This window comes from Pavona decussata, unplaced genomic scaffold (genome assembly GCF_977016875.1).
Source record: "Pavona decussata unplaced genomic scaffold, jaPavDecu1.1 SCAFFOLD_50, whole genome shotgun sequence".
NCBI lineage: Eukaryota > Metazoa > Cnidaria > Anthozoa > Scleractinia > Agariciidae > Pavona > Pavona decussata.
Genome location: NW_028145472.1, coordinates 3,613 through 74,059, shown reverse-complemented (window position 1 = coordinate 74,059; position 70,447 = coordinate 3,613). Strand labels below are relative to the sequence as shown.

At 38.3% G+C, this 70,447-nt stretch overlaps 7 protein-coding genes, 1 long non-coding RNA gene and 2 pseudogenes across 12 annotated transcripts in view; 6 read left to right on the top strand and 4 right to left on the bottom strand.

The window, feature by feature from the left end:
- Positions 1–517, top strand: part of LOC146481339 (adhesion G protein-coupled receptor L4-like) — a 21,246-nt gene extending 20,729 nt beyond the window's left edge. Inside the window, exon 17 of the mRNA XM_085108436.1 lies at positions 1–517. This exon is cut by the window's left edge and continues 932 nt beyond it. The gene's annotated coding sequence lies outside the window, so the exon portion shown is untranslated.
- A 159-nt stretch (positions 518–676) lies between these two features.
- On the bottom strand, positions 677–4,864 carry LOC146481338 (uncharacterized). The gene is made up of 5 exons (XM_085108418.1): positions 4,727–4,864; positions 4,547–4,614; positions 3,948–4,140; positions 2,577–2,702; positions 677–1,968 (listed from the first exon to the last, which is right to left on the bottom strand). The coding sequence occupies exons 1-5, from the start codon at positions 4,862–4,864 to the stop codon at positions 1,633–1,635; spliced, it is 861 nt and encodes a 286-aa protein (XP_084964544.1). The 3' UTR covers positions 677–1,632.
- A 7,391-nt stretch (positions 4,865–12,255) lies between these two features.
- Positions 12,256–20,184, top strand: LOC146481337 (uncharacterized). Its single transcript, XM_085108417.1, has 3 exons — positions 12,256–12,371; positions 19,010–19,393; positions 19,820–20,184. Exons 1-3 carry the CDS (start codon positions 12,314–12,316, stop codon positions 20,182–20,184), a joined length of 807 nt encoding a protein of 268 aa, XP_084964543.1. The 5' UTR covers positions 12,256–12,313.
- A 7,495-nt stretch (positions 20,185–27,679) lies between these two features.
- Positions 27,680–40,697, top strand: LOC146481334 (spondin-1-like). Its single transcript, XM_085108415.1, has 3 exons — positions 27,680–28,208; positions 39,506–39,799; positions 40,585–40,697. The coding sequence occupies exons 1-3, from the start codon at positions 27,680–27,682 to the stop codon at positions 40,695–40,697; spliced, it is 936 nt and encodes a 311-aa protein (XP_084964541.1).
- On the top strand, positions 32,724–34,300 carry LOC146481336 (uncharacterized; annotated as a pseudogene).
- LOC146481335 (uncharacterized) lies at positions 35,319–36,868 on the bottom strand. Its single transcript, XM_085108396.1, has 2 exons — positions 36,638–36,868; positions 35,319–36,554 (listed from the first exon to the last, which is right to left on the bottom strand). Exons 1-2 carry the CDS (start codon positions 36,866–36,868, stop codon positions 35,319–35,321), a joined length of 1,467 nt encoding a protein of 488 aa, XP_084964522.1.
- A 1,847-nt stretch (positions 40,698–42,544) lies between the features above and the next one.
- Positions 42,545–63,489, bottom strand: LOC146481332 (uncharacterized). Of its 4 annotated transcripts, XR_014864459.1 has the most exons (6): positions 63,303–63,489; positions 61,695–61,761; positions 59,634–59,689; positions 59,355–59,430; positions 57,921–57,996; positions 57,080–57,388 (listed from the first exon to the last, which is right to left on the bottom strand). It is a non-coding gene; the product is annotated as an uncharacterized LOC146481332 (long non-coding RNA). The 4 variants fall into 4 exon arrangements; XR_014864461.1 differs by lacking the exons at positions 57,921–57,996; positions 59,634–59,689 and adding an exon at positions 42,545–42,879 and having other exon boundaries at positions 57,313–57,388; XR_014864460.1 differs by lacking the exons at positions 57,080–57,388; positions 57,921–57,996 and adding an exon at positions 58,089–58,712.
- LOC146481333 (spondin-1-like) lies at positions 49,118–54,281 on the top strand. Its single transcript, XM_085108398.1, has 3 exons — positions 49,118–49,719; positions 52,349–52,621; positions 53,125–54,281. Exons 1-3 carry the CDS (start codon positions 49,236–49,238, stop codon positions 53,256–53,258), a joined length of 891 nt encoding a protein of 296 aa, XP_084964524.1. The 5' UTR covers positions 49,118–49,235; the 3' UTR covers positions 53,259–54,281.
- Positions 63,490–66,172: 2,683 nt separating the features above from the next.
- LOC146481331 (uncharacterized) lies at positions 66,173–67,840 on the bottom strand. The gene has a single exon (XM_085108397.1). The coding sequence runs from the start codon at positions 67,289–67,291 to the stop codon at positions 66,350–66,352; it is 942 nt and encodes a 313-aa protein (XP_084964523.1). The 5' UTR covers positions 67,292–67,840; the 3' UTR covers positions 66,173–66,349.
- A 960-nt stretch (positions 67,841–68,800) lies between these two features.
- LOC146481330 (N-lysine methyltransferase KMT5A-A-like) overlaps positions 68,801–70,447 on the top strand; it is a 3,294-nt pseudogene continuing 1,647 nt past the window's right edge. Inside the window, exon 1 of the transcript XR_014864457.1 lies at positions 68,801–69,653. The product of XR_014864457.1 is annotated as an N-lysine methyltransferase KMT5A-A-like (transcript). The remainder of the gene's footprint in view (positions 69,654–70,447) is intronic.

The following is a 70,447-nucleotide window of genomic DNA, read 5'->3' as shown; positions in this document are numbered from 1 at the left end:
TAAATACTATAACTTTGGTGCAGAATGATTTTTTAATAGCTTAACAAGTGGACTAAATGTTCCACAAGTAAACACATGATATACCATGCTGAAAATAAGATATATGTAACGATGCCTGAAAACCCTGTAACAAACAAAATAAACAATTTAAAACTGTTTGTTGTTCCTCGCGACTCAATCGCTTTATTTATTGGACCAATACGTTTCACATACCATCCCTTGAAACAGCTATCCTACGATTCATCCGTGCTACGATCCTACAATGCTATGATGCCAGTTGTTGTATCCAAGCAAACAAATGTAATATCCTCAAAATTACAAGATAATTTACATCATAAAACTTACACACACAAGTCACATAATCCGTGCACGCTTCGCCTTAAATACCGTATTGAGATTAGCATGCGTAATTACATTCTCCAAACTATTCGACAAGTTCATGAAATTCTCAGAAGTATGCCAAGTACGCTTGACCGCTATGCTACACCAGTCGTACCATCCTAACGAAATATTACGATGCTAGTCTCAACCACCCATGGCCTCAGTTCTTGTCCAAGGTGTCAATCTAAGGGTCACGTCAGCGTAGTATTTCTTATTTACGATTTTATAAAATTTATGGAAAAAAGCTTCGCTTTTGTATTGCTTAGGTAAACATTTTGCGAACTTATATGCTACACTGAATAAACAGCGGCCCTTGACTCCACAAGTCTCCTGATTAACGATTTGCACTCAGTTCAGACCCGAATGCTGTGAAAATAAAGGTTCCATCCCCTTTGTACTAGAACGATTTACGCAGTGCTGCATCAAAAGGGTTGTTAGCTTAACTTGGCAGAGGCAGTCTAACCAAAAAACAATTAATTAGGATAAAAAAGTAAATGAATGTAAGTAATAACGATGACCTGCTGTGTAATTTCTGAAATTAGTTCAGATACCACCCTTTTAGGACGTGTTCAAACATCTTCGAGGTTAATGAACTCGTACGACCGGAGCTTAACTCGGTTTCCACCAGGAATATTGCTATTCTCTTTGAATTGTTCCATAGTTTGTCGCCGGTAACCATATATACGCCTGTTTGAAGAGAGACAACGCGGAGGAAAGTTTCTTGTCTAAGGAAACAACACGACGATGTAGAGAGCAATCTAACGTCAAACTATCCGTCGACCCTCCGATTTTCCTATACATACCGACAGATTCCAATTAAAATTCCGACGTGCTAACCACTACACCATCGTGCCTCCAATTATTCAAAGATAAACCGCTTAAATTAACAAAAAAAAACCTCTATGAACAGCAGCCCTCGCATGGACCGATACCCTTTTTGTCACACTTTAATTAGCTTAGAAGTCTTTTGTTATTATTCCCACTGTCATTGGTGATCAATTAGTCACGGGGCCTTAATTAATTTCAAATGAATCAGTTTTGACCATTATGGTACCTATAGGCTGTTTTGTTGTAACTAGTCTATTAATGTAGGTTTTGCAGTACAATTTATGTGTTCTTAGTGTAGTTTCTATGGTTGGCTTATTCGGTCGTGTACAAGTAGTCGATTTAGTTGGTGTAGTCCTAAGTTGGTGTATTCGGTGTCGTTGGTTCAGTGGATGTCGTGTTTGAAGTGAGAGCCGTCTTTATTGATCACATGCCAGCACATTTATTTGTTAACCGCCTGTTCCATGTGATGCCAAAGGATCTTCCAGACCCAAACAGGGTCCGCCGCTTACTCCAGCGAAGCCCTCTCCAAGTCCATCTATTACGCAACTGGTAGAAAATACTGGCTCTCAGTTGCAGTGCAGTTAGGCGAGCAGACAGGTCCAGGCACCATCTCTTTCCCGGTGAGCGAGTTACTTGGTAGGACAAGGTCACAGGAAGATTAACACGCATTAATGTACCGTCTCCATAAGCACCAGTTCGGAGAAAGTAGGCCGAAACATATCCTGTGATACTTGCTGTTACTTCGGAAGAAGGGTCAAACTGGCAAATTAAATAAACGATCATTTTAATTTACTGTTACAAACATGATATTATCAGTGGTTCAGTACAACATGCGACAAATGTAAATATTAAGCGCTCGGAGGGAAGCTTATCTTAAAAAAAAAAAAAAAAAAAAAAAAAAAAAAACTAGGAAGTCATCTGATCTTTCAAGTTAAGAATGACAAAGGAAAGTAGTATTTTTAAATTTATATCTCAAAAAACATAATTATATATTGCATCAACTGGAACTAGCTTGCACACGAGGCTTACACGGGAAAATCTTTTCACATGCAAATAGTTTAATAATATATTCTCCCGCAAGAGCCTCCATTGCAAGCTCGATCCAGTTCAATACCGAGAATACGGGTATGGTCTTTTCTTCCCCTTTTGCGTGGTCAAAACAAATTCGGTCATTTTCCAATAGGAAAACTCCGCACGGAAACTCCACAACTTCGTTGATAATCGAGACCTACGACGAAAGTTTTGTAGTCACAAGGTTTCATTTCCTTTCCTTTTCGGAGTTCTAGTGTTCCAAAAAAATTAATTTATGCGCCTAAAAGTAATTTTAGCAAATATGTAACGCAGCAGTGAAATATTTTCTTTCTTACCTGCACAGTTAACTTTGGGGGATATAGTGAATTCCCTGAAGAGGGGAACCTCAGATGGTACTGGAATTTGACTTTTAAGCTGAAATCCACTCCTAGTTGTAAGAAGTATACTGGGATATAGATGCTCTGAAAAGTAAAACGAAACAATGTTAATAATGCCACTGCTTCTTAATTAAGTACTGAACCGACCCATGGCTATCTAAGGAAATTATTTGAATTAAAGAATGTCAGTAGTTGTGACAACTTAGAGGATGCGTAAAAACGGTGGTATCAGCTGTATATATTTTCCACTTATTAAGAGCATCACAATAATGACGCCACATGACGCAAGTTTACGTCATAATTTGAGCCCTTAATCTTGGATTTCTTACTTTTTTATTACATCAAAAAAAACACCAGACCTGGCCCAAATACTGAGAAAGTCAAAATAATAAAACGTTTTAGACAATCTAAAACTGTGAAGGTTTTGAAAACAATGGTTGGCCATTCCTGCCAAAAAGTGGCTGCTTCAAATATCATGTCACGTTAACAGACAGATGAGAATAGTGCGAAATAATTCTGAAACTCGGTCTAGACAGGATTTTCTGCTCCCCCACGGATACACCATTCGAGTTTCTATCCCTCTTCGTAACTCATTACCTCTGTACTTCTTATCAAGCACAGTCAGGCTTCTACCTCCAACAGAAATCTTGACTTTAACTTCTATTTCCAAACCGTTCTCGTTTTTTAGCGAAACATAGGCAGTTCCCTTGACTCTAATCCCAACAACTTTTTTTTCAAACAGTTTTATTGCGGGCAGGTTGACTCTTGGGTAAGTAGAGCTGGCCTTGCTCCAAACTTGACCAAATACTCTGTTTTGACTTGCTTTCCGAAATCTCTTGGGAGTCGTGAGGGACGAATTAGTCGAGTTATGCTGTCGATTAGACAAAGAAGAATTTGATGGCTTTGGAATTAGATTATTGGAGACACCTGAAACTTCCTCTGCAGGTTTTTCTTCGACAGATAAAGTAGCCGGAGCCTTTGGAACGATTAGGCTTACAAAGAGGTGGAGACTAACCGCTTTCAGTTCAGCGTATCCGAAAGGGTGAGTTTCAATGAGCAAAACTTGGCTTTTCACAGTTACTCTCATCAGTTATCGTCACATCAATACCCCCCCTGAGTTTGAATCGGTTCTCCGAGATTCAACTGCTCAGATAAAAAGGCAAGGCTCTCAGAGACCATTCCATTCCTCTTGTTAATGGACGCAAAATCATAATACTTCAAGTTAAGATCGATTTCGAATGACAAGCTAGCGAAATCTGAACGGTCAAAATGATTCTTGATCAAAATTTCTTTCTTGTCCGATGTGTTTGCTTATCGATGCATTTTCACTGGGCCAGGGAGCAAGGGCGATTCTTCAGGTTTTGAGACAGTTGCTTTTTTCCCGTCCACATCTTCGTATAGGTCGCATTTCACATTCGGAAGTAGCTGTTGGAGGATGCTAAATACCAGTCGGAACTGTTCCTCTTTAGTGGAGTTGTTTCCGTAGATTTCAAACGACTCTCCAGCTCTGGAGTTTGTAGTTCTGAGAAGATAAAATTCAAAAAAATTAATCAAAAGATCAGTTCATGGACTTTGTCAAGATTAGACAACCATAAAATTAAGAGCATCATTTAAACTGACAACATCTTAGAAATTAAATGGAATCGAAAACCCTGTATAATTGTAAATCGAGTAGCATGCAATAGTATGAAATTGTAATTGTATCCGTCGTCTTGTTCTGATCTTCTTTCTTGATTTCATCTTGTAAAATAATAACTGAGGAGACCTAATTAATATAAGCTTCTTAGCTTCCTTTAGGTCTCCTCGCCATTGTTAAATCTTTTTTTCTATCTTTTTTTTTGTTTATGTTATATTTGTGGTGTGGCAAAATAAATAAACTAAACTAAACTAAACTAAACAGAAAATCTTGATTCTATCTATTGACAAACATTTCCACTGACCATAAAGGCAACCAAACACAAACTTCAATCTTCACTACTCTATCCAGAAGTATATTCTGTAGCAACAAAGCACATTTTAGAATAATAGTATTAACCTTGAATCAAGTTGGAGTCGAACCAAGAAGTAATCTACCATGATCTGGCAAAAAACAGAACGAGGGATAATACCACTCCAAGTAGCAGACCTGCTATTAAGGCACCGATAACCTTGATCTTAACCACATGGGAAGACTTGTTTAATTTTTCTTCTGATTTTCCTGTATCAGTGATCTCCTTCGTCGGCTCCGATGCCTTTTCCTCCGTCATGGCGCTGCTGCTAAACTGTTAAGTTCACGTTGCAGATGCAGAAGATGAAGTGATAAAGGTTAATAAATGAAAGCCACTTTTATAGATGCCTCTTGATACAGATTTCCGTGACATTTCCCAGAGGAATGTAGCGTTACAAGTAGTCTGTTTTTCAAATCATTCAAAGCATTTAATAAATCTATATTAGCTTTGCGAACTCCTCTCTAGAGGGATCCGTCTTAATTTTTGTGTTCTTATCATGATGTAAAAGGTTGCAAAAAAGATTCTCAGCACTGCATCAGAAAAGGCTAAAGAAAAGATTCGGAAACTGATTTCTTGTAAATGTCTACCGCATTGACTGATTCGAAGTCATGTTTTAACCAACGAGCCCTTTTCCACAAAACACGTCTAAAAGTACTTCAAAGTGGACTTCAATTTGCGTCTACACATTTCCTTTTAACCTCAAAGTGCACACCGTAGACGTGAGGCAAATATATTAAGATTTTTAAGAACCAGGGTAAGCTTAGCCAACTGCTATATTGTGTCATTTGGTTTTTAAAGGCATTTGTAACACGTCAGTTTGCGGTTCTAAAAATAATTTTACCTCCTTATGGAACCACTTCACTTAAGTGCCCTTGAGAATCTGGTTAAAACGGCTTCTTTTAAACTATAATTTATCCTTGATAGGAACTGTCTAAACAAAAAATCTCGGTCACCTTTTCAGTGATACACTCATGACTATTCATGCATTTTACTAAATTGTACAGTACTTCATCGAATTTGGTCCCTAATGTAGCTAGTAATTTAGTTTAATATCCACTTGGTTGAAACAGTTAAACGTGCTTGTGTTTTATATGTATTATTAATAATTATATTGTCAAATCAGCTGAGCAGAAATAGATATGTTGTTGTCTTGGCGGAAGGAAAGTTTTTAGGGTTTCAGTGTTTTGTTTGTCTTTCCTGTGACACGGAGAGCTTTAGCCTTGCAATAAATATTTTCTGAACATTTCTTCATCACTGAAAGTTGCGACTTAGATTAACAGAATCTGCAAGAACGTGGCGTTTTGTTTTTTTGTTTTTTGTTTTGTTTTGTTTTGTTTTGTTTGTTTTTTTTTGGATGCTTTGCGTACACGATAATGGGACATTATTTAGAAATCAGTCTCTTGCCCAAACTTTAGAATTTGCTGGTCTTGACGCTAGATTCAGTTTTTGTTTTTGTGGGGAGGAACTCCTTTTTCTTTCCATACTGCATGTCCGAGAGTTAATTTAATTAAGCGGTAATTATTATATAGATAACTTTTTAGGCATTGTTTTAATTCATTCTGGACAGTGTCATTCAACTTTATATACCTATTTACCCGACCTACAGCATGCCTTCAAACTGTGTTTGTACAACTCTGTTCTCGTCGATCGGTATGCAAGTGATTTCAGAACTATTTTAGCAACGCTGAGACACTGCTTACATTTTCCCGTTTAGTATTGGTACTGTGAGCTGTCAAATGTCTGTATCATACGCCGTATTTTTGCATTAACTAATTCCCGGAACAACAAAGACTAGTATAGCCGATAGACAACTTTCCTTTCTGATCTGTTGGAAGGGAAAAAGTGGAATACCCCCGAAGGTCATCCGCTTGTTCAGGAAAATTTCTGTTTGATCCGTGCATTCCATTTATATTTCAACCGGTTGAACCGAAAATTTGATATAACCTACGTTCAAACAAACCCTAAAAAGGTGCCACGCTGGCATAAGTCAAGCACAAGAAAACAAAATCTTTCTTGAATTCTTTTTCTTTCGCTTATACCCGCGTCGTCTCGTCCACAGTCCAAACCGAAATAACGCATGCGCCAGGTTATCGCTAGCAACATAACAGTAACAAGCGTGAACATTGAGACGTGCAGATGTGCAAAGTATGATCTGCCTCATTTAAATGGGCCTTAACCTGGTGAAAATGACGAAAATGCAAGCGTAAGTATAAAGGTACGAACAAAAGAGGAACAAAAACCGTCGTTATTGGGGCCCTATCAGGGGTCAACGGAATTCTGAGGCAGAATATTACAGGAGCACGAAATATTGATAAAACGGAGAGAATCCTGCCTCCCTGCTATGTCTATAGGATTGTTTCTTTATCGATCGCCGACAGTGTAGAAGCGAAGTGATATCTCAATTGATCATAAGAATGTTGACGTATCGACCGACAGTGTAGAAGTGAAGTGATATTTCAATTGATCATAAGAAGTTTGACGCTGCTGCAACATTGCTAAGACGGATGTTACATTTTTGGGCAATTCCCTTTTTGATTGGTGCGACACGCTGTCAAGTGAAGTCTAGATTAAACTTGGCGACGTACTTCCGCGGGGAACAAAGAAAAGGTAGGAACATCGATCGAAAACCAATGTTTTTAAACAATTTAAGGGTTATCCCTAGGTTGGTTACCGCTTAGTGGATAATATGATTAAGTCATTATCAATTATTAGATATTAGGTAGTGATTGATCCTGTCCACTGACCTCAATATACGCGAGCCAAATATTTTCGTTTCAGGTCAAATGCACGATAGGTTTTTTCATAGCATTCATAAAGCCAATCTATTGCCCTTTTCGAACCAAGGCTTAAACGTTTAAGAACTGTTCAGTTAAACACAGTTTAAATGGTTTCCTTCATAAAAGCTGCTTTCGGATTTTTGTCGACAACAGATTTAGCATAAATGAAACCACAAGTTAAAGTTTCCTCGAATCCTATGTCAAAGCCAATGATTCAGCTCGGAGGTCTGTTACCAATTTTCATTTTCTTAAACCTGGTTTAATTATAAAACATGTTTTATTGGTGTGAATGGAGCTATAGATTATAAAACAGCATCTGTAAATCAGTGACAGTATGGAAGGGTAACAGAAAAGAGTGCATAGCAAAATAGTGCACCATTTAAAATGATTACGTTGTCAGTCGCGTTTGAAGCACTGAGAGAACTTGATATTTGCGTGTCCCCTTGGCGTCCGTATTGACTGGGTTCCACTGCAGAAGTAACTGAGTTGTGATTGAAGCCGCATAAACGTCTACAGGGTAAATATGACCAATTATGGCTATCTGACGTTCAAGAAATAGTTTTGCATCCGTTGGTCAAATATGTCTGGAGTAAGTAATTTGCTTAAGTGCACTTAAGAAACTGATTAAAGCTGTTTTTTTTGTTAATATTTACAAAACGGTGACTTGTTTTTATTTTTATGTGTGTATTTATTATATTAAAAATTCAATTGAAAAAATACTTTGGCTTTGCAGTGAATATCTCTCTATTTTTTTTTTTTTTTTTTTTTTTTTTGCTCATAATGCTTTGTGTACACCACCGTTGAAACTCAGAATCAGTGGGACAAAAAAAAAAAATGTTTCAGAGCTTGGGAGAGGCCTAGAATTTAGAATCGCCGCCATCATAATCTGGTCTCCCACGCAATCGTTTTGACGGTATAGGTAAAGGTAAAATCGCATTACGAGCCTGAGTGTCCTGCATGTACATGGCCGGAGCTTAACTCGGTTTTCTGTAGCATATGGCAACTAGGCGTATTGCTGCCCTTCCCTGGATGGGATACTATTCCATAGCAAGGGCTACCCCTAGGAGTATGTCGCCGGTATCCATTTATACATCTGGGTGAAGAGAGTTTCTTGTCTAGGAAAAACAACACAGCAATAAAGAGACCAAAACAAATATATTTCAGTTATTCTAGCCTTTGTTGTTTATTCTATCAAGCTCGCCACCTCCGCTGCTGGGATCAGTCTCCCGTCAGTATTTTGTATTTGAAATCATTTGCTGATCCAGGTCTACAAGTGATCCATCACCACTCATCGGTTTGTCGCTGTGGAATTGCGGATTTTATTGTATTTAATAAAGAAACCAACCTAGCCTCGAAACAGTCCTAGCCTCCGCGTTCGGCACTGAAAGCTGTGCGAGTTCTACATACCTGTATGATTTGTCCATACGGCTCTATTTCATCAATCGACAGTCTAGTGTAGAAGTGATTTACGACAGACCTGCACCTTTTAAAAGCTCCATTTTCACTGGACCCTGATAACCTGCAGCTGCATTATTTTTTTAAAGGCTGGGGACATTGTTCTGTTGTTCGTTCTTTTGTCCTCTCGACCAACCATGTAAAGACGTTGCCAGCGGTGCCGCAGGTCGTCACCGTCATTTCAGCCGCATCTCATTAAGACGAGAATTTTGGCGCGGTTCGCCGTAAATTGTAATCTAATTACTTTGCCAACGTACTTGCGCATTGACTTGTGCTTGAAATACGGAATGTCTAGCCCGGAACAACAAAGTTAGTTAACTGGTCATTGCTCAGTGGTTAGTGGATTAAGTTAGTGGATAGTCAGCACAGTTGGGAGAGAGCTACCAAGCCGGGTGTCACTTTGTTCGACAATTCCGATTTTAAGTATTGTCGCGGTACGCTGTCAAGTTTAGTCTATTAAGAACCCCCTTGGTGGTACAGTTTTGCTTTCAAGCTTGCGGAACAGCCACGAACATCGAAGATGACGGTTGGTTACCTGGTTACAGGTGTAAAAGTGGTTAGTGCTTGACAAGTAGTTAGCGCTAAGTTGTGGACCAAAGCATATATTTCGAGAATAAATTTAAACGCGAGCATAGTAAAGCCTGGTTTTCGTGAATCACGCTCGCCAGTTCAAGGGGGTTTTTTTAGCACTGAACTAAACTTTAACTTGAATGATGAATCAGAGAATTAACTCTGCAGTGTATGTTATTAAAGTGCCCAAGTGAACCATGAATTTTCCATTGTAATCATTGTAATCAGTTTTCTTCAAATTAAAAAAGATATCATTCGAAATCAATTAAAAATGGTAATTATTTAAGCAAGAAATCCGGTACATTTTTAAAAGCTTGATCGTAAAAAGCAAAAAAATAAATAAATAAATAAATAAATAAATAAAATAACGTTTCATATAAACGTTAGTTTTTGAACATTTCTTTTCAAAAGCGGGGCAGCCAGCTCATTGCAATTTCACAAATGGTGCCACATGGTGCCACATCGGAATCTCTAGGGTTAAGGAATGTTTGTACCCGGGTGGTGCCAACCCAAGAGATGTGGTTTCTAAGCCGTTCGTCAAAAAATGAGTAAGCACTTTCAAGGCCGATTTACAGAACAGAAAATTTTTGGCACAGCTCAGATAAAAATGACACAATTACCAAAAAATATAGTACTAATGTCCGGTTTAAACGTCTTTTTTTTTTTATTTCTTCCGTGCTTAGTGGTGTGAGATAATGTTTTGGTACGGGTAAAATGCTTAACATCTTGGGGAGCGTACGCGATTATTCCTTAGGGCGAATGCGGCCAATGGCTTATGTCATTCAAACATGGCGGACGAGAAGTATTTGGAATTTCTGCTTCTAAAAAGGCCAGGTATCTTGTCGCAGGGACGTCGAAAATCAGTCTCCTGATTCTTCTTTCCAGAATAATTGAAAAAGGAGAAGATAAAATATATTGATTGTAAATTATACCAGGGTTAAATTAAACGGCCTTTGAGCAACTGCACCCTGGTGATGAGGACCCCCTGGCCTGAGAGGACTAGGGCCTCTCGTTGCTAAGCACCTGGCCTGTGTGATCTTATGTGACTTCTATCAGCACCTCGAGTTCTTCATCCCCTACCCCATTTCTCCCACATAAAACTCTGTTGTCGAGTTTGATTTTATGGGTTGGGAGCATTGCAATTTAAAAAAAAACTATTGTAGAATTTTCTTTTGTGTAGGGTCAGATCAAACTTTCGCAACGCTAAAATCTAAATCCCTTTAGTTTTCCGAGTAGCAAATACGTTAAAGGGTGGTTTTTACTAGGACATAGAGACAAGCAAGTGAGAACAATACAGCTACATAAAGCATAAGGACAGACACGCGCAGGAAAGCATTTCTTGACGAAATTATCAATACTAGCTCTCCTCGATGTTAAGCAATTCAAGATGGCGGACAAAACGGTAGACTGCCTTGTGCTTGTGCTGGTGCTTATGTTGCCTCCGTTCTCAAAGAATAAGCGAAGAACTAGAAGAACGAACGTGTTCGTTTATAATTTCAGCTTAAGAATCCGAATGGATCACACTGTGTCACCAACCCATATTAACTATTTCAACCATTTTGCTTTCAGTCAATAAATCATAGCTTAGGAGCTCAGTTATTAAGCTATAATATGACCTGTTGATGAGTCACCTATCAAAAGGCGGCAATGAGGTGTTGTTTTGTGTGAAGTTTCCTCTCGCGAAGCTTTTCCCTATACAACAAAAGTCTGGTAACTTACTGGTAAACCTGGACAAGTCTGGCTCGACCAGACTTACCAAGCTTTTGGTTATAAGGAGAGCCTAGGGTACAAGTCTGGTAAGCTTGGTTCTACCAGACTTTTCTTATCAGACTTATTTACCAATGGTTATGCATTGATTCGATATCATAATTGTAGTACCAACTGATAAAGAGAGCCAGTAATGATCCATCACATTATACCTGATGGGAATTGCTGGAAACCGTTGTGAACCAACTTAAACGTCTGTTAAATGAGCCACATGTTAAAATCGTAATATAGAATAACAAAAAAGTGCAATAAACGTAAAAGGAAAAAAAAGGTCTTTACGGAAACTGTAAGCTATAATAAATGTATTGCAATATAAGTGAATAAAGAAAATAATATGAGGTCACAAGTATATACAAATATTTTGAAAGGAAGATCAAAACAATATTGAATCCCATTTCCCTATTTCATTTGCTAGGGCGCGCTTCCTCTGCTCAGCGGGGGCCTTGGCCCACATGTTACCGGCAATTATTCCACGAGCGCGCGTTGGATATGAAGATGATTGATAGCCAACCAAATATTGCTAGATCTTGCTGATTTCGTTTTGTAAGAAAAACCAAAGGCAATTTAATGTTCGCTATTTCTTGGGCATGCTATAAAAAAGCTCATATACCATTGCCGCTAAGCCAATCATATCCATAGAATTGCAATATATAATGACCCTGTTTTGAATAAGTAAATTAAGCAAGTGAGCAAAGTGTACAGATGGCATAATGACACCAAATCCCTAAAGGCCTTATAGAATCCTATCAGTGAGATATCCTTTATCCGTTTCACTGTTATCTTTTTCGTTTCTATTTACCAGTTAGACTTCATATGAAGTTTTTTTTCCTGCAACTGCACTGTTAAGTTACTAGACATACGCAATCTAAACACCTGGAATAAAAATATATTGAGTGAGAAATTTGAACACTTATTTTAATATCTTCGATGTAAATTTATAATAATTCGAGTGACTTGCTTGATTAAAACATGACAGAAGGTCTTCTCTTGAAAGGACCGCATCTGAGCATTATTTTAATAATTGCTGACACAAGGCCAAAACGAATGCGCGCATCATATAAAGTTTGGAACGCATAAGGCAGTTCAATTATTAGTTGAACCTTGTTTTCGACGGGCATGTAAACGCTTAACCGGAGACATGAGACTTGTCTTTGCATTTCACGGAATTGTCTTCTTTGGCACGATTTGGATCATGAGTGAGTATTGAATTCATAACTGTTTTCATCGTATCTTGTCGCTCTTAACAAATGCCGTGAATACTGCTAACTTTAGGCAGGAATTTATTTCTTCATACATAACTAAAGAAAATTGGAACCGAGAAAATAATCTATTGAAAGTTTCTAGTTTCGTCATTCTCTAAGGGAGTCGTTATACGTTTTGTTTTGCAAGTTCAAACGTGTTTCTGACCAGCTGAACATAACTATCTAGTTATTAAAAATGGTTATCAGTTCATGCTTGATCTAATTTGAATAAATTTGGAACCTTCCTTTCAAAACGGCATGACATATTGTTAGTGTATTGAACGGCGAATTCATCGAAATATTTGGGAACTTTTCGGAAAACAAATAGATATAACTGGTTTTGTTCTTCGGGCCGAAGATAATTGTAGGTTAGATTTTCACACCTCAAAATATGCATTGAACGTTCTTGGACAAGGCTTTTCTAGAATTGACACACTCAACGACTGTCCATTTAGGTTCTACGAAGAAAAAGTGATTTAGAAAAGCATTTAACTATAAAAAAAATTGCGACGAAATATTTCTTAAAATCATTTTAAGATAAAAAAAAAAATGCTACATACATACATCGCACAGATCACATGAAAAATGGTAAACAACACACTGCTTATTCACAATTGACGGCTTCATTTCTTTGGGTTTCAAAACACGATAACTGGCTGCAATGTAGGGCTAATCTTATGGCTAACATCGCGTAACTGCTTCCGAACCGCATTAGCTATAACTCGATCTTTAAATGATAGACTAATTCTTACTGTGCTACTATCATCAGTGTTTCATTCTGCTGTGTTTGCTGAAGCATTTCGAAAAAGAAAATTGTTGATAGCGGAATCCAATTGTTTACCATTTTTCATGTGATCTGTGCGATGCAGATTATGTCGGGTACACAGTCGTAAGGATCGACCATCGCTCTTTGTTATTTGTATTGTTTATGAACAATCTTCCGATGTCTTTTCAAATTTTAACGTACGCCGACAATACACTTATATATTATATTCCTAAGGATGCTAAGGAAATCGGTGAAACTCTAACCACTGAGCTGACTTTAGTAAATCAGTGGCTGTTCGGTTATAGTCTTTTGATTGCGGGGGTAAGAGAGAATGTGTTTTCCTTTTCGCGGGTCAAACATCTGCCAGAGATTTTTCTAGATCTATCGATCTTGAACTCGTCTGTGAGTGTAAGTTTCTTGGAGTAACTGAGCATGCAGGATGAGACAATTGACGTAAAATGCGCATGTAAAATACCTGTTTGGTATAAAGTTAGGAAGAGAACAGGTATGCTCAGTCAGACAAGGAAGAACATCACTTTGCACACAACCAGTACCATCTATACAAGTCTTTTATTCTCTCTACTCTTGACCTACTGTGATATTACATCGAACTGTTGCGGAAGTGTTAACGCGGGTAAGTCAGAGAAGCGGCAAAGGCGCAAGCAAGCATGATGCGGACGGTTAACAGCGAGAAAGCATTGGGGTACCTAGCTTACCAGTCTTTTGCCAGCAGGCGCGAAGAGCATGTGCTAAGCCTAGTAAAGAAAATTTGGACGTTAGCGTTGTGGTTATTGTTTAGATTAAGTATGGATATAGTTTGTAGGAAGACAAGGCAGATTGACCACCTTGATCTGCCATCGATAAGGTTATAGGGTACCAAAAAATCCTTTTTATAGTGGTTACACTGGAAAAGTTGAAAAATTTACAGCACATGTAAATTGCAATTTACATTATGTAAACCTTAGTTTACATGTTTTGAAAATTTTAATTTACAAGGTGAGTACTTGTAAAACATAATATACATGAAATTTACAGTTTTACCATAATATGGGAAACTACTGTAAATATTATTTACATGGTCCTTTTTTGCAGTGATTATTTGAGGAACATGTAAATATACTGTAAAATATATTACACATATTTACAGTATCTTCTTTGTAAATGAGCTGTAAAAATTGCTTACAAGATCGTGTAAATAACATGTAAAAAAAAAGCGTTTACAATCGCTGAAAAGTAGTACTTGCTTGACGCTGTAAAAAGCCTGTAAATCGAAGAAGGGGGACTAATTAATTTGACCCTGTAGATCAAAAAAGGGGAATTGAACTGACTCTGTAAAAAGCCTGTAAATCGAAAAAGGGGGACTGGCTTGATTCTGTAAAAAGCCTGTAAAGCGAAAAAGGGGGACTGGCTTGACTCTGTAAAAAGCCTGTAAATCGAAAAAGGGGGCCTGACTTGATTCTGTAAAAAGCCTGTAAATCGAAAAAGGGGGCCTGACTTGATTCTGTAAAAAGCCTGTAAAGCGAAAAAGGGGGACTGGCTTGACTCTGTAAAAAGCCTGTAAATCGAAAAAGGGGGACTGGCTTGATTCTGTAAAAAGCCTGTAAATCGAAAAAGGGGGCCTGGCTTAATTCTGTAAAAAGCCTGTAAATCGAAAAAGGGGGCCTGACTTGATTCTGTAAAAAGCCTGTAAATCGAAAAAGGGGGACTGGCTTGATTCTGTAAAAAGCCTGTAAATCGAAAAAGGGGGCCTGGCTTGACTCCGTAAAAAGCCTGTAAATCGAAAAAGGGGGCCTTGCCTACTCGCTGTAAAAAACCTGTAAATCCAAAAAGGGTGCACTACTTTGACTTCTGAAAAACCCTCTAAATCGTATATTGGTGCCTGGCTTGTCGCTGTAAAAACCCTGAGCGCATACCATTTAAATAGAATTTTCGGTAGATTTCTTTTGGACAAATGGAACTGCACTAATTGAACCGTGAGCGTGATTCATTTTGTCAAAAATTCTGGAATTTTCGGTTCAGAAGCAAATGGAACGGTAATTTCCTGAAAGTTCATCTCGAAACAAGACCGGTTCATTGAAGTGGAACAGAGTCAAGCCAGGCCCTCTTTTTTGATTTACAGGCTTTTTACAGAGTCAAGCCAGGCACCCTTTTTTTATTTACAGGCTTTTTACAGAGTCAAGCCAGGCCCTCTTTTTTTATTTACAGGCTTTTTACTAAGTCAAGCCAGGCCCCCTTTTTCAATTTACAGGCTTTTTACAGAATCAAGTCAGGCCCCCTTTTTCGAGTTACAGGCTTTTTACAGAATTAAGCCAGGCCCCCTTTTTCGATTTACAGGCTTTTTACAGAATCAAGCCAGGCCCCCTTTTTCAATTTACAGGCTTTTTACAGAGTCAAGTCAGGCCCCCTTTTTCGATTTACAGGCTTTTTACAGAATCAAGTCAGGCCCCCTTTTTCGATTTACAGGCTTTTTACAGAATCAAGTCAGGCCCCCTTTTTCGATTTACAGGCTTTTTACAGAATCAAACCAGGCCCCTTTTTCGATTTACAGTGTTTTTACAGAATCAAGCCAGCCGCCCTATTTTATTTACAGGCTTTTTACAGCGACGAGCCAGGCCCCCTTTTTCGATTTACAGCGTTTTTACAGTAGTCCCCCGCTTATGATTTACAGCGTTTTTACATAGAAAAACCAGGCCCGACTTTTCCATTTACAGGGTATTTACAGCGACGAGCCAGTCCCCTTTTCTATTTACAGGGATTTTACAGAGTAAAATCAGGTCCCCGTTTTCGATTTACAGAGTTTTTGCATGGTCAAATCACAGTCCCTTTAGGAGATTGACAGAGTTTTTACAGGGTCGTGGCAAGATTTACAACCTATTTACAAGGTCAAACGCACTCTCTTCCAAAATTTACATGTTATTTACAGGTTACAGGCACTTTTTACATTCTTTTTACATGATCTTGGCTGTAGTGTCTTACAAATTTACAGGATGTTTCTCACTTTTTACATGCTCTATTCATAATATTTACAGTTTCTTTACAGTATCTTCTGAGATCCTGTAAAAAGGCATTTTAGCCGTAAAATGATAATTACAGTATTTTCCAGGTGATTTACATGTTATTTACATATAAAAAGGAAAATTTACAGTGCATGTAAATTTATCATTTTTTCCAGTGTTATTTAGTTTTTAATATTACAGTGTTTAATCTTTTCTACACCCTCAAAAATTAGACGTCTGGAAGAGCTGGGCTGACGGTTAAGTGACAAGTTAAAAGCTAATCTCTTAGCCGTGAGAAACATTAAGATGATATTTTATCTTCAACTTACAGATGATGTTTTGTTTATATGTAATCGCATGAGACCGAGTAATATTAAGACTTAATGCCCACGCGTATTTTCAACGTTCGGTTATCGTTCGTTGGAAGAAGCCAGCTTAGAGAGGTGAAAGCCCTTGGTCGCCATGAATGATTTCAGTTTTTCAACCAAACAAATCCGATCAAGTTTTTCGTTTGTTTTTTTTTTTTTTTTGACACAAATAATCTTTGAATTTCACCTTTAGTAATTTTCTTTATAGCTGTAGCACTTGATTTCCCAGCATTTTTGGTACTGTCCGGCTTAGAAGGTCAAACTCCCAAGAACCTGAAATAATTCGTTGTTTTTATGCACAAAATAGAGATAAACCAAATTAATGTAGAAATGGCATGCTCATCCAATCAGAAGCAAGTATTTTCGCCGCTTGACCAATCAGGAGTGAGTAATTTTTTCCCTCGAGAAAAGAAAAATTAAGAAGAATGCCCTCTGTTTTGACCGATCGGCATAAAGTAATTTTGTCCTCTATGTTATAACACCGATTAATGTTTATAGTTTCTAGATGGCTATGAAGTGTCTGAAGTGCCTTTTTTAGTATTGCACCTGCAATTGATACAAAGCAGAAACTCCAGTTATTTGCATAAACAAGTTGTAACCTTAACGTTTAATGGCTGAAGTATATAAAAAGCGGTTGAGTTCGGAATGGTTTAGGGCCTTGAGCCACAAGTAAAAAGCCTACCAGAAAATGACAACGATATTACACGACACTGTCTTCTAAGGGGATAATCTTGAGCAAGCAAAAGATGTTTTTGTGCTTTAAATTCATCGTTTCGTTACTCTTAATTGGCAATATGCTGTCGGACGGACGTTTCATCCTTTTGTATAGGAGAAAATGTAAACAAGATAAAACATAAAAGAAAGTAATAGACAGACGTAATGGCTAAGGCTGCGTCGGTGGAGAGTAGAAACAAATGTCTGGCTTATCAACAGAGTCGATAACTGTAAATTGGCCACCGTAGAGAGATTCAATCGAGCGTTAGCGGCTTCGTCAGAGCGAATGACTAGGGATTCGCTCTGACGAAGGGCTAACGCTCGAAACGTCAGCACTCGAATCACTTTACAGTGGCCAATTTGCCTTTAGTTAGCAACTCTGTGGATAAACCAAACACTCGTTAATACTTAATTATATTGGAAAACCTGAGAATATAAACATGGAATGCTGCATTAAGCGCAACTACAACTAATTTTTTTAGCCCCTTACAATTTCTGGCATCCATATGAATTTCGTTTACAATTCTAATAGAATCATCGCAAATCCTTGCGGACAAGGAATTAATTACTCTTAACTTAATCTTGGTCCTTTTGTTTTTGTGTGTGTCTGTTTTGGATGGTAATACAAGCACATTTCGCATTAAACGATAACCGTAAAATAAGGATGTTCACTAATGTTTATATCCGCACAAACGCAACCATACTTTTATTAACACATAAAACAAACAATGACAAACTAACTCCTCCTTAACTAATTTTCTCAATTGCGTGGGACTGAACGCAATTAAATATTGGTGTTTGGGCGCTAAAAGAAGACCGTTTCAACTCCACTAGTGGATAAAGCAAAAATGTGAAGGCACTTGGGTCCGCTCGGTGTCTTGTAAAGGCAAGAAAGGCGAGGATATACAGTTTGCTTTATCCTTGATTGATTACCGGGAGTAGATGGAGATGAATTGTGGGATATTTTTGTCGCGAAACGTATTATTAGTTGACAGCTAGGATTATTGTGTTATATTCTCTTTTTAAAATTAGCATCCTTTTTGTTTTCTTTTTCATTATATCACGTTTTACTATTTAAATGTACCTTCGAAAGCAGCAAGGAAGTGTTATTTTATTGATCGTATAACTTGGATGTAGTTTTTTTTCCCTACCCTTACTTTTATCACTGTATACGTCAAGACTGATCCCCCCCCCTCCCCCGGTTATTTGCAATGCGAACAAATTCGTGTTTGAAAGCTTGACTGTTTTTTCTAGCATTGGCAAGAAACAAACAGCTTCAATAAGCTTTTATGACGTTAGTTTCACTTGAAATTAATTATCACCCCTTATGAATTTGAAATTTCCATGTGGTTTTTCAAACAACAAAGACCAAACACAGGGTGGAGAGAAGTCAGATTTAATGTAAATTCCAGCTAATTTCACTGGGAAATTGCAGCACAAATCGAGTTTGTTGATTTAAACACAAGAAAGCGGGGACATGTGACATGTGTCGCGAGGGAATAAAAAAGGTCTATACACCCCAGACAGTCCGGCTCCAGGCGAGTTTAATCCTCGGATTGTTAGCAGACAGTTTTGGTGTCCGTTATTCCTAATAATTACCTCATACTGTAATAATGTGTAAGTCTGATCTTAGTTTTGTGCGACTGTTTGGTTTTTACAAGATATTACTTCTCTAAGATATAAAATTTGAAATCAATGCAGTAATTAAAAGTCTAATGCAGTTAATTTGCTTTTACTTTGTCCATTTAGGCAAACACTGTAATGCTGGGGAGTCTTTAACATACAAGGATGTAAAGACTGAAAATTGTTCCAAGCTACAGGATGCATTTAACAGTAACGTTCAGCTCCGGATACGTTGCTCAGCTATGATAACTGATTATCGGTATTCACCATGTTCCACGTGGTGTCAACTGTTTGCTTCGTGTTTCAATATACACCCAACACGGCAATGGATTCGTCAGTGTTCTACCAAGTTTCGTAGAGTTTCTCAACGATTCTTGATTATCAAAGGAAGCAACGATTATTCATCTGTCAAAGTAATTCACGTTAAACCCAAAATACCTTTCTGGAAGAGTTTGTTTACTATCAAGTTAGACACGTGCAACTGTAGCATCCGGAGTAAGGCTTCCTATGGTATGTAAACAGGCAGCAGTTTCTAGATTAACTAGAATCCCGCAGCACCACCCCCACCCAACCCACCTCGTCCGTGTTTTCATCCCCCTCATTCCCCTCTCCCATTTACAGCTCCAGCTCCAGCTCTACTTTTCGCCTTCATATACAGCTCCAGCGTAACCAGCTGAAGATGCGCACAAAATATGCTCACAGTTTGTAAATAACGGGCAAAACGGGTATCGAATGTTTTACTTTAAAAGCACCCGAAAAATTGTGAAAGACGACGCAGACATGAAGTACAAACAAATAACTATTACGCTGTCATTGCAAATTATGTTCGGCTGTTCCTAATTTTGGCAACCAGAAAAATCTAGAAATTTGTTTTTGTCATCTCACTGTATTGTTAATAAAAAATAACATTTGATATTTCTTTAAATTCTCTATTAGCACGTCGTAATCCTTGTACAATCAGCACGAAAGGTGAATTACAGGCTTGCCAGCAGCTGAAAAACACAACAAACACGGACCAATGGGATACTATATCAAAGCGACAGAAAAAATGCTTGCGAAGAAAATTCCGTAAAGGTTTGTGTTTCCCGCAGTCGAACCGAAGGAGAAGTCCAAATGAAACGATATGTACCGAAGGCGCAAGTCTTGTTTTTGATACCACTGTTTGGCCCAGATTTGTTCTATTTGCTAGCGGCCTTTATGGTAATCAGAAACTCTTCAAGATAAATGGAAAGTGCAAGAACAATGGCAAAAGTCTGACCATTAAGATTAAAAATTGTCCTTGCAGAAACAGTGGTGAGTAAGAATATTAATCTAGATGTACGATAAAACAAAGGTCTTTACAGGACACATGACTCCTCTATATTAAGCGTCATATCATACAGGTGAACCCCATGCACCCACATGTTATAAAATTTTCCAGGTAAATTACTTTTGATGAATATGAAACATAAGTAAGAAACATTTGTTTGTAACAAGAAGTTAAAATTAAACATGTTATGAAGCTTTTAATCTTATCACAAAAGATGATTAAGACCGCAGGGAGGTCGCAACCCCTGTCCCTGCATGTGCAAATCAGAGCCCGTCTGTTCGAACGCCGATTAACGCTAATCTAAGATTAAAAGTTAAACTAAGGTTTTCATCTCGCTTCTTAAAAACAATCTCTAAAGCTATATAAATTATGAGTTTATAGTAAAGACAATTCTAAGTCAAAACTGGGGAAAATAAATCTTTTGGAAAAATCTTATTGATAAGCAATTAAACTCGAAACCCAGTTCACGTTAACCCAGTTTAGCTTAATTGAGCTTTGAAAAACTGCGACCGATTGTTGAAAAGCCGCTTAACGCATAATGCATCTATTTGGCCAAGACTAAAGGCAGAGCCGCTTCAAAATTACTTTATAATAGCTTTTCTGCTTATGGTTTCCCTATGAATGTAATAACCTTACAGTTTGAACTGTAATACAGCAAGAGCAACGTATCTATAATCCAATTCAACTTCAATAGGTCTGACATTCTAAGCCACATGATTATATGTGGAGCTTGGTGTTTAGAAGTAGCAAAACACGATGTACACTGAAATAATATTTATATTTATATAATATTTGCATAGAGTTTTTTTCCCTTTATTGCAACTGATCGACCACTGCATAATCAACACATTGAGCAGAAACACAAAAAAAGATGTTGCACAGGCAACAAACCTCGGTAAAGAAGGGTAAAAGTGCTTAACTGATGGTGCTGGAATTGTAAACAAGACGTGAATTTGTGGCGTCACGGCAAACTTGACACCGGCAGAGGGCACAGATTTTCCCTATACAGACCAGCCTAGCCTGGTGAATAACATGTTTATTTTTTGTTTGTGTTTTATTTTATTTACTTTTTTCTTTTTCAGTTTTTAGGATAAATGTGATACACAAGCGCGCAAAAAGCACAGGAATAAACAATGTCAAGATATGCGCTCTGTGATGACAGAGTGAAATCTTTTTTTTCTTTTGAAATTACAACAAGAGGAAATTGAGACAAGTCAAAGTCTACAAGCTATTTTTAATGGACTAAAACGATAATCATGTAGTTTTCCTCCCCCGAGATGACTACATAATTATCGTTTCACATTTCACTCGACACGCAAATGAAAGTTGTTCCCGTCGTTCAAAACTTTGAATCTCCAATATGCGGAATTTAAGACAATTTTCAGCCTTGCCTCGGGAATGTAATATCGCCAGATATAATGTGAGTAACCGGACTGTAGACAAGTAGGGTCATTCCAATAAAATGTTTCGTTTCCCAAACCAAACGTTAAGTTTCCGTATGTCTTACTGTGTTTTGCTGAGAAACTGAAATCAGTCATGGCGACCAAGCGCTTTCACCTCGCTACTTCTTCTTACAACGAATGGTAACCGAGCATAACAGTGTCCTTTTGATGGGAGGAAGGAGCAGATCTAATTCAGTGAAAGAAATTACTCCGTAAGTTAAGTTCGTTCTTTAGATCCACCGATTGCAATTTTTATCGATCTATTTTCGCGGATTTTCATGAGATAGGAAGCTCCACTGCGCAGGGGAACAATTTATTGATGCCTGACACTAAGTTTTATCGTTGTTAGTTTACTCCGGGATTAAACTTATATTCTCTCTTCATCACATATGTAAAATTTAAACTCAGTCAATATTGTTCCTACAGAAATCTTAAAATAACGTTAAGAAAAGGAGAACACAGGGAAATCACTCTTGGTCGCTTGGCAAAGATCTTTATATAAGAGACAGTCCGCGTTAGATTCGACCTGTCAATTTGGGCCAGTCGTTCGATTTCCCTCAAATTTTCAGCAACAGACAAAGTTGATATAACATTAATGAAAACACCTTTCTTTTGATTCTAACCTTAACAAGACCCGACATTTTGAGGCGAATGTTCAACCCTCCCGTATCCTCGAAAATCGACCTTTCAGCGAGTCGAAATTAACCCGTTTTCGGATGTTTGCCCCCGAAAGAATATTTATGGTGAGTTCAAGACAGACCATCTCCTTACAATAGTAATCCAAAGTCTATGAGACAAGCAATAAAAAATTTTCAATATCGATTCTCAGTCCCTTGTTGCCCGCATTTCTCAGCACCGCACCCACTCCAAAGAGAACAAAGACTCACTTGACAGTTAATCGGCTTAATGCCATTACATTGCTGTGTCTCGTATAGATTAGGACACTGGTCTCCTTCAAAACCTAGTGATGAGACCACCGTTCTTGATCGACTCTGAGACCCTTGTTGACCACACTGGTTTACACTGCACGGATTCTATGAAGACCAATGGCTGACCTGGCAATTTCGTGGAGTGCATGATCCACGGCGCCTTCGAGACTGGACGTCACAAGATGGTGCGAAGGGGAGCGTGGTAACTAGTATCACCACAATTGTAATTTCCACCGCGATCATGCTTCCGAAATCATACAGAAATTGGATCAAGAGAGCGATTTCATCTAGGAGATACACATAGAACACCTTATTATAAAATCTTGACTGGTTCGACTCCATTTAAGCGAACATGGCAATTTGCAATTGAAATCACATTGATGGGAAAAGGCCAACATGTTTACGTATTGTCGTTTTTCATATCGTTAATGCCTGTGTTAAAGGCCCATTTTTGACCAGTATACATTGCACGCGGCGTTGGCTATCGGTGGCAACTAGTTCAAAGTTGATTATTCCACAAGCTACGGCGAAACAATGCAAGCCTCACTCTCGTGAATACCATGACAAAAACAGAGACGCGCAATGCGTAATAGCCAATACTGGGTCTGAAAAATTAATAAATGGTACCCTTGACCTGATCTGGTTTTCGTTGATTTGTCGTAGAGTCAAAGTTTAGTGGAAGTCGCCATAATTTTGAATTTTTTTATCGAGTTATTGTTGGAAAAGATAATTTGGTCGTCATAGCGATGGGCTAACGCTCGAATAATCGCCTTAAAAAACTCTCTTCGATGGTCAATTTACACAATAAAATCAGTTAATAAAACCAAATTATGTTATAATACCTCAACCGACGCAACACAAAAGTTTCTTTAGAAACTAAACTCCTTTATTCATATTTAGAAAAGCCTCATTTAGATAATCGAATAGCTTTCGGGCGTGTTTCTTGAATGTTCACTTGATTCATAAGCGAAACTTGGCGGTAATTAGATGACTGTGAGACATACATGTAGAATCATAAACTTGGAGATGTATTTGACTAGAAATGTATTTGACTGTAAGTTTTAAACTTTTTAGAATCTTTTCTCTGAAGTCTTTGCTAATTTTCATCCCCCAAACTAACTCAATGTTCAGTATGATTTGACCAGTCAAAAAAAACCAGTCAATAAGTAGGTGAAGTAGTGAAAGAGAGCAACCTGTAAATCCTTCTATCAAATTTTAGAATAATAGTGAAAACTAGAGAACTCGACAGTAAGGTAGTAGTTTCCTGAGCACAGGTACTTGAATATTTATTGAAGGAGACTTAGCGGTGATTTAAACTTCGTTTATTTAAAGGCGAAGGAAAACAGTTTTGATATCCAGACAGACCACCTAAAATTCTGGCACGAACATTTCAAGTTATAATTATAGTTGTATGAAACTTCTGTCAAAAGGAGAAATAGAAATGATTTTTCTGAGATAGCCTACAGAGCAGGCGCGATTTTGGGGAGCGAACGCTCGTTTTTTTTTTTCAGCAAAAATTATGACCGCCAGCTTTGATTTTAATGGCAGCAGAAGGCAGGGGAGAAAAAGAAATCTGTACCAAGCGGGTAAGCGACAGTTAAAAGCAAGGAGAGGGGTGGGGGTGGGAGAGCAAATACTCCCCACTTCCGATTCTAACTTCAAATCAAATACAGCTGGTTGAATAAACGATCGCACGTTTCTTAACGTTAACCTTTAACTCCCGAGATCTGGTTGTCAATTCTCCTCAATAGCTGCTACATATTTCCTCGTGAATAAGTTATAAGACTTTGGTATTAGTTCGAGATGACTTCTACCTGCTAAATTTTAGTAATCTCATTACCTGTTTGCTGGATAATGTATGAACATTATAGGGGAGAAGTTATACGTTAATCACTCCTAGGAGTTAAAGGGGTAACTCGCCGTAACAAGACGCCGGCCTCTGCAGGTTCCTAGAAATAGTAAACAATGCCACGTATATGTATCCATATCAATTTTTATCTTTAACAACTGTGTGTCGGAGACAGTTCATAATAACAGTTAAGAGCTAGAACTGAAAGGCATTTATTGCGTGTGTCCTATCTATAATCTATTGATATGGCTGAAGTAAAGATAAAACTTGTCAACTCTATTGAAATTACTCCGGAAAATTAGGTCTTGAATAAGATGAAAAAATATGTCATAAAATTAATCAAATGGAACGAGCTGTAATGAAAGATAAGCTTCCTTGAATAGGTTTACTAAAGTATGATTTTGACGTGATTCCCTGGCTTCACATACGAGGAAATAAGAAATAACGACAACAAAATACATTTCTTGGAAATCAATCAGGTCACCAAACGGCAAACATTGCAAACGTATGTTCTAGCTATTCATTAGCTCACGAAAACATTTTTTCTGCTCCGCTTAAATATTTCAGATGGACGAGTGACATAACAAAGGAGATCGGTTATCGATTATGGTTACCGTGAGCTCAGTAAAATCTGGAAAAGTTTCGTTCCGCACGAGTATGATACGTCAAGAGAGCTATGTTAGATATGTTTTGGTCCTGATGTTTTAGAAAGTGCACATAAAATTACCTTCATGGAGGGGATAACTGAAAAACTACCAGAGTCAAAGAACAAATGAAACCAGCCAAAAGGATGGCAAAGCCCTATATGAGATTTACAAATTATATTTCTTGCGAACTGGCATGGACTCGCATCTGTCACGACGGTGTTCAAAAGGGCAACATGACTAATTGGCAAGTCATTAAATAGTAGCCAACGGGAAAAACATACTGTTATGATCATTTCGATGATATTTAAGATTTTAATGATTGTAATTACTGACTGAGTTCAACTTCAATTACTTAACACGATTTTTTTTGTCTCGTAAATGAATTAGAGAAAGGCAGGGAAAAATAATGATTCTCTCAGTGTAACTGTTCAACGGCGGCTTCCTCTCCAAGCTTGCATGGGAATGTAATGAGAAAAAGAGACGAACCGCACTACGATTATTGTGATGAAACTGCTAGCAACATCTGAAAATGGCACACCCTCTAGAGCCATTATGAACAATTCTAGAAAAAAACTTATTGCACCGCAAACACAGAAACAAAAACAAAAAAAACTTTTGTAACGAACTTCTAAAGCTACGTTGTATACATGCGTATATTACGTCAAAATTCTTTAGACCATTCTAAGTGGACCCAAAAAATCGCAGTTTTAATGTTTTCCTTTCCGTTATTGGCATTATACCGAATAGTATTTTCTCAGTTAACTTAACCAAACCGCGCGAGTTACTGTGTACTGAATCGCATTATATATGTCTCGCCAATAGATTTTATCGCACAACTCTCTTTCTATGAAAGACAATTAACCTTTTTTTTTTAATTCCAGCAGGGCAAAATATCGTTTCTTAAAAGCTGAAAAATCCCTAAAATATTCGCAAATCGAAGAGCATACATGTAGTGGTGCATCGCATCAAACCGTTACGAGATTCGAAAGTAGAGGAAACAAATGAAACTCTGAAGACTACAGGTAATTCACAACGACTAAACGATACAGCGTTAAAGAAATACTCGAAATACTTTGCTTGTTGTTTTGATGTAGTTTTTTTTTTTTTTTTTTTTTTGAAGTTGTTCATCCCTGAATACGTGATAGATATTTGTGGAGAAATTACTCTTTAAGCGAGCCTTTGCAAATGACTAGTTAAATGAAACACTACACATGGTTCTTATGTATATGATGAAACAATAAATATAATTTCATTCTCCCTGATGTAGATTTGAGCGTCAGAAGTGACCAGAGAAAACAACTTTCAGGAATCTAATTTCTATGATACATTTAAGGGGAGGGATCGGGGGAGGTTGCACGGGTGGATTTTTGTTCTTGTGCTTCGTGATTTACATGCTTCACAGACTGTTGAGACCTGTTACACAAACGCATCCAGGGAATCCTTCCGATATCGTTATTCGCGTCAAACATGAAGGCTGTGAGAATCAAAATGGCGGTGGTGCCGACAAACTCTTTCCTCGATATTCTGCATTTTCCGAGTCCTGCTCTGTGGAGCCGGTTTGTTTTCTGCTGGAAAGAAATGACCTGTGTTCACATTTTCTACTTCAGAGGACATTTTATGCTGAATATGACATTAATCTCGTTCTTGTGGGTTTTTAGAACTTATGCAATCCATCCATTAGAACTAATGAATTTTCATTACGATCTGATTGTACTATAATTAAATGATATACGCGGTCGTTACGAATCTATGCACACCCACAATAACTAAATTATCTTTCACCAATCGCTCTGACGAAAGGCTAACGCTCGAAACTTCAGCTTTTAAACTCTCTACGGTTGCCAATTTGCGCTATCAACTCAGTTGATAACACTAAATTACCTTGTTATACTCTCCCACCGACGAAGCACCACAGTTTCTTTAGAACCTTACTCACTTTCTCCGTAAAAATGGACACAAATTTATTTTACAATTTTGTTGCAACAGAGTGAGCAGTCACCAGTAATGAGACTGGTTCATCGAGTGAGAGGCTAGCACTGTCAACGACTGATGAAAAGGGAAATAAACCCTTTGCGAAAACCAGCCAGCTTGTAAAGAAGAGCAGCTTGAAGTACAACTTCCTTTGAGTCACTTCTTGTTTTGGACTGATGTCAATGATAAATAACTATAGATATCAATCATTCGCCGAGAGATTCAGTCGAGAAGATCATAGCAAAATGTTCGCTTAGCCGAGAGATTATAACATGAATAGTACAACTGAAGTGAAAAGGCTCTTCTTTAAGAAAAAAAAAACACTAAGCGCGAGGTTAAGTATTGAATGCTTAAAAAACAGTCAAGTCATTAGTTGAATATATCATACTCACAACGTAAGTTTTGAAGGGATAAACAATGATACAGACACTTTTCTTTTCACCCCTTCCAGTTGGTGTACATATAATTTTTTTCAAATGTATTGTTTTAAGTAGGAATTCTTCAGACAGTTGTGGTCTGACTTCCTCGTGATCTTTCGCAAGCAAAGTTCGAAGTCCAGTTCACTACACGTTTGGGCACGTCTATTTCCTTACATAGAGCTTAGTTTGTTTTGAACAAAACAAAGGTAGTTCCATGAGGCATACCAAAGATGTTTTCGGCTAAGACTTTCACTGTTTTAATACTGCTAATGTTATTCTGTTTAACTTCTGACTGTGACGGTTGGCGAAGACGCCGTCGTCGTCGTGCTCCCCAGCCATGTCCAGTGAAAAACTGTGATATCACTTTATGGTCATACTGGAGTTATTGCAGTACAGACCAATGTGGACAGCAAGGCTCTCAAAGTCGATCAAGAACAGTTGTATCAGAGCCATCATGTGGTGGAACAGAATGCCCTGCCAACCTTTCCGAAACTCTGCAGTGCTCTGGTAGTAAAGCAGTTGACTGCAAACTTAGCCACTGGTCAGAATGGAGCGGTTGTACAACTGTTTGTGGCGTATTAGGAACACAGTCAAGCGTCCGTCACCGAATAACTATCGAACAATGTGGCGGTACCTGCTCATCTTCCCTGATAAAGACACGATCCTGCCAACAGACCGGCTGTTTTAATGGAGGAAGTCTTAGAGATGGAGTATGTTCCTGTAGAGCAGGGTTTTCCGGGGATTGCTGCGAGCTGCAAGGTAAGTAGCTCACGAAAACTAGAAACTATAAGCCCCTCATAAACACAAACACAATATTAAAGCACCTCTAAATTTTGGACGCTTACTTCAAACAGGAAATTCTAATTGAAATTTTAAAATTTAGCACAGTAGTTATCGGAATTTTTTTTATGTTCACATATGATTTTCATATCCGTACAGTCAAAACAGGACTGTGTTTAAGATAGTAGAAACAGAAACAATCCAACCTCTGCAACTGAGTCTACATTTTGTACCAAAACACCGCACATTAACATGTTTGTTCTTACTTTTGAACGGCAAGTCATTTCTCTAACACACGGTGATATTGTTTATTACCCCTCAAAGGCCAATCCATCAAGATTAAAATTGCAATCAGGGCTCATAGACAGCCTTTTTTCTACTTAGAATGCTTAGGTAACTGGAGGCTTGTCTCTTGTATTACCACAAATTGAAGTACATCGTAACTCACTTATTGTATTCAGTAGTATTTCTCCATCATAGTGCAAGTATCAGTGAAGTCTACAAAGTATTACAAAAAGAAAGAAAAAACAAAACTCTGAAAATCATCCTGGACCAACGTGGATCTAATCATTATGTAAAAATCTAATCATTTTAAGCGCTCTTACAATTGAAACGGTCGAGCGCATTCCCATGATTGTGAACCGCGTATTAATCGATTGTTTGCACTTCGGCAAAATCACTTGCGTACTGAGTAGAGAAGTTTAGAGACTGTAGCGCGTTAGAGTTTTATGAGACTAAAAAGTCTTCCATACTTTCAAATGAGGAACTGAACTGACAAAGAAGACAATGGTATCAAATTGATTAATTCTTGTTCTTGCGTTAGCAAAATTGTGGCATTTATTTTTAGTACTTATCACGCATAAAGCGATAATGAATGCTAGGAATTCAAGACGAAAGATTTATTTCACTGGAACTTTCCAATTTCGAGAAACAATAACTTTCTGTATGTGACATGTCTTTCCTGTGTCATTTGTGGTCTGACCTCATTTCAGATGTGGAAGTAAATTAACAGAGCCTGCGTTTGATGCCAAGAGCACCAAAGCACTCTTGTTGTAATCTTTGACTTCGAATGGTTATTTCACTCGATTTTCAGCCGGTGGCATCGTTGCGCCTGTACAATTTCTCAAGTAAACCCCTGTTATGAGAGATAGATTAAAGAGGGGGATATTGCGTGCAAAGATGCTAGTGACGTCCATCCTGAGTTAAATTTTGCGAGTCACATAAGGAATTTCGAGCTTGAGGAAATACTAAAATGATAAATTAGAGATTTCGCTAGAGTTTCATTGTAGAAATGCTGCTGGTATGATATCAGCACACATACAATAGGCGCAAAGCATGCGGTTTTTTAAAACACACTTCCAGGACGTGTTTATGGCGAAGCTCACTCGTATGAATAACTAGTAAGAATTCTCATTAAACATGCCTCCACCTTTCTTATTTTTAAAATTTTAATGTATTGAAATTATTCTGACAGGTTTGAAGAAGATATTCTCATGAATTTCATCATTTACGATAAAACATCGAAAAGAGATGTGGAACAAAAGGTGGTCTTCGGTGGTCTTGCGATATTCTAGCAGCTAAGAGGTTGCTGCTTTAGCTTCGGAGGTCGACAAAAACCATCATATGTCCCAAGCTATAGTGCTTGTCTTCAGAAAGTTCGCGTCAATAAAAATGTTAATCAGTCCGTCATCCAGCGCAGATAAATGAGATAGAAACATGTAGTACACAGTTTATCCAAAGTCGATATGATGCACACCATTTGTAACAAAATTGGAAATTCATAACATTAGCACTTTCGCATGTCCTGTTACTTTGGTTTGTGTTGCTGCTCTAGTTTTAAGAAAGCATTGACTAAGGAGTAGGTTTTTAGAATCATTACCTTTTTACAACCGTAACAGTGCAATACGTTTGCTTTGAAAGTAGCCGAATCTTTTTTTCTTTGTAATCCCCGCTGTTAAGTGCCGCTCTCGCTAAGAGCAGTCCTCTCGACTTCCTGTCGGAAAAAAGTTTTCTTTTATTTTTTGCCCATGAAAATAGTTTAGGACACATGTTTCAAAAATAGTTTGTTTGTTTTCCAATTCTCTTTTTTTGCGTCGCCACAAGCCAAAAATGATTTTATGTACCTCACGAAATTCTATCTTCCTTCAAGTTACAAGATGCATTCAGTTAGTTCACAGACAAAATATGGAAACTTCAGCTGAAATATTTTTCATACCAGCGTGATCAGAGGCGACCCTTCTTTTCGACCTTAAGTTGAATATCAAAAATTCACTACTTTGTACGAAACAATTCTCAAAATGCAGGCGTTAATCGGGCTGAAAAAGCACATCGGTGCATAGTTTATACACCAATGAGGTCACGAATTGTCTCAAACCCGCGGGTATATCTCTAGCTTCCATCCACCAACATCTTAAAAACAACGCAAATCCATGTGTTTGCTCAATCGCGCTCGTGTCAAAGATTATTTGCATGATTCTGAAAATTGATCAAGATCTCCTTTTAACCGTTCAAACTTCGTTCGTTTATCTTCTACGTTGAGGATTTTAGGTTTTCATAGCAACTGAAGGGAGAATAGATGCCGAGTTGTCCTAAAACGTTGCGTAAACGCGATCGGTCGTAACGCTTGCGCGCTTGCGTGAGTTACAAATTAGACAAAGGTGATAGGAAGGCGCCTTATCGATAATTTACGTCGAAACATCAGGTCATGAACTACGCACAGTATGGAGAAGATCAAAATTAAAGAATAAAATTTAGCACTTTGGTCATAACAGACATATCGCGTTGCTTATGGCAAGCCAATTGTAGCAATATTCAATACTAAAATTCAATTTTAATTCAATGAAATTCAATTTCAATTCAATGAGATTCAAGTTCAATTCAATGAAATTCAAGTTCAATTCAATGAAATTCAATTTCAATTCAATGAAATTCAATTTCAATTCAATGGAAATTCAATGAAAATTCAATGAAAATTCAAGTTCAATTCAGTGAAATTCAAGTTCAATTCAATGAAATTCAAGTTCAATTCAGTGAAATTCAATTTCAATTCAATGAGATTCAAGTTCAATTCAATGAAATTCAAGTTCAATTCAATGAAATTCAATTTCAATTCAATGAAATTCAATTTCAATTCAATGAAATTCAATTTCAATTCAATGAAATTCAAGTTCAATTCAATGAAATTCAATTTCAATTCAATGAAATTCAATTTCAATTCAATGGAAATTCAATGAAAATTCAATGAAAATTCAATGAAAATTCAAGTTCAATTCAGTGAAATTCAAGTTCAATTCAATGAAATTCAAGTTCAATTCAGTGAAAATTCCATTCCAATTCAATTTCAATTCAAGTTCAATTCAATTTCAATTCAATTTCAATTCAATTTCAATTCAATTTCAATTCAATTTCAATTCAATTTCAATTCAATTTCAATTCAATTTCAATTCAATTTCAATTCAATTTCAATTCAATTTTAATTCAATTTCAATTCAATTTCAATTCAATTTCAATTCAGTGTAGACTATGCGCAAAGCATCTTGGATCAAACATACGGGAATCCGATTCCAAGCGCTTTTCCCGCCATTTTTTAATTCAATTTCAATTCAATTTCAATTCAATTTCAATTCAATTTCAATTCAATTTCAATTCAATTTCAATTCAATTTCAATTCAATTTCAATTCAAGTTCAATTCAATTTCAATTCAATTTCAATTCAATTTCAATTCAATTTTAATTCAATTTCAATTCAATTTCAATTCAATTTCAATTCAATTTCAATTCAATTTCAATTCAATTTCAATTCAGTGTAGACTATGCGCAAAGCATCTTGGATCAAACATACGGGAATCCGATTCCAAACGCTTTTCCCGCCATTTTTTAACCAACAAAATGGAGGAACATCTTCGAAACCTTGCCGATTCGTTGGGCGAGTGCTCAAGACTCGTGTCACAAGTGTTAGCAAGCTCTAGTTCAAGCTCAAAAACGAAAGTTCCGGACTCAGTCACTCAAGTCGTGTCTGAAAATAACTTAAGTTCAACTAACAATGTTGCTAGTGCCGTCGAGCGAGCTCGATCCATGTTGCAAAGAAGTCGAAGTACAGGATTGTGTTCTCGCTTGAGCCAACGGGAGCGACTTCGATCAGCATCTTCGTCCGTTCCTACCAGTCACAGAGGAAAGAAACAAAAAACAACTCCAGAACAATCTAAACCGTTTGAATTTGCTCTTATGCACGTGGGGGATGACGACGAAGAAGAAAGTTTGTCAATTAACCACGATAATATTTTGTTAAGAGGATTTGTTAATTTAGTTAATACAGATGGAGAGGACGACATCCGATCCAAAATTGGTGATGCGATCAGACTAAAATATCCGTTAGTTGGCAACAGAGATTTTGTGTTTCTTCGAGCAAACCGGCGAAAGTTAAGCACACCTGTTAGTTGTGAAGAATACACGTACAAGAAATTGCTCTGCGGGCAAGGAGCCATTTACATTAAAATGAAAAGTGAACTGAACTGTATAATATGTGATGACGATGGGAATAGCTTAATCGAAGATGATGATTTGCCAGGTAAATTTTGTTGTGTTTTTAAAATGTTTAAGGCAAAGTTTTAAAACTGGGTTGTTATTAAGAGTAATTCATTGTAACTTGTTTTTCCTTGGCCTCATTGTGACCATTTGTCCATGGCAACAACCTAATTTTGACATAATCTAGGGAGGGCCACAGGTTTGTCAACCTATGACTGTACTGTGTTTTACCCTTGTTAAATTAAGTTAGTTAGTTATTTACATCAGAACTTTCTTCACATCTTAATCAACTTTTTAATTGTAGTAAAAAGTCTCCTGGTTATTTGTTTTTCTCACAGTGGAAAGTGTCGTTAAACATTTACAGAAAAGAACCAAAAAAGTCAGTTCTTTTCATTCTTATACATATATTTTTTTGTGAAGAAATGCTTAGTCAACAAACTCCTGAACAACAGAAACAAACAGGAATGCAATCAGTATCCACCTTTGAAGAGAGCAGTACAGGAATTGAGTCAAAAAGGGAGAAGACAGAACCTGATTACACTGAAAATCAGTCTGTGGATCTTCTGGCCAAGGATTGTGTAAATTACTGTAAATCTAATGGTACTGAAAATCCAGCTGAAATTTTGCACTATGCACAAAGTCTGATTGTGACTGGGAGACCACTGGATGTGCAAGATGTAACTGTAAATCTGGAAGGTGAAACCAACTTCATCTTAATCAATCGACAAGATGTTTTGAGATCAGCTATGGAAGAAGTGCAATTTTTAAAGGACCCCAGACTAACACTTGCAGTTGGATTTTATGGTGAGAGTGCTGAGGATTATGGTGGTCCACGGAAAGAGTTCTTTCGCCTGTGTTTACGAGAGATCAAAGCTAAGTACTTTGACAATGGCCTCAAAGACCATCTTTCTAATGACTATTCAACAATTGGGTTAATAATGGTCCTTAGCACTTTGCAGAATGGTAGTATCCCTAGATTTTTAAAAGAAGATCATCTCCAGGCCCTCTTTTCTTCTGGAGAGCCATCAAATCCTTGTATCTCAAAGCTTCGCTTTGGCTTTAAAACCCTGGGGCTTTATCAAATAGGAAATGGTATACCTAACTTCCTTCACCTTTTCAGACCTTCAGAAAGTTCAGCCTTGTCAAGAAGAAAGCTGATTGTCCTCCTCCCACCAAATTTCTCTGAAGGGGGTGGCAATGTACACCGTTTCGAATCAGAAATTTATGATTTGTTTTCTAAATACACCAGGCTAGCAGCAAGTGGGCAAAGGGGGTAAATCACCCTGGGACATATACTTCAGTTTGTCACTGGTACTGATGAAGAGCCCCCACTTGGGTTTGGTGTTGCACCTTGTATAGAATTTGTTGAGGCAGCAAGCCATGGCACAAACTCTCACACAGAATGCCCATTTCTACCTACTGCAAACACTTGTGCAAATATATTGTATTTACCAAGACGTGCAAAGGATGTATTGCTGCCAAGTGAGGAACAACTCTTCAATCTTTATGATTTAGCCTTTGCAAATGCATATTTTGGAAATCTGTAAATTTAGATTCTATTAAGTTGTGAATACAATGATTTCTAGCTCATCGTTTTGGTAAATGTTTACAAGTGAAACAAGTGATGAAAAATCACTTCCAGATGTCTTGACCATATGGCACATAGTTGAGATGGTGGGCAAAGGGGTGCTACATTTAAAGGCGTTATGTTTTGCTGGGCTTGGCCAATATCTTGGGTATCATTTCAACAATGGACTCTAAAGACTGGGCCTAAATTGTTGTATTTCCAGCTGAAATTGTGTAAGATGTTTAAATTTATATTTTAAATGTATATTAAAACATGTTGAGTTGCAAAAATTGCTTTCTTTGGACCACTTGCATTATAAAAAGGTAATGTTTAGTGGTGCCTTATAATTGTGCTGCACAAGGATTTGTCACAAATAACAATTCAACAGTTCATTTAAAATGGGGTTTTATCTTAAGAATTGTGAAGTGTTTCAGTCTGTGCTAAAAGTATTTTCAGGAGCCAATGCTCATTCAGTCATTGCACTCATAACAATTCATGGGAAAGAATGAAGTACTCAGTAAAAAAATTGATTACTAAGTTGTGCAATGGTTTCTAGTAAATGGGGGAGGACATAAGTTGTGTTTTATTTGTGAATTAGCTGTCTGTGTCTTTTAGCAAAGACTTAAAAATTGAAGAAAATCTTCAACAAAAATACTTTTTTAATTTGTTGCTAGACACAAGAACTTTCACTGCTTGATTGTAGCATTGTATCCGTTGAAATGTGAGGATCATACCTGTGCTATCAAAAATAGACAGCTGCTTAAATAAGTAAAAGAGTTTCTGTTTTAAGGTACCTGAATAAAGTTGAAGTTTAAGTCATCTTTTATACTGGTGTTGTATACTGAATTTCTTTGACAATTAGGTAACCATATCAAATCCTGTTGCATGTTCATTTTGCATTTGATTAATATTGACACTCAATTGTTAACTTTACTGTCTGCACATCCCACGCAGCAACTGAAGATGGCCACATGATTTACCAAAAAGGTATAGTGTTATTAACAGTTTTCAACGCTCTCCTTTACTATCTGGTGAATGTTAGTGTAGATATCTATGCCCATTTGCATCGATGACATGAATGGATCGATCTGCTCAAGAACTTTGGCTTGAACTGACTGATGTTCAACTGGTAATGTCACTGGAGGAACAACAACATTGTTGTTGCTATCTTCAAATGGAGATGGCCCATCTGGGTCAACACCATAGACCTCCAGGTCATTAGGATCCTCATCTAATTGCCCATGTACCAAGGGGTTGTCTTCATTTAACATGCCATTGACCCACATCTGATATGGGGACCAATGGTTTGCTGTCCTTACCTTGTGATGGTTGAAGGCCTCCATATATTCGTGAAGCGCAAGGTTTATTCTTGGGAGGAATGTCAAATGTAGCGCAAACATATCCGTTGCATTGTCAACGTTAAGCAGGCCTGTATCCTCCATTGCGTACAACACGTAGTAGAAAAGATGACACACACACCTGAAGACGTCCCTCCAGAGTCTTTCAATTCTCTGATTTCTCGTGGAGGAACCGGCAATGAAACTCCCTCTACCTTCACCTCTTGCTTCCACCATAGCATCACAAACTAATACATTTTCCACACCATAATCCACACGAATACGTGATGGCCACAACCCATCTTTTTCAATTGCTTTCAGAAAGAGTTCCAGAACAGTTTGTGAAAGATTATTATTACTACATCTAAGAAACACAACTCTTCTAGAGAAACCATCCATGCATCCGTGGATTACAAAACCCCAGCGAATGAGAGAATGATGACCATCTAACTGCCACAGAGAATTTGGCCATGGCACGGAGTATTGCCTTCGAGAAATAACCATTCCCCACCTCAAGGCAGTATTCGCTGGATCCACCCTTGCTAAACACTCGCGAATTCTTCTTCTTTGAATCCTCAGTCCAAGTGACTTAAGGTACCCGGGTAAATATGTTCGACCGGTTGTTAATCCATGACGAGCAATATACTCTAAAAGTAATTCATCCAATTCTGTATCCGGCAACAAACTAAAATTCGCCGTGCTTTGCAAGCCATATGATTGTACTCTACGATAAATTGTCCAACGAGACACACCAAACAACAAAGAAATTTTTTCCAATGAAAATCCAAGTCCGAGAAGATCTTCTAACGTGTCAGGAGATATAAGGAACTGTGGTCTCCCAGGATTTCCCAGAATGTGGTCTCCCAGGATTTCCCAGGATGTGGTCTCCCAGGATTTCTGAGAATTTTACGTTTATGTCGAGAAATTGATGAAGGTTTTACTGCTAGAGTTTTGAGATGATTTTCAATAGCCCGTAGTACTTCTGCAAACGCAGTAGCTAGAGATTCCCACTCGATCCGATCTTGCTCAATGTCAGTTAAGGCAATAGAACTCAAAAGACTAACGGTTCGATCGAGAACTACAGATTGTGCTTGCACGTCACTGATATCCGTTTCACTATTATGTATACACTGCTCTGTTCTATCGAGCACTGACGATAAAAGTTCAGGTAAGTCTTTTTCCACGTCAAATTCTGGCTCTACGTCCGCCATTATGCTAGTTAAATTTACCGCGCGAAAACATAAAGCCTTAAAGTTCCCGTATGCTAGTTATCATTTCCGGTCACTAACCGGAAGCAATTTTGAATGTTTGTTTTTTCATTGAATTGAAATTGAATTTTCATTGAAATGAACTTGAATTTTCATTGAATTGAACTTGAAATTCATTGAATTGAAATTGAATTGAAATTGAATTTCCAATGAATTGAACTTGAATTTCATTGAATTGAACTTGAATTTCACTGAATTTTCATTGAATTTTCAATGAATTTTCATTGAATTGAAATTGAATTGAAATTGAATTTCATTGAATTGAAATTGAATTGAACTTGAATTTCATCGAATTGAACTTGAATCTCATTGAATTTCATTGAATTTCATTGAATTGAAATTGAATTGAAATTGAATTTCATTGAACTGAACTTGAATCTCATTGAATTGAAATTGAATTTTAGTATTGAATATTGCTACAATTGGCTTGCCATAGTTGTGACGAATTTTTGTCTCGATTTTGCATCCGCTTAAAATTTATAAAATCCACGAGTTTCGCGGCAAAAGAAAGATAATGCCTTCCAGGCAAATATTCGTGAGTTCAATAACAAGCTGGTGGCAGCTTTTACGATAAATGGCTTTGAAAACTCAGTCTCCTTTCACTGCCTCACATTCTTCATTTTGCTCTGGATTCTAAAAAATACTTTTTCTACTTTTTCAGTGTCCTCTCAGGTGTTCTGATGTTTAGAACATACCAATAACTGTTTTATTTTTTCCAAACCAGGGCTAAAATACCCAAAGCCACTCCAATCTTTGCTTTCCATCAATCAAGTAAACATTTTAAAAGATCAAATTCTCATTAAGATGTAAAATTCTTCAGTCCATTTTAATAATTTTCGATTCTAATTCGTTACATTAACTAATTTTGATTCCGACTTCTAGAACCCGCGAAACAGGTCGTATGACAAAGAGAAAAGTTTGCACAATCACGTCACGCAATATGTCAAGCTGGGTTTGTCCAATTGATTTTGATGGTCGAAAGGAAATGTCGAGTTTGTCGCTCAAAACCGCTGTGGTTCAAAGAGCTTAACATCATTCATGACGGAAACAAATATGTAGAAAAGAGGGCTAGTTCATCGGGTTCCGTGTACAAAATCTCGTGAGAAGCTGCAAGAATTGTTTCAGAGTGTTTTGTAAATGGAAACACTGTAACCCATTTTAACTTGTTTTTGTGTCCTTTTGAGAAACGCGATATGTCTGTTATGACCAAAGTGCCAAATTTTATTCTTTAATTTTGATCTTCTCCACACTGTGCGTAGTTCATGACCTGATGTTTTGACGTAAATTATCGATAAGGCGCCTTCCTATCACCTTTGTCTAATTTGTAACTCACGCAAGCGCGCAAGCGTTACGACCGATCACGTTTACGCAACGTTTTAGGACAACTCGGCATCTATTCTCCTTTCAGTTGCTATGAAAACCTAAAGTCCTCAACGTAGAAGATAAACGAACGAAGTTTGAACGGTTAAAAGGACATCTTGGTCAATTTTCAGAATCATGCAAATAATCTTTGACACGAGCGCGATTGAGCAAACACATGGATTTGCGTTGTTTTTAAGATGTTGGTGGATGGAAGCTAGAGATATACCCGCGGGTTTGAGACAATTCGTGACCTCATTGGTGTATACACTATGCACTGATATGCTTTTTCAACCCGATTAACTCCTGCATTTTGAGAATTGTTTCGTACAAAGTAGTGAATTTTTGATATACAACTTAAGGTCAAAGAGAAAGGTCTCCTCTGATCACGCTGGTATGAAAAATATTTCAGCTGAAGTTTCCATATTTTGTCTGTGAACTAACCGAATACATCTTGTAACTTGTAGGAAGATAGCATTCCGTGAGCTACACTGTTGCAGTCGCTGCGCGCTGGACAAAATCTTTGAAATTTAAAGTTTCGATCGCTATCCACAGGGCTGGTCTGGCCAAAAATCATTTTTGACTTGTGGCGAAGCAAAAAAAGAGAATTGGAGAACAACTAAACTATTTTTGAAACATGTGTCCTAAACCATTTTCATGGGCAAAAAATAAAAGAATTTTTTTTTTTTAGACGGGAAGTCGAGAGGACCGCTTTTAGCGAGAGCGGCACTTAAATACAGGATATGTGTTTATGCAGACCTAGTGCGAGGAGATGATACTATCCCAGCTTAACTTTCTACTCCACATCGTAGAGAAGAAAGAGAACCCGCCTTTTCTTTTCGAACAGTGTAGTTTCATGAATTCCTGGATGTTAAGTAAAATCTGGGCCGCAGAGACTCCATGGTGAGCTACGCCTGCAGTACTGACCGTCGATACATGCAATCGCGTCTAATCCTATCCGCAACACAAAAACAGGATAGAGTATTGACTGCTTAAGCATGCCACGACACTTAGTGTCTCATAGGGAACTTTCCAACCTTCCTTTTCCGCCGTGTTGTATGGCGAATAAGATTCCAAGAGAAGGGCAACACGGTCGCATATCCAGCTCGTTTCAAAAAATAACATATTTCCTTATCCTCCCTAGCTGTTACCGGAGTTTAGAGAAATTACTCGAAAACTGGCATATTATCCTTTCAAACAAATTATATATGTCATACGCAGGGGAAACTTGGCGTTGCGGTGGACTGGGGCCAGTCAACTGCCATCTTAGTTCCTGGTCGGAGTGGGGTCCTTGTACGACAATGTGTGGTGTAGGGGGTAGGCAGACTAGCACTCGTCGCCGGCTGATTACAGAGCAGTGTGGAGGTACATGCCCCGGTGGATTAAACTTAAAAATAACACGAGCCTGTCCTCAGATCAGATGCTTTAATGGAGGCAGATTAATGCATGGAGCATGTAAATGCAATGTGGGTTACTCTGGTGATTTCTGTGAGTACACTGAGAACACTAAGAAAGGTAAAGTCCACACAGAAATATGCATAACTGCATAGGTTACGTGGTTATAAACAACGTGTTTCCTATAAGGCTTGAAAGCTACTTTAGAGATGGTCTAGCAAAAGAAAATAGCAGCATCGAATCCAACTTGTCTTAGAAGAGGATCTTAAGGGGTTGGCATTACTTTTGACAGCATAGATTGTTCCAATAGTAAACGGTTTAAATCTTGCGGGGGGAGGGGGGGGGGGGCATATTGCGGTTGACAGTTTATTTTTGGAAAGACAGTTTATCACTGAGAACTAATTCAACAAAATTCACATTGTGAGAAATTAAAACAAACAATTTAGCGCTAAAACTGCAATCACCTCCCCTTCCTTCCTTGCATAATATTTTAGATCTATATCTTGTTTGTTTACTATACTCAGATCACAGCTGCCACAGGTGCAATCTATATTGGCTCCCAGTGTCATAAAATAGCCAAGCTCCTTGATGTTTTTGATTGCAGATTTTAAGTTTCGATGCTCAATCACTGAGCTTCAGAGCACTGGTTTAAGGGCTCTCCTATTCATTAGGTACAACAAAACGCGTTGCCGGTTAAATAAGTTAGCAAATTTATTTCTAAACTCCAAGTTTTTATTGTTCCTTTCTGAATTCGACATTTTAAAAGTAAATTTTAAAATTGTTAAAAAATGTTCTCTTACTGCTTGAAAAGTGGCTAACCGATCATTCAAATGACTTTTCTGTTGATGTAGATCAAATTTTTCGACTGCTGATCATATTCTTCTCCTTTTCAGATACAGATAGAGATATAGATACCAACACAGGCTCAATCAAAATCAAGGTCGCGATTTCGGTGCCGGGAGTAGTAGTTTTATTCGTCATCATCTTTTGTGTGTGCTGGCGTTATTTTAAGGAATGAACCCAGGCCTCGAAGATCAATATGAATCTACCCAAAGTTGCCTTTTTTACCTTTTTACACAACATACTCAGTGTCAAGCTTAAAACGCAGCAAGCGAGATAAATCGAAACAGAAGTCAAATCTTTGTAGAGCTCCTTTAACTAAAATTTGTGTAAGAACAAGCTTTAGCCAAGCTACTTATTTTAAAGGGAAAGTGAAAAGTGGGCGAGCGAAAAATGATATTAGCGATAGCCTGTTACATGTTATACAAGGATTCGAAAGGGGATTTTAGCCATCAATTTATTTGCGCCCAAACTACATAATCAGCTATGGGAACATGCTTATTTTTCTACTCTCTGCCGTGGTCAACTACTAATGGATGGAGCCTTTAGTTATCACCCCATAAACGCAGAGTTTCATGTCTTTTATCACGAGTTATACAACCCATAGCTTTCTTTCTCTTCAAAATATACTTTTCGTGAACAAATCAAAAATGAAATATTGCTACTTGAGAATAGGAGCAAATAGCAAATCAACTGAGCGCGAGTTCAGGCCTTAATAACAGCCACCATTTTGTCAAGGAGCGCGCAACCCACGCACAAAGCATTATGCGCAGTAGGGATGCGCAATCGGCAAGACTTTGAAATTAACAGCTATATTAAATCTCCAAAACTCTATTGACGCTGATGCACAAATGTAAGTTATCAAAACTTAGAAAGAGAAAACCGTAACCTTAATTTTAATTGTTTGCTCATTTTTCATGTATATGTTGTTTAACCGCGGTGTGCTCTGAATGAAATGTTATCGATGATAAAGCTCGAGTGCAACGTCAATATCATGCAAAGCTGGTTAGAGTTCTCACTCGAATGATGGCTCAAGTCCTTAAGAGGTGTTTAAGTATCTTTGTACTAAAATGACCTTTTAGGCTGCTTTTTGTTGATATAACCAGGTGTCAATTCTACTTTGTAGTATTTTTGTACTTGGATTTTCCGCCCTAAGTTCCAACATATTCTTTGTGTCATTTTGCAACCATGAAAACTGCATACATCACGAGTGAATCAACATGATCCTCTTTTGGACTCAGTAAATACAGCTTGTGCTGACAAAGGAAAGACGAAAGATGTGTTTTGCTTCAAAACTGATTGACTTGCACTGGTTTTTCTCTGGAATGGTACTCACATACCTCTGGACTGAAAATGTGTCAGAGAAGACCATCCCAGTATTTTATCAAACATTGAAAGTGCTTAAAGGAGTGTGCTTAAGCTTTAAGAAGTTTCATGTATATTCAAAGTGTTAAATAATGTCCTTTAATTTTTTCTCATTTATACTGTTATAAAATGATTTCGAGAGCAATTTGTATCCAATCAGCACGAGTATATTTGGCAAAGATTATAACTGAAAAAAACGTAGCGGTCAGAAGGCTTTCGAGAGCCTATCCCAAAGTGTCTTAGAAATAATTTGAATACTACAATATGTTTCAACTTTTGAACCCGATTTCAATTTTATGATCGACTGCGGATTACCTTGGATTCTCTTAGCCATTGGGTATGTTGGAACTTCCGCAATAATTGCGTCATTAATGATATTTACTGAATAAACGATCAAAATCTTTGCCTTAGTCTGTCTTCTATTCCCTGAATGCGAAATCTTTTAATCCCCTTTAAGCCATAGAAACGTCACGAAGTAATCACACTTCTTTGGAAGACAAGAGACACCTCATTCTCGTTGTTTCTGTGGTTTATGGCCATGTTCTCTGAGCCATACCGTAGCGTGGTAAATGTGGGGGGACGGGGGAGGGGAAGTGGAAGCTTGAGTATATAAAAAGCAGTTTAAACATGTTTTTTTTAATATAACAAGAGTTGGGCATCGTAGGACAAATTCATTTAAATAACCATGACATTTTTCAAACATTTAACGGAAGAAATTGACAGTCATGTCAACGAATAGCCTCTGTTTGTGATGCAAACAACAAAATCATTAGCTGACTGCACTGAGTAGTGCTTTATTTGAAATAAATCGCTAACTTCATGCGGACTTTTGATAGCACTCCAAGGTCCTTGAAAATAGAAACTGCTTTCCTCTCCAGATCATTGCTCCATCGCTTAACATTTCACTTTCCTTTTTCATGACATAGAACCACCACGACCATGAAAGCGACAGCTCCAATCAAACAGGATTCCTGAAAGCACACCTTTATTGACCCCTGTGAAAATGAAAATTTTAATTTTCAATCAGCGAGATATAAAGAATAATACTTGGGCGCGCGTAGATATGGGATTTCTCTTCGAGCGTTTAACTCAATAGCTCACGAGTGAAATGTATCGTTGACGAGTGAGAAGTATCGTTGAAACGATCTAAAATGCGTCGAAATTCTACAAAAGCAGGAAAGTTCCGTTTCTGTAAAACTGTACATTATTATCTAATTGAAAATTATTTTCATATCTCGTTCTATCCTCGGTTGTCTTTTGTGCACTTTCAGATTTCAGGGATCCAAGAAAGGTTGAATTCCGATATCTTTGTCTATGTACCCACCTCCTCCTCAATCTGTTCATAATGGGCAACGCCGGACAGAATAATTTATTGACAACCGCGTTTGCAAATGGTGATAGTAAAATACTTCAAGCATGTCCTAGTTAGAATCTATTTCTTTTGATGCCAGTCTATACAATACAGACTCATCTAGCCAGTGGAGCAATGAACAGAGGTTTCAATAAAACTTGATACAATTGATTCGATGCTTCTCATCTGGATTATAAACTATTGAAAAATTCTTGTAGCTTTGTCGTGCTCGGGAGTCAACCAATTTAAAGACAATAAATGCATTTTGGGAGAACAGTGATGTTTCTGTAAAGGCTCCTAAGTGGTAGCCAGCACAATAACAAGCAGTTAAATCTACCCACTACTTGGCTGCTAATAAAACCGCTGCAGTATACACTTATGTAGTTTAGTTGTCTTTGAACAATTCACATGTGCTTGTTAACACCAAAGAGGTACCCGTCAGGTCAGAAACTTTTTCCTTTTTCTTCTTAATGTAGGCAAGCTATTTCAAAAATGGGGCGGGGGTGTGGGTAGGGGGCATTTCTTTCTGATTTGCTCAAAAAAAGGTACACCGAGTTTTAGATGTTCTACAGTAAAATCGTACTGTCTATTTACACCCTGTCTTGTTTAGTCTTGACATCTGTGTCATTTTCTGGTCCAATTTCTGAGTGTGATATCTGGAATGGAGGGTTGTTGTGTAAATCTTCACTCATTTCACTCAAATTAAGCTGCCATGTCAAAGTTCTTGTGTTGTCTCATCCTTCATCTCTTAGTTAGAGTCACTATAGATAGCAGACTTAAGAAGCTCCTCATTGAGGATTGAAACATTTCAATTACTAAACTGCTAGTCCACTTCAGGTCATATAGTTACCTGGCGATCTTCTGTCGGTGTCTTTTGGCATGATCTATCTTAATAATTCCAACAAATCACATGTTGTTTGTTGTGGATGGCATCTCACAAACTTATTATCGATTAATGAATATTGCTCACCAAATTCTATGAATGAATAGGGTCTCTTTGCTCTTTGAACTTCTTGAATTTGAAATGTTATTACAAACTCACTCTGAAGCTTCTCAAGAAACAAAAAACCAAAACAGCGGGATAGGAAACAAACTCCAACAGCCTTTACAAAGTTAAAACATGGAAAGAAACAACATAAACCAAAAACTTCCATTTACAACTCAATAGACTCACATTGCTTCCAGGCTACCTCCCTCATCCCCATCTAAAAGATGGAAGCATTGTACTGAACCTGTTCACCCATAAGAGTGAGTAGCATCTAATTTCTCTTTACAATATCTCCCCTGAATTACAGAATAATGTCATGAGAATCAAGGAAATAATCACTAACTAAATGAGCTCTTGATTGCAAAACAATTTCTCCTCATCAGCACCTCAGGAAATATTTTGAGAACAGTATGGAGAATATACATTGTGATCTTAGGATGTAAAGGGTTAATTTAGTTCCACACTGTTACTCTGAAGCTGGGTCGGCTGTACATAAATAGTCAGGTGCAGGCAACCTAATGTAAAGATTACCATAAAATAGCAAGCAATCTGACTTAAACATAGTTTCTATACTGACAATATTTTCAGGAGTGCCTCTGTCATATTTTTAGGTAAAAAAAAGGGCAGAAAAAGAGTGATTTTGGGGAAAAATTCTACCTTACACTCATGTGCCACAAAATTAAGTTTGGCAAATGAAAACAGAACGTAGTTGGTCTATAAAATTATTAGGGATAAGACGAACACTGACTATTCAACTGGTTTTGCACATGTAATTATTCTGATAATGAGCAATTGATCATACAACTCACAATTTTCCTCGTCTTAACCTTGGCGACATGTTCTCGTCTGATCTACGTGTCTTCATCTCGCCTGGTAGCGGCAATCCATTTCGATCTCAATAAATCATTCGAAGGAAAGTTAAAGAAAGATAAATTCTCACCAATTTTATTTCGTTTGTCGTTACTACAGAAATGAACGCAGCAATGATAATGGGCCATGCTTGCTTAAAATCGTCACTCAAAACACTTTAATGTAACACAACCCCGTCCAGCCTCGATTTGGTGCCTCACGCAATCCAAGATGGGGCTGCGTGATAAAGAGCTTATCATTTTGCATTTTATTTTCGTCAAACAAGATGCCTGTTATACTGGCATAACGCGTGATGCCGGGGCTGATTCATTTATTCCAACTGTATGCTTCGCCGATTTATAAAACTATCCTTGCTAATGGAATAGTTTGAGTCACGACGATCGCGTTACGTTGCTTCCCTTGTGTTACGCGACTCAGACTATCAGCGGAAATTCGTGAAATTCCATTACGATAACCTAAGCTTCTCAATGACCTCTTTTCAGTCTCGCGTGTTTGATCTAAGACTGTCAAACAAAGCACGATTCCTTCGCTAAGAACTCACCAATTTCCACCGTTTTACGTGTCGGGTGCTTCTTAGAAGTTATTCTTTCGATTTACGGCTTCAAAATGGTGAAATTTCCGTTTGAAAACGGCACACTTGAGTCCACAACATGTTAAGACAATATGCGCGACAATTTAATCTGTCTTTAATAAATAGATCAAATGATGCATTGACGTCACACAGGTAGGGGTGAGTGGGTCCCCTCCCTCGCGATATAAGCGACAAGAATGGATTTTGATTGGCGGGCTGTTGTTGAAGACAATCAGAAGAATACATCCCGAGTAGGAGAGGGGAGAGTTTAATGAACAAGATGCCTGCTACACTGGCATTACGCGTGATGCTGGGGCTGATTCATTTATTCCAACTGTATGCTTCGCCGATTGATAAATCTATCCTTGCTAATGGAATAGTTTGAGTCACGACGGTCGCGTTACGTTGTTTCCCTTGTGTTACGCTACTCAGGGTTTCAAGGGGAATTGCGGGAATTCCATTGCGATAACGTAAGCTTCTCAATGGCCTTTTTTCAGTCTCGCGTCGTGGTCTAAGACTGTCAAACAAAGCACGATTCCTTCGCCAGGAATTTACCAATTTCCACCGTTTTAAGGTATCAGCCACCCTTCAGGACAGTCCGCGCGCGGATCGCTGCCATATTTGAGGTTTCAACGTTTTCAAATAGATATGCTTGAGAGCTTTCTTTTAAAAAAAAAATCAGAAGAAAATATTATTTCTGTCGAAAGATATCGAGGGTAAAAGATTTTTTCTCGTTAATTATATTAATTGATCGTTGACAAAATTTGTCATACCCGTGTCACATATCAATTAACTTGTCTGTGAACTAGTAACGTGATACCGAGTGCGTGACGTGCTTCGACACAACACGTGCGAATTGTCTTCGTGTTGTTTATAGCCTTTAGTATTCTCCGTGGACATTTAGCGTTTGCTTCGGTGAAAATGCCGCCAAAAAAAAGAAAAGGTCGTGTCCGTTTCCGTCATCGAAACCGAGAGCGAAAAAGAAATCGAAGAGCGAGTTTGACAAACAATGGGCCGCAAAATTGGCAGAGAGCGACAAAGGCTCAGTTTATCGGCAAGAGAAGTGGCTCGAGGAGTTGGATATTCAGAAAAGCGAAAATGCTACAGTTGCTGCGTGTGCGAGCCGCCTCAAAATCCAGCTAGAAGAGCCAGAAGAAGAAAGCCAATTAAGCTCAACGACCCCATCTGCTGATGGAACGTGGAAAACAATAAGCGGTCGAGCTATCGCATTGAGTGAAAAGCTGCTTGAGAAACTGGACGAGTCTGTATCTTGTCGATTTTGCCAGGGAAGAGTCCAAGTCATGGAAGATGCAGCGACTAAGCATGGACTTGGTTCTACCCAGAGAATCCAGTGCGAGAATAAAAGCTGTCCGTCGCACAAGACAAATTCTGTTTTTAATTCTTCCGAGAAGAGCAGAGCGTTTGAAATAGACCGGGCGTCAGTTCTTGGCCTTCGAGCAATCGGCGGTTTCACTTTCGTTCGTGTTGATTTCGCACTGGTTTTCGGCATCTTTACCAACCTAGCCAACATTTCAAGAAATAAACACAATATATTTTTATTGCTACATGAAAACCGTATTGTTGTTTGTAAATTAAACGATTACTATGCATTTGCGTTCACTTACTTCAACAAATTTTGTCTTTTGTCCACACGCGGTGTAATTGAACTGACTGGAAGCAAAATAATTTATATTTCCCGCTGCCTTCCGCGAAAGTTTTGTTCCTGTTACATGTTACCTGTCAAAGTCCTATTGTTAGAGAAAATTGATCCCTCTCTGATATCAATCAGAATAAACATTTAGGTGTTATAATCTCATTCCAGGTAGGATGCCGTCAAAAATGTATATTCCATTTTATCTCCGAACGCAAATTTTGCCGATCGGCTCGTACATTTTGAACTCCAATTCGGCAGCCTTTCAATCAATTTCGCTAAAATTTGGCCAGAGTGATGCCATATATCTCTTCTACAAAACCGTGTCTGCGAATTTTAATACTCCTTTTGATTTTAAAGCTAGAGCTTTTTTTCCACAGGGAGTGTTGACTTATTGCCTTCCCCAACTTCATTTGCTAATAAAAGAGAAACAAACGCACTTGTCAAAAATCTGAGACACGGTTTTTTAGTGGAACGTGTTGAGAAGAGAATGCGGTGTTAATTGTTTTCTTCCGTTTATTTCCGGCGGGAGTGGAACATGATTTATAGAGACGTGTACTTTTACACAAAGCGTTCCAATTTCGAAACACATTTAAGTAAATAGTTTTTGTTAGTTCAAATCCATAATCTGGAATTATTAAGCTTTTAAAAAATATATGGTTTATAGGGGTTTTTATAAAAACAACTAACGCTACAGCGATCCGCGCGCGGACGGTCCTGAAGGGTGGCTGATACCTTAAATGTCGGGTGCTTCTTAGAAGTTATTCTTTCGATTCACCGCTTCAAAATGGTGAAATTTCCGTTTGAAAACGGCACACTTGAGTCCAGAACATGTTAACAATATGGTGCCAAATTTAATCTGTTTTTAATAAATAGATCAAATGATGCGTTGACGTCACACAGGTAGGGGTTAGTGGGTCCCCTCCCTCGCGATGTAAGCGACAAGAATGGATTTTGATTTGCCTGTTTCTGTTGAAGACAATCAGTACAATACACCCCGAGTAGGAGAGGGGTGAGTTTAATGAATAAATTAATGTACCGATTTGTAGTTACGAGGAAGAAAAAAAAAAAAAACAAGATGCCTGCTACACTGGCATCACGCGTGATGCTGGGGCTGATTCATTTATTCCAACTGTATGCTTCGCCGATTGATAAATCTATCCTTGCTAATATGGAATAGTTTGAGTCACGACGATCGCGTTACGTTGTTTCCCTTGTATAACGTGACCCAGACTTTCACTGGAAATTTTTGAAATTCCATTACGGTAACATAAGCTTCTCAATGACCTCTTTTCAGTCTCGCGTCGTGGTCTAAGACTGTCAAACAAAGCACGATTCCTTCGCCAGGAACTCACCAATTTCCACCGTTTTAAATGTCGGGTGCTTCTTAGAAGTTATTCTTTCGATTCACCGCTTCAAAATGGTGAAATTTCCGTTTGAAAACGGCACACTAGAGTCCAGAACATGTTATAAACAATATGGCGCCCCAATTTAATGCAATTTTAATGAAGAAATCAAATGATGCGTCACACAGGTAAGGGTGAGTGGGTCCCCTCCCTCGCGATATAAGCGACAAAAAATGATTTTGATTGGCCTTCTTTTGTTGAAGACAATCAGGACAATACATCCTGAGTAGGAGAGGGGATAAATTAATGAATAAATTAAGATACACATTTGTAGCTACGAGGAAGAAAAAAAAAAACGGAAAAAAAAAAAAAAGAAATCGACCCGTTTTTAGACACGGTATGCCCCTTCAGGGCATCCCGCGTAACAACTGCGGTATGGCTTCCTCGTGAACATCACGTGGGCAAAGTCCGGAGTCCTGTTGACTTAGTGCTGGGCTCGTTTAAGTTTACTTCCTTGTTTGACGCTTAGTTGTGTTTGCAACTGTAAATTGTTGTCCTATAGTGTATACCAAAGATGATTTCGGCAAAGGTTTCCTTTGTGGTAATTCTGCTAGTGTGGTTCTCTGTCTCTTCTAATTGTCAATGTCCAGCGCGAGACTGTGATGTCACGTCTTGGACATTCTGGAGTCGGTGCACTTCAGACCAATGTGGGCAGTTGGGAGCTCGAAGTCGATCAAGAATGATAGTAACAAGGCCTACTTGTGGTGGAAGAGAATGCCCTGACAACCTTTTCGAAACTCGTCAGTGCTATGGGGGAAGTCCAGTTGACTGTGAACTGAGCGAGTGGACAAGTTGGAGCTCTTGCACAACTCCTTGTGGCGCATCGGGAACGCAATCTAGCTCTCGTCACCGAGTTCTTACTGAGAAGTGTGGCGGTACATGTTCGTCTTCTCTCTCAAGAACAAGATCCTGCTTACGGACCAGTTGTTTCAATGGGGGAAGTATACAAAATGGAGCATGTCGCTGTCGAGATGGGTTTACCGGAAATTGTTGCCAAGGTAACTTGCTAAAGAGAAAAGAAAAGCTCCTCTACAAACACACACACAAGCACATCTTAATTTTGGAAGCTTATTTTGAACAGAAAATTTAAGGACCAATGTTTTACTTTGATATGCGTATTTCGAAAAATATTTTGGACCCAAAATGGAGAACAGAGACGGTCAAAACAGAACAATGTTTAAGACAGGTCAATCGGGAACAACTTGGCCGTCTTTGCTTGAATCTGCACTTTAATATCAAGGTTTCTGAGCTTTCTCTCCATCGAAACGTTTGAGTGCACTCCCACAGATATGTACCACCGTGATGATCAGTTCGATTCTTATGCACACACGAGTAGCACTTGGGTAAAAATTGGTGACTTTCATGTAGACTTCACCATCTCCTAATGTTGTGAGATTAAAAAGTTCTCTTTTGAATGAAGAACCGAGCTTTCAAAAGAGAGTGACGGCATCTGTTAAAATGAATCGTGTACTTGCGTTACAAAATTTCGACGTTTGTTTTCATTACTTGTTTTCATTACGAATGTCACTGTAGTAAATGATAAGATTTGCTGACGGAAAGTGTGCTTCATTAACTTTTCATTTCTGAGACACAATAAGTTATTTTAACTGGAAAGTGCGTCTTTCTTGGAAAGGATGCTTCATGTGTGCATAACTGGCTAGAGGTTCCACGTGAAATAAACAAACGAATAAACCATGCATTCCAAAGGAAAAGTACCCAATAAGGTTATATTAACAAATCTATTTCCTAACAAGTTGGAGATAACACAAAAATGAGTTTATTATTCCGTTTACATTAAAGGAAAACATTTGAAATTGCAAAATGTAAGACCCAGTTTGTAAAAATCCAAAGAAAATGTAGGCTTTGTTGGACGTGCTGCATATCACACAAACGACATAAATATAAACTTAATCGCATTGATTGATACGACTCAGACACTGCTGAAGGTTTTTCTTTCTCATTGCTAATAATATCTTTTTTGGTTTGACCTCACTTCAGCAGTAGAAGTAAAATAAACAGAGCCTGTTTATGATTAAAAAAGCGCCAAAACACTCTTTTTGTAACCACTGCTCATGTCACTCGATGGCAAATGTTTTCCATCCCGTTGCACCATTGCGCGCTGTCTGAACATTTTGACTACTGAGCAGAGAGTATTCGATTCGAAGGAGACATATTGCGTGCAAATTAAGATACTTATTTCAACGCTGATCAAATTTTGAGGGTCACATTAAAAAATCCGGGGCAATTCCTTAATGATGAATTAGAGTTTTGGCTACATTTTCATTATAGAGGTGCTACTGGTATGGCTCGTTGTGATTTCTAACTGTGCTCTTTGGCAAAGACGCCGCCGTTTTCGGTCCTTGAGTATGAAAGCGAGACTGCGATACCAGCCTTGAAAAAATGCGCCAACGCGTGCGGTTTTCCAAAACGTGCTTCCAAGAAGTGTCTATGGCAAACTGTCTTTGGCATTTTTGAGGAGACTTCTCGTTTTCGTTTAATTTATTTCACTAAATGGTCTTGTAACTCATTGGTAAAGAGATTTCGATTAATGTGGAATAGTGAAGTCTATAGTCAGACTGTGAAGTAAACCACGACCTTAGGACATCATAACTCGGAAAAGGGCTAAAAAAAATTTGGCTTTCTATTTGTGGTATTTCGGTTACCAATCTTATCTCTTTCACTCAAAGGAAGCAGAAGAGTTATATTTGGCTGTATTTCCAAATAATTCCTCTCAATAATAGCTGCGTAACGTTCCCTGCTGACTGACCGTCGATGAACGCGACCACGTTTGTCATCCTATCCGCAAGACGACTTTCGCCTAGCTTAATGACGGACCTTTTTCAGGCGAACGGAGGCAAGCACGAAGCGAAAACGAGAGGCGAGACACGTGAGAAGGGAGCAACCCGAAAAAAAAAAAACGCTCCTCCCCTCGCTCACGCCTCGCTTTTGCCTCCGTTCACCTGGAAAATGAAAAAAAATAGTAGGCCTGTTCTGCAGGCTATGACATTTAATTATCGTAAAAAAGTTTCCAACCTTGTCTTGAGCGGAAATGTTACTTGTTTCCTTTCTCGTGACGTCGTGCAGCGAATAGAATTTTATTACATATATAATAACGATCATGCTCCTTTCAATGGATAACATCTTTGCTTATATCTCTGCCTCTTGTATTTTACGGAAATTATTTGAAAAACCGGCGTGCACGAGGCCTTCCAAGCGGGTTTTGATGTCGCCTTGTCATTCGTTTACCAACACTCCTTTCGCCTATTTGGTTAGGGAGATACTATCATATACATACACAATTTGATTTAAGTCGAACTCGTTATAAGATTTATCTCTCTAACTTTGATGATGACATCCACTCAGAGGTTGTTGAAACGTCAGTCATTACAACCGACAACAGTCCTTCTCAGGAGCACCCTCGCCCGGACCATAGGACTACACGATGGCATGCTAACCCCGGATTCAAACCATTTACTTCTTGTGTAATAACTAAAATAATTTAACACAACTTTGGTAAAGCCTTTTTTTAAATTTTTTTTTTTTATTTTTACAAAAAGTACTGTAGAGCACCCTTGTTTTCACACCATGTTTTCTTCTAATTGCAGCTTTTTTTAATGTCATTTGTAGAGGAAATATGTAATGGCCCTTCGCCAGCAGTTGACTGTCAACTTAGTTCCTGGTCAGAGTGGAGCCATTGTACGACAGATTGTGGTGTAGGAGGATTACAGACTAGAACTCGTCAGCGGACAATTTACGAGAGGTGCGGAGGTTCATGTTATGGAGGGTCACACTTAAAGATGGAACGATCCTGCCCTCGCAAGACTTGCTTTAATGGAGGAAGCTTAATGGGTGGAGCGTGTAGTTGCAAGGAGGGATATACTGGTTATTGCTGCGAGAAAAGTAATTATAGACAAAAAAAGGCATAATTATGTTGAAGTTAAAAGAAGCACGTTTCCTATAAAGGCTTAGAATGATAGAAACTGTCACAGGGGTTGCCTAATAATCCATGCATTTATGATGATAAAGATAAGGTAGTGAAAACCGAAAAGAAAAAACAACTGTAACACTGAATTTAACTTTTTTACTAAGTGGGTCTTAATAAGGTAGGTGTGACGGTTGTCAAAACACACCTGTAACTTACTTCATGCATTAAAAAATGAGAGAGTTGGGTACAATGAAACGTGTTTGCGATATGTGTTAGCGAATTCTGTGTAATTTATTCAACAACTTCAAGTTTTCAGTTTTGCTCACCTACGTCAGCATTTCAAAGAAAATTCTACAAAGTTTTTTTTTTAAATCTTACATTATTGCTTGAAGCGCAGAATTGGGTCACTAATCATTCAAATGACTTCCTTGGTGATCTTGGTGAATTCATTGCATATCATGTTTCTTTTCCTTTACAGATGCAGATGAAGATGAAGAAACAGACACAGGCTCATTCTCAGTCACCCTTGGCGTGTCGCTGTCTGGTGGTTTTAGCCTCTTCTTCTTTTGCTTGTGCGGTTATTGTTGTTATCGCTGTTTTTGTAAGAACTGAGCCCGGGCCTTTATTTCTTCGACGAAATAAGTAATGAAATGCCACCAAAGACTAAACCAAAATGCATCCGCACTTTAGTGGTAAGCTGGTTAGGGATCTCGATCGGATAATTGTTCGAGTTCGCATGAGGCGTTAATTTATTTTCGCCTTAAATCAATTTAAACCACATAACCTTTTGAGCTGCTTTTTATTGTCGAAGCGTAGCTTTCACGTGGTACTCCGTAATAGTTTTCTTTTAGGATGCTTTGCTCTAAGTTCCAAACCCGTACTTTAATTTATACATTTTTTTTACTTAGAGGGTTTTTCTTTTATATATCATTCATGGAAAATGGTGTCACTTTTACTGCATACAACAATGAATGTATCAGGTGATTCTATTTTTCCGTCGGTTGTTGCCACATTCATAAACATCTTGTGTCAACAAAGTGACAAAGAAAAGTATTTTTGCTTCAGAACTGAGCTACTTGCCCTGGTTTTTCTCTTGGAAGCGCTTATATCCTCGTAGTCTAAAAATGGTGTCACTTTCGAACAGACCATCTTAGTATTGACCCTACGTATACAAAGAAAGTGCTTTAGGAATCTGCTTAGGCCTAAAGAAGTTTCGTATGAATGCACAGTGCTCAATGAGCTCAGTGATAAAAGGCTAGCTAAGAGTTGTTTTATGTTTGTTGGAGGATTGTATTTTTCAGTTATCAGTTAATCGAATGATCTCGAGAGCAATTGGGATCAAACAAACACGAGTAAACTAGGCAAAGATTAAAAAGTATGATAAACGTGGTCATAGTCGAGTGCTTACCTTTTCCAAATTGTGTGAGAATTAATTTGATCTCTTTCTATACAAAATTAATTTCATTTCAACTTTTCAGCCCTCAGTTTCAAGTTGTTTTTGCGCCCAATGACAACTTTATAATTTGTTCGGGAATTAATTTGCGTTCTCTCAGCCATTGAGCTTGCTGCAATTTTCACAAGTACATCATTAATGTAATTAACAAATATACAAAATAAAATTTCTTACTCAAACAACACCGCTGTTGTTCAGAAGAACAGTTTTTTCACTTACAAGATCATGACCAATTCAAATCTAGTGCAAGTCTTTGTCTGAAGATGCAGGGTTTTTTCCTTATTATCACAATTTTAAATGAAAAAAAAATTAATTAAGTGAGAGCGATTTCAAGTGACCAGACCAAGTCGTATCCCTATTTGTTCTGGCCTAAGAGCAGTCTTCCCCACCGTGCCCCTGTACGTAAATACTCGTAAAAATGTCGAAAGCTCTTTAAGGCAAGATGGACTTCGTGTGTTGACCGAAGGTGTGCCAGGCAAATTTTGATTTATTTATAATTACTCCATATGGCGATTATCAACGGCTAATCAAAAATGCTCCCTCCCGTTTTAAGGAGACGGGTGGGAAGGGGGTTGGGTTATTTTCAACTGGAAAATGAAACGAAAAGCAGCTCGACAAACAAGAGTTTGAAAAAAGCTCAAGTCGCTGGGATGACTAAGGAAAAGCTTCTAAAGGGGACGGTTGTTGAATATAGTTTTCAGGAAGTTAGAGCCAGACGACCTAGATTTCGCGAGGTGTAACTGCCTTTACTATAATAAAGAGTGAAGGAAATAACAAGAATGAAAGGATTAACTTAACAAAGTTGAAAGAACAATTCCCTAAATAATCACGAGCTTAATACAACCAGGACACGAAATTTACATATTAAGTGTGAATAATTAAGAAACAAACCGATTGTTATTTCAACCAAAGCAGAGAATAACAAGCAAAATAATATTAGCGTCCATGAATAACATGCCTGGAAAAAATAGAGCACCATCTCTTCCTAAAAAAAACCCAAGACAAAGCAAAAAAAAAAAAAACAGACAGTCAGATGGACAGACAAAAAAAACGAGCTTCCTTTTGATGGCCGAATAGTTTGTGTTGCGTAATCAGCTGTGTAGTTTAAAGTGCTCGTGAAATAAACCTTATACTCCTCAGGCTAGTTGTTATTCAAATGAAACAATCAATAGCAAAGAACCAGTATAATTTCATACGGTAATTCAGCATAATCAAAGAATTCGGTTAATGTAAATTGGCCACCGTAAAGAGTTTCAAAGCCGACGTTTTGAGCATTAGCCCTTTCGTCAGGGTGAAAGACGAAACGTCAGCTTTGAAAACTTCGAAACTCTTTACGGTGGCCAATTTACGATATCAGCTTCTTGATATTACTAAATTACCCTGTTATACTCTCCCACCGACGCAGCACCAAAGTTATAGAAACCCACTCCTTTTATAACTTCATATGATCTGCTTAAGGGTGTGAAATTGAATTTGCTACTTCTACTTTTTACAAACGATTGCTTTATACTGAATCTCTTCTTACCATGATGCTCACAGCAAGATCCGGAGTAACCTTCTTTACAGAAACATTTACCATCCTTCAAACTCCCTCCGTTCAAGCAGCTAATCTGTGGGCAGGATCGTCCTATTGAGAAGTTAGATGTACATGTACCACCACATTGCTCAGAGATTTTCTTATGACGCGAGCGAGTCTGTGTCCCTCATGCGCCACACGCTGTGTTGCAAGTACTCCAATCCGACCAAGCACTTAGTTTGCAACTAACTGGCGCAAATCCGTTGCAATGCCGCGCTTCGTGGAGTTCAGGACACTGTGCTCCTCCACAATTTTTGGAGGATACCACCGTCCTTGATCGATTTTGGGCCCCTTGTTGTCCGCATTTGTCAGCACTACACCCACTCCAAAGTGACCAAAGACTCACTTGACAGTTAAACGGTGTACTGCCGTTACATTGCTGTGTCCCGTGTAGATTAGGACACTGTGCTCCTCCACAAGCTGGTGAGGAGACCACCGTTCTTGATCGACTCTGAGACCCTTGTTGACCACACTGGTTTGTACTGCATAGATTCCATGAAGACCAATGGCCGACCTGGCAATTTCGTGGAGTGTATGATCTACGACACCTTCGAGTCTGGGCGTCAAAAGATGGTGCGAAGGCGAGCGTGGCAACTAGTATCACCACAGCTGTAATTTCCACCGTGGTCATACTTCCGAAATCTTACAGAAACTGGATCAAGACAGGGATTTCATCTAGGAGATACACATCGAACGCCCTATAAAAAAATCTTGACTGACTCGACCTCGGTTAGGCGCAACATGGCAATTTGCAATTGAAATTATATTGATGGGAAAAGGCCAGCATGTTTATGTATTGTTATTGATATCATTAATGCCGGTGTTAAAGACCATTTTTGACCAGTATTCATTGCGCGCGGCGTTGGCTATTGGCGGCCATCAGCTCAAAGTTGACTATATTTTATTCCACAAGCTTCGGGGAAACAATGCAAGCCTCGCTGTCATGAAAACCATGAGAAAAACAAAGACGCACAATACGTAATAGCCAATACCGGGTCTGTAAAATTTAAGAATGGTACCCTTGACGTGCTCTGGTTTTCTTTGATTTGTCGTGGAGATAAAATTGGGTGAAATCCGCTATAATTTTAAATTATTTTATGTAGTCATCGTTGGAAAAGATAATTTGTTCGTCAGAGCTACGGGCTAACCCTCGTTACGTCGCCTTTAAAAACTCTCCTCGATGGTCAAGTTACACAAGGAAATCAGTTATTAAAACAAAAGTGTCTCATCTATACGGGGATTTTATGATAAAATCCCCTGATGTGTGAGTAATCACGAAACAGGCTTGTAGGGTTAAAACTGTGATCTCTGTTATTTTCCCTGTCTCAATACATATCGCGTTCTACTTTTACGTATCGAGCACTGTACTTCGGACAAATCGAAACACGGACTTCATATATATATATATATATATATATGTATGTATGTATGTATGTATGTATGTATGTATGTATGTATGTATGTATGTATGTATGTATGTATGTATGTATGTATGTATGTATGTATGTATGTATGTATGTATGTATGTATGTATGTATGTATGTATGTATGTATGTATGTATATGAGCTGATTTTCCAAAAGGTGGCCACAAACTCAAAGGGCCACTTCTAGCAGTTACCCCTCCCCTAACACCCACCGCTGGCTGGACTTCTGCTTGAGCTACCCCAGAATACACTGGACAGTGAGAGGCTGCCTGACATTGATCTTTCACCCTAAAAGAAACCGACATGTTCTTTAGAGACCACAAAAAGAAGTCTCCTTGACTGGAGGATGGCAATTAAAAAAAATTCAGTTAAGTCAACACAACAAGCCAATTCATACCCACCCCTCCCCCCCTCCAGCGTTGCACTCCTGCCCCCTCTAATGGCATCGGTTCTCAAGGCCAGACCCTGGCCTGTTTGATGGCATAGCAGGTGACGCGGCCCCCCCCCCCCCCCCTCAAATTTATTCCAGCGCAAGGCGTCGAAGTTTCTTGGCTGTTTTCAGCTCACAGGCAGACTTCGTCTTCCTGTGAGCTGAAAACTATAGCCACCTTTTGGAAAATCAGCTCAGATAGCCAGCCCAAATTAGCCGGCTTGATGCAAATGGCCTCTGGCTGGTGTCAATGCAGAGGGAAAGCAGTCAGCTGCAGCAAGGGGTAGCTACTGGAAAAATATTACCCTTTGCTATCTGAGCTGATTTTCCAAAAGGTGGCCACAAACTCAAAGGGCCACTTCTGGCAGTTACCCCTCCCCTAACACCCACCGCTGGCTGGACTTCTGCTTGAGCTACCCCAGAATACACTGGACAGTGAGAGGCTGCTTGACATTGATCTTTCACCCTAAAAGAAACCGACATGTTCTTTAGAGACCACAAAAAGTAGTCTCCTTGACTGGAGGATGGCAATTAAAAAAAATTCAGTTAAGTCAACACAACAAGCCAATTCATACCCACCCCTCCCCCCCTCCACCTTTGCACTCCTGACCCCTCTAATGGCATCGGTTCTCAAGGCCAGACCCTGGCCTGTTTGATGGCATAGCAGGTGACGCGGCCCCCCCTCAAATTTATTCCAGCGCAAGGCGTCGAAGTTTCTTGGCTGTTTTCAGCTCACAGGCAGACTTCGTCTTCCTGTGAGCTGAAAACTATAGCCACCTTTTGGAAAATCAGCTCAGATAGCAAGCCCAAATTAGCCGGCTTGATGCAAATGGCCTCTGGCTGGTGTCAATGCACAGGGAAAGCAGTCAGCTGCAGCAAGGGGTAGCTACTGGAAAAATATTACCCTTTGCTAATTAGCAAGCCCAAATTAGCCGGCTTGATGCAAATGGCCTCTGACTGGTGTCAATGCACAGGGAAAGCAGTCATCTGCAGCAAGGGGTAGCTACTGGAAAAATATTACCCTTTGCTATCTGAGCTGATTTTCCAAAAGGTGGCCACAAACTCATAGGGCCACTTCTAGCAGTTACCCCTCCCCTAACACCCACCGCTGGCTGGACTACTGTTTGAGCTACCCCAGAATACACTGGACAGTGAGAGGCTGCCTGACATTGATCTTTCACCCTAAAAGAAACCGACATGTTCTCTACAGACCACAAAAAGAAGTCTCCTTGACTGGAGGATAGCAATTAAAAAAAATTCAGTTAAGTCAACACAACAAGCCAATTCATACCCACCCCTCCCCCCCTCCAGCTTTGCACTCCTGACCCCTCTAATGGCATCGGTTCTCAAGGCCAGACCCTGGCCTGTTTGATGGCATAGCAGGTGATGCGGCCCCCCCTCAAATTTATTCCAGCGCAAGGCGTCGAAGTTTCTTGGCTGTTTTCAGCTCACAGGCAGACTTTGTCTGCCTGTGAGCTGAAAACTATAGCCACCTTTTGGAAAATCAGCTCAGATAGCCAGCCCAAATTAGCCGGCTTGATGCAAATGGCCTCTGGCTGGTGTCAATGCAGAGGGAAAGCAGTCAGCTGCAGCAAGGGGTAGCTACTGGAAAAATATTATCCTTTGCTAATTAGCAAGCCCAAATTAGCCGGCTTGATGCAAATGGCCTCTGGCTGGTGTCAATGCACAGGGAAAGCAGTCAGCTGCAGCAAGGGGTAGCTACTGGAAAAATATTACCCTTTGCTATCTGAGCTGATTTTCCAAAAGGTGGCCACAAACTCAAAGGGCCACTTCTAGCAGTTACCCCTCCCCTTAAACACCCACCGCTGGCTGGACTTCTGCTTGAGCTACCCCAGAATACACTGGACAGTGAGAGGCTGCCTGACATTGATCTTTCACCCTAAAAGAAACCAACATGTTCTTTAGAAAAAAAAATTCATTCTGGACAACATAACCAGCCATTTTATACCCACCTCTCCCCTGCGCCTTTTTTCATACCTTTTATAAGTCTTAATATCAACGACTAAATGCTCCTGTTTTTTTCGCATACTTTTGTTATTAAAGTACTGGGGAGAAGTTATTAAAATATGAAGAAAAATTCACCTTGAATGATCATATCCTTAATTCCTATGACCTGAGAGGTTTAATAAGCATTGATACTACAAGGAGAAATTTGATGCTGATCAGTGCTACTGGGCTTTAAGGGTTTAGTGGTTAGCCAAAACTGGCCAGCTTGATGGAAATGATTACAGTTGGTGCAATGTTCAGTTTTAACTTAGGTGGTCCGGTAGGGTAGAGATAATGGTAAGATAAAATTTTACTTTTTTAATAGCCTATGCAACTAATGTTGATTTAAACAAGACGTTGGCCCCTTTTCGCACTAAGATGAAAATCTGAGTTAAGCATTTGCAAAAAAATGAAAATTTTGTTATCACCAATATTTTGTTTCCCTGTAATCCTGTTCGCACATAAAGATGGAATTTTTTTTGTGACAGATGTCAATTAGTAACTTGATCAATTTACCATCAATGTTGTGACATGTCTGTCGGTGTCTGTTTTTTTGCAAAATTTGATGACCCAATGACGAATGGATGTCAAGGAACAAAGGATTTTCCTGCCTGACAAAATTTTTAAAGCCTCCAAAGCTTTTTTTTATTTATTTATTTTTTTTAATCAATGCAAGTTTATTCAAAACAAAACATAACTCAAGACAACACTAACATTTCTTACTAATTAAACAATACCATGCATTACTTACAATACCGTAGCATAACTTACAATAACTAAACCTAAATTGCACTACTCACATTTTCAAAATAAAGTCTATGCACAGAGAAAATAAGAAGTTGTGAAAAGAAAATCTACATGCAATCAATTTACTATTAACAATAAAAAAAATGGAGTTTGCACAATGCCTATAACACTAATATTAGAACGACTGCTAACAAAAAAAATACAATACTTAATTATAATACACTTATCATTTATCTTCCTTCCCTGTTATTTATTAAAACTACAAGTTACGTATTATAAATTAATAATGTTACATAAAGAGTATTTAATAAGACATGAATATGAAAATTAAAGAGGACAGATCATTGCCCATTTTTTGTTAAATTTAATAAGGGTGTTGTTCTGAGTACAGATATATATTTTTCTGTTTCAAATTTGATTTTGATCTTTACCTTAAACCCAGTTAAGCTAGGAAGTATTTCAGATCTTCTGCAATCCCACAGATACAATTTAGCTATCAATAGAAAGCAGTTCAGTAAGGGGCATTCTGAAGTAATAATACCTATTAAAACATCTTGCCAACTGAGATGGAAGAATTCTTTTGATAAAGAATAAAAATAAAATTCAAAATCATTCCAAAAAAGTTTCGAGTATACGCAGTCGAAAAGAAGGTGTAACAGGGTTTCCGGTTCAGAATTTACAAAAGGAACATTTATCGTCTGTAATAAATCCTATCTTATATAATTTGGTATAAGTGTATAGTATAGAGTTAAGGACCTTGTATTGAAAGGCCTTAACATAAGGCTCGGAACACACAATATGAGGTAAAAATAACACTTTTTCTAATTGATCTTCGCTTAAATTAAAATCACGTTTCAAACCTAACGAGTGTTTAGAAAATTGTGCTCTTTTGCTTATAATCAGTGTGTATTAGTCTTTTGACTTTTTCCTTAAAATATTAAAAGCGTTGTTATTAATTATCAGGGAAGGTGGCTCTGCCAAAAAGGTGTGATTACAGCCTCCAAAGCTAGTCGACGGAATCTTTGAAGTTAAGTTGCGCTTGCAAAAATTTTAGTGGGTGCAAAAAATTGTTCACACTAGAAATGGGTTCACGTTGACAATTTTTTTTTTTTTTGGCAAATCAAACAAAATTTTGCGTAGTGCGAACAGGCTCTTAAGAATAAATATTGAATCAGGTTCAGAATAAAATAATATACTGTATTGCATGCTTGTGACAGATCAAACTTTCTTTGTATGAAAGAACACCAACATTACATTAGGTTCAGCATATGAATATTTCATTTGTACTGAGGTGTAATATTTACAAACAGAATAAATAGATATAAATTCTTATACTCTGACTGGCTCATTCAAATTTCAGGCATTATTTTACTGTAAGTTATTGCATTGATTGGTTGATCTGAGTTTTACCTGATGTTGAGTTTCCTTCTCTTAAAGCCTGCTTTCACATCAGATTTAAGCTTAGGTTTTAAGCTGTCTGAAAGAATAACACACAGTATATAACTATATAATAAACTAATACATAATGGAAACTCCACATTAAGCTTAACCTCCTGTAAGTGAGCTGTAAGCTGTTAGCTTTGCCAATGATATGTCACCCTGCTATGTCTTGAGCACTTTCCAATTAAATTATTCACACAGCAGGAACCTGAGTCTAACATCAAGGTTCTAACCTCCTGTAATCAAAAACAACCAATTGTGGATTGCCTAGGACTTGAATTCTATATTTTTACCCTTAAGTTAAGCAACCACTTTGACCTGTGATCCAATCTTAATAGTACTACACAGGTAATAATAACTTTTTTGGCATGCCAGTAACTTGCATGTATTCATTTATTATTAATTTATTTTGGAGGGGGCTTCTTTACAGTAAATTCCTGTGTTATTAAAAATTTCATAAAAGGTTGACAAAAAAACCAAACAGTTTGGAGTCAAGGTTTGAGGATTGAGCAAATGAGAGTAAAGACTTTCATGTCATTTAGCAGCTCAATGCTCCGCTGGCACCATATTTATTCTATTATTTTTGTCTTCAGTGCTTGGATCTAATCCAAGCAAAGGTATTTTAAAAGGAGCTGTAGGATTTTCCTATCACTCAGCTAGGAAGATCTTATCTCTTTGAAGATCTTGGTTGACACTAAGGCTAAGTACAACTTTTTGCATGCAAACTGAATACACTAGACAACATATGGCGCTAGGATGATCAGCTTTTTAGGATCTTCTTAGTGCTAGGATCTTTCTTCTTCCATGCATGTCAACAGCCCCTTTCTGTATGCTACGTACTGCGTTTGTAGTGATTGAAATTATAACTAGTGGAAAGTTTAGATTAATTTCTTCCGAAAAGAAAAAATTTTAACACCATTTGACACTCGGCGCTCTCATCAAATTACGCAACAGCTCAATTCAAGTCAACTCAGTAACTTAAATTGAGCGTATTAAATTTGCATTGACATCTGCAAGGAATCCTTGAGCTAAAGCTTAAGATTATCGCTCAAATAGAGTCCTGTAAACGAATTGTCGCCTCGTCGAAAGCGAATAAGCTACACTGGGAAACAGCGTCGACATTAATAATTAAAACAGTCAAAATAACTCAACTTACTCCAGAAGGTGGGCCGCAAACATATCAAATCCTCGCAAACCGCTTTTTAGTCTGACCATCCAGGTTTTCTAACTGTCTTGGGCAAAACCAAGATTGAAAAGCGCTTTATAATAACCTCCCAAAAGTTTCCACCATCTTGGTTTTGCACAAGACAGTTGAACTAATTAAAACGTCGCAGATTTGTTTTCTGTAGCTGTCAACACCTACTCGGAGCTTCGTGGTCACGGACTTTATTGACTTTGCTAGCGCACGTGTTGACCTAAGCTCATAAAATTATTTTTTTCCAAATCAATGAGGATTTGCGGGCCGCATATTATTAAAAACAAACGGCATAATTTCACTTTAATACCAGCAAAACGCGCTTCATAAACTCCGAACTACAGAGGCAGCTGATCGCATGAGTTACTGGATATTTAGCTTACCTTGCACCAGAAAATTATTTGCGCCCAATCGCTGCGTCCTGAATTCGAACCCTTTGCTCCTTCATAGCTCTTGAAGAAGGATCCGACACTAGTGTCCTGGAATTCCTTCAGCCTGGAGAAACTTTCAAACCATTGAACGCATCTTTTCTTTTCAAAACATTTTCTTTCGCTTTCATGACATGGCTGTCAAAGCACACTGACTATCGGTCAGGCCGCGAAATTGTGTACTGTTCGTGTAAAAAAGTGCACCCCCCTGTGTTTGAAATATGCATTTAAGATTTTAACAAAATAAAACAGAGAAGGGGCATCTTGTAAAATCCGACCTGTATAGCATCACGTTAAAATCACTTGTAAAATGTGTAAAATTTAAAAAAATATATATCAAAATTTTGGCTAAAACATGCGCAGTCAAGAAATACCGAAACGCGCTGTATCGTGACAGGGAGAATGCTCTTTCGGTAAGCTGAAGGCCGTACGTGCGTGACGCGCTGACGTATTTCAGCGATCTTTTCTTTTCGATATTTTTCTGGTTTTCCCCGGTTAAATATATTTAAGTGGCCCTGTAGACTAAAACGAGCAAATAGTTCGCTACACTGAAAAGATTCAGACCCATGGCGTCCAACGAAAGCAGGCAAACTGGAGAATGCGCCTACGCTGGCGAAATTGATTTAACCCGTCTGGTGTACCGTTTTGAAAGAGAAAATCCTTGGCAATATTTTCGGGATGGCGTTCCTTTGTCCAGCTCTGTTGAAAGAGGACGAAAAAAAACAAGTGCTAAGATGAAGAAAATATATGTACGCAGGAGTTACAGAGTTCAAGTAAGAAAAAATCGCCCTTACGCGAACCTTGCGAGGTTATCTCTGGTGTGTCCCTGCAGCCAAGGGTGTTTGTTGAAACATGGTGCGGCTCAGGTTCGGCAAGTCATAAGGCAGCAGAGACAAAAAGTGTTCCAGAAAAGTTATAATGAGCAGAATTATATGCTTTCAAAGCTTTTGGAAGTCAACATCTGTTTCAGTGGCAAAAGACGTATCACTTATCGAATACCACCCTTGGGAAAGGTATGCAAAGGTGCCTTTAAAAAGTGTTATGGCATATCAGACAAGAAAGTGGAAATTTTGCTCAAAAAAATGGATGGCGATGGTGTCTCAGTGGAAGCTGACATGCGAGGCAAACATCATAATAAGCCCAGAAACCTTTTACCTGAGGCTAAAAGGGCCGTGATTGATTTTATATTGTCACACAAGGCGAGTGAATAGCATTATCGAAGAGCGCAAACGGCAAAAAGATACTTTGAATCTCACGAGTCAATGCAAAAGATGTGGCTCGAGTTTATTGCTAAAAATCTTAGTTTTAAAACAAAACGCTCTAACAGAAAGAATAGGGGCCCAGTGATAAGCTATTCGACATTTCGGAACATTTTTAACGAGGACTTAAGAGCCCTATTCAGTTTTAGAAGATCTAGGGAAGACACTTGCCAGCTCTGTGACCAACTCAGAAAAAAAATAGAACACACTGAAGCTGAATTAAGAGGCGATATCATTTCCAGGCAAAGTCGTCAAGAATTACAGCAGACTTTAAGGCAATATATAGAGGAACATCAAGAACATAAACAGGAAAGTGAAGCGAGATTCGCTGCGCTCAAATATGACATGCTTATCCTGACGAAACAACAGAGCATTGAAAAGTAGAGACTTGACAAGTAGAAAAAGTAGACAACTTGACAGCACCATTTGTAATAAAAACGTTAACCTGAAAAGTGGTTTCCTAGAAGTTACTTTATTATAGGAAATTAAATCTTCATGAAATTAATGCGGTTTTTAAAATTCGCGTTAATTAAGGTCGCGTTAATTTTGTTTACGTTAATTTCCACATCAATTTCCGCGACCTTAATTTCCGTTATTTTCGCCCCAAATTCTCGTTACATTCCCGAACGACTGGCATTGCTTTATCCGGGTGGAGATCTGCCGGTATCATGAACAGATTCCTACGCGGCTTAACCCCTACGTTAAGCGACAATTTTACGAACATTAATTTTGCATTTCGGATAGAGTTAAAATAAATTTGTTCGTGTTGTCTCAACAAATTCCGTATTTTTCTGTAATTCGCGTTAATTTCCATCATTTTGAAATTTTATCAGCTCTTTCATGTTAATCTCCTTTATCGGGAAATTTTCCTTCAATTTCCGTTAATTTAAGTCGCGCTAATTTCGAGAAACTTTATTAACACGAAATGATTTCCTATAATAAGAAAAAATACGTAGGAGTCTTGGTTCATAATAAACTTTGGTATCTAAAAACATATTTATTTAATGGTAACTTTACATTTCGTCGGGCGCAAAGCGAGCAACGACTAAATAGTACAGGTGTGCCGGTCCAGCAGTACGCGCCGTCTGGTGGAAAACGCTAGTGCGAGATTCTTATTCTAATCAGGAATTCTCGAATGCAGGAACTTGTGAATTTTTTGAATTGTAAACGTGCTACTCTGGGTCCCAACAATGGGGACATTTCTGGGGCGGAATTAATGGTGTGGGTAGGAAGAAGAAGAGGGGAAAGTGCTTGGTCCCAACTGATAAAGACAGCAAATGTGCCTGTGGTCGTGACGAAAAGCTATAAGAAATCATGTTATTATTGAAGTCGTACAGTGGAAAAATATATTCGCCCATAAACTTATCCATTTGCAGCGTAAATTTTTAATTCATAACAGTGTTTATGCAGGGTGCTCTCTCACAACATGGTGCAGGTTTCAGAGAGGCCCTGTATATTAAAGTTACAAACAGATAAAGATTCAATTAAAATAGTTCAGTAAAATATACTCTACCGAGATACATATTTAATAAGAACTCGTATAAATACAATAGGTTTAAAGCGATATTCAAAAAGGATAAAATGGATACATACATAGTTTATAATAAAAGAAAACGGAGGCGGGTAAGTTAGTCAAAATTAATTTAAAAATGTAGATCTGAACTCAGTCTCTCAGATTCGTCAGTTGACGAGCTAATGTCTTCTCTTGATAAGTTCTAATCTTTAACAGCATGAAAAAAAGGCTCAGTCATCATTGTCACTTAAATTGTTCTCCTTGTCGACAGATTGTAATGACTGATAAAAGCGAATAGCGTTTTCGTTGAGGTATTTCTGTGCCAATTTTATACAAAAGTTTTTAACGCCCTCACGCACTGGCCTTTTCTCCTGCCTCAGTGTTTCTAGCAACTCTGGTCTTAGTTCAGTGGCTTGCTTTTTCTTTTGGAAGCAAACTCTTGTAGGTGTTTCTTTCTGGTCCATGCGAAATCTGATGTAAACGCAATCGGGGTGATGTTCCAATTTAAGATTTCCATCTTTGTCCACTATCTCTCCAAACCCGAAGTTCAGCCAGGCAATCCTTTTTACCTCAAACTTGTTATTTTCTAGGTCAACGTTTCTGGCAACATTCTGCAGTCGGAGGAAAGTTTTATAGTCCTTTATCATGTTCAGTGTGACCCAATAAGCTCGGACGTTTTGAAGTTGGCTCCTTTGCATTAGCGTCGCCCACTGTTGAGAAACTTGAATGACTTCTATGCTGTTGAAAAAGCGCTGTATTGTTCCAAAGTGCCTATCACACACGGAATATGTGTGACCTTCAAGTAAAAACTTGAAATCAATCCGAAGGAATTGTCCTTTCTTGACCAAATAATCAAGAAAGAAGCTGAACAAATAACTCTCTTTAAAAGTAGCAGCAGCATTATCTGACCAAACAATTAAGTGGTCGTACTTTCCAAGGTGATTTTCCAGCTGAATAAGTAAGTAGTCTAAAAGTGATATGACTTCATTAGGGCCAACTCCACCTATTGTTTCGTCGTAGAAAAAACAGTTTATGGTACCTTCATTTGCGCAGTAAATCCCTAAAAGGTTTGTTCTTAACTTCTTGCTATAATACCAATCTTGCGACGTCACTTTTGGCGTTGGTAAGCATTTATGAAAGTTCATATGCAAGGTAAGGGTTCTGGGGAACATTGCTCTTGTTTATCGAAGTCGTTTTCTTCCAGGACTCAACTGCACCCGGTCCTTATTTAAGGCCCGGGATTCACCAACGGAAAACCCCAGAAAAGCAAGTGTCGTGACAGGGCGTGATCAGTACGTCATATCCATTTACGCTCTTAGATCACAACAAGTGACCTTTGGTCCGCTCCAGAAGGACCCAGAAGGGGTCAGTGGGGCCCGTTTTTTTAAACTCCCTTGTAATTCACCGGGTCAAAACAAAATCGAGTCCATTTTTTTTCCCTCTCTAAACCTGTCAAGTGTGTGTTTTCAGAAAGTGATAATTACTTTAAAAGTTAGGGATTCCAAGTCCAAAAAATTGAATTCCTGGTTAAAGGACACGCCGTCTACAGTATCAGAACTTTCGAGAAAGGAGTTTCTGGCCTACGTTTCGTAGAGACCCCGAAATTATTTTCAAACCGAGGTAAGCGTAAGAATTTTTTTTGCAAAGGTTCACAAATTGATTGTTACATCGGCTTATCTTTACTAAGGTTCAGAAATTTATGATAACATTAGCTCAGGTATAATAAAGCGATAAACGCTGTGACTATATGCCCGGCAGCCGGGCACGGTCTTAAATAGACTAAATGCCCGGCAGTCAGAAATTTTCATCGGATTTCTACTGAAAGTCACGATAAACAGTAGTGAGAGCATTTGATGCTTGCTTGGCAATATCAAGCGATTCTAAAAATTATTTTGGTTTTGTAGTGGACGAATTTTCCAAGCGAGGGCATGCTGTGAAGCGCATAATAAACACCTCAAAGTACAAAAGAGGCTATCTTGGTCTTATTTTCCTGTCTAAAAGTACAACAAGAACAAAAGCAATTAAATACATTGTTAACATTTTCAGAACAAATTACGAATCACATTATTTGATTAGAGAAATCAAGAACGTTACGGCGGTATAACAGCTGACTAACCGCCTCAGTTTACGCGCTGAAGGGATGTTAAACTGAAAAAAAGTGTCGTTTATAGAATTGAGTAAACGTATTTGGGAATTTGAAACTTTAAAAAAGGCTGATAATTTATAAACCGGCAGCTATGCATAAATTTAGGCCACAACGTTTACTCAACCCAACAACCTACCGACTACCCAGCACTTCAAATGAATAAGATCTTCTGCGGTGTAATTTGTTGAAATCGCCACGCATTTTAAACGGTCAAAATACCAGTTGCTGAAACTTTGTAGTGATTAAAGTTAAGTTGGAATTTCCATTTGATTTTATATTATTTTCATTGGATTTGTTCAGCTGGAGCCAAAGGGAAAAAGAACGCGCAAGTATGCATTGCACTAACAAGTGTCAATAACGTCTGCACGTGATAATTTGAAAACTGAGCAATGTACGGAATAGTAGGCGACCACACGTGTGCCTTCTTATTTCTCATAGTTATGAATTACCTGGCACTTTGAATTGGGTCTACTGCAGTGTAATGAGTTTAATTCGCGTGTCATTTCAAAAACCACCAAATATTAGGTGTTGCAATTTTTTCGCAAGTATATTTAGGTCAGAGGTTGCATTTAATTTCATATTTTTGATATGGTTAGAATAAACGAGGGAAAAGATCTTAACACATTCATTACAGCAAATAAATGTGGGGAGTAATTGTGCGAATAATTCTGAAACTGACCACAGGTTTTCATTCCCATGCATGCTGGATCGTTGGCATCATAACTAACCAATCAGTTTGCTGTAAAAACGTTTTACAGCCTTACCTTTCAATGAAAGTTTTGTATCTGAAGCAAAATGTCCTCCAACGTGAATGTACGTCGGATTATGCTCAGACACAAGCGCCGGGCAAAATGCCCTCTTTTAGGTAAATTTATAGAAAGAGCGTTAGCACCTTCAGAAGGTAACTTTTTGGCAACCGAAGAGCTCTTTGAAGAGTATCAAAGGTTGGTGGCCTTGTGGACCGATGGGGATAGCGAAGACGGACAAACGAAGACGCTAATGAAACGAAATAGTTTCAACAGGGTAAGTGAGCTCTCGTCACTTGTGATTCGGCTCTTTCGCAAAACTTATAATATAAAATAAGTTTTGCAACTATCTATTGTGAACTTTGAGCGAAAAGAAAAGCAGTTGGTGTAAACGACTGATTGATTGGAAGTGCTTTGCTTTTTAATAATCAACAGCAATTTATGAAGGCCATCATAAGACATGCAACCAAAAGAGGATGGCGAGTGGCCTCTAAAGCAACGCGTCGCTTAAGAGGGTACCTGGGAATAAAATTGCAACGCACCCGAAGGGAACCCCCGGGATTTGAGTTTGGGGGAAGAATTATGTTAGAGATGGTGGGAAGGTACATGGCACTAAATCCTCCGCCCGTGCCTCCAATCGAGGTAAGTTCATAAAGAAATACTGGTTAAAGACATATCATTTCACAAAGTGAAAAAATGCCTTGTACTAAAAAGCACAACGCTTTCCAAGCGCAAACATGCTTACTATTGTTACTACGCATACGTTCTGCGCATCTCGAGATACTCGGGTTTTCTATGGGTGGTACCTACTAATACGCGGTTTAAAACTATTCGTGGAAAGCAGAACTTAGAAAGTGCTTCCAAATGAAAATTGGGGGGGGGGGGGGGGGGGGCGAGGCCATGCATTTTTCAGAGAATTCTTCTTATGAAAAATAAAATCGAGAGGGAAAAATTAAAATGAGAAACGCGGTGAAAGAGGTTAATGTTCATTTAAAAGGAAAACGCTTTGTAGAAAAGACCATAAATATAACTAAACAATGACAACAAAGAACGTTTTGTTTCTAAAGTTTTCTTTGCAGCGGGATAAATCAACTCTGAGTTTCAAAAGAATTGTAATGTCAAGAGCACTGGAACGTGAGACTCTTCTAACAACAACAACAATTTTTATTTGTACTACTCTTACTTTACTTTACTTTACAGTTTATATGTTTTAAAACAACTCATTAAAATTAGAAATTAGACTGTATTGACTGACTGGAATAACTAAAAGGGTTAGCGAAGCCAAGCAGTTAATTGTTTAATAATACATACATGTAAGTATGTCACAGGGCGACAAGATTCAAATAAACAGTAAATAACGAGGAGCAACTTTGGCCTCTCACACAAACTTTTCTTTTTACCCCTTCTTTAAGATGGCGGGGAACATCTGACATTCA

Coding starts and splice junctions, on each gene's coding strand:
- LOC146481338 (XM_085108418.1), bottom strand. CDS start 4,864: ATGACGGAGGAAAAGGCATCGGAGCCGACGAAGGAGATCACTGATACA. Junction 4,615..4,726: donor CAGGTCTGCTACTTGGAGTG/GTATTATCCCTC, acceptor TTGTTGCTACAG/AATATACTTCTGGATAGAGT. Junction 4,141..4,546: donor CCTTTATGGTCAGTGGAAAT/GTTTGTCAATAG, acceptor TTATCTTCTCAG/AACTACAAACTCCAGAGCTG.
- LOC146481331 (XM_085108397.1), bottom strand. CDS start 67,291: ATGTTCCCCAGAACCCTTACCTTGCATATGAACTTTCATAAATGCTTA.
- LOC146481333 (XM_085108398.1), top strand. CDS start 49,236: ATGATTTCGGCAAAGGTTTCCTTTGTGGTAATTCTGCTAGTGTGGTTC. Junction 49,720..52,348: donor TACCGGAAATTGTTGCCAAG/GTAACTTGCTAA, acceptor TGTCATTTGTAG/AGGAAATATGTAATGGCCCT. Junction 52,622..53,124: donor TGGTTATTGCTGCGAGAAAA/GTAATTATAGAC, acceptor TTTCCTTTACAG/ATGCAGATGAAGATGAAGAA.
- LOC146481337 (XM_085108417.1), top strand. CDS start 12,314: ATGAGACTTGTCTTTGCATTTCACGGAATTGTCTTCTTTGGCACGATT. Junction 12,372..19,009: donor TGGCACGATTTGGATCATGA/GTGAGTATTGAA, acceptor TTGTCCATTTAG/GCAAACACTGTAATGCTGGG. Junction 19,394..19,819: donor CCGGAGTAAGGCTTCCTATG/GTATGTAAACAG, acceptor ATTCTCTATTAG/CACGTCGTAATCCTTGTACA.
- LOC146481335 (XM_085108396.1), bottom strand. CDS start 36,868: ATGGCGGACGTAGAGCCAGAATTTGACGTGGAAAAAGACTTACCTGAA. Junction 36,555..36,637: donor TAGCTACTGCGTTTGCAGAA/GTACTACGGGCT, acceptor TAAAATTCTCAG/AAATCCTGGGAGACCACATC.
- LOC146481334 (XM_085108415.1), top strand. CDS start 27,680: ATGTTTTCGGCTAAGACTTTCACTGTTTTAATACTGCTAATGTTATTC. Junction 28,209..39,505: donor GGATTGCTGCGAGCTGCAAG/GTAAGTAGCTCA, acceptor TGTCATACGCAG/GGGAAACTTGGCGTTGCGGT. Junction 39,800..40,584: donor CACTGAGAACACTAAGAAAG/GTAAAGTCCACA, acceptor ATACAGATAGAG/ATATAGATACCAACACAGGC.